The sequence below is a fragment of the Stegostoma tigrinum genome, chromosome 19 (genome assembly GCF_030684315.1).
Source record: "Stegostoma tigrinum isolate sSteTig4 chromosome 19, sSteTig4.hap1, whole genome shotgun sequence".
Taxonomy (NCBI): domain Eukaryota; kingdom Metazoa; phylum Chordata; class Chondrichthyes; order Orectolobiformes; family Stegostomatidae; genus Stegostoma; species Stegostoma tigrinum.
In genome coordinates, this window is record NC_081372.1 from 32,645,056 (window position 1) to 32,698,728 (window position 53,673).

General features: G+C 39.5%; 1 protein-coding gene across 2 annotated transcripts; it reads right to left on the reverse strand.

Moving 5' to 3' along the window:
- Positions 1-1,518: 1,518 nt before the first annotated feature.
- On the reverse strand, positions 1,519-42,663 carry cse1l (CSE1 chromosome segregation 1-like (yeast)). 2 transcript variants are annotated; one of them, XM_048550034.1, is made up of 25 exons: positions 42,529-42,663; positions 38,457-38,552; positions 34,638-34,780; positions 31,802-31,903; positions 31,578-31,723; positions 25,108-25,198; positions 24,836-24,943; positions 24,660-24,752; positions 23,920-24,087; positions 21,185-21,314; positions 20,657-20,722; positions 18,825-19,027; positions 18,654-18,738; positions 18,251-18,312; positions 15,719-15,855; positions 15,341-15,444; positions 13,408-13,505; positions 12,725-12,875; positions 11,705-11,913; positions 8,483-8,580; positions 8,306-8,391; positions 7,102-7,183; positions 5,146-5,292; positions 3,646-3,877; positions 1,519-1,926 (listed from the first exon to the last, which is right to left on the reverse strand). In XM_048550034.1, exons 2-25 carry the CDS (start codon positions 38,539-38,541, stop codon positions 1,837-1,839), a joined length of 2,916 nt encoding a protein of 971 aa, XP_048405991.1. In that variant the 5' UTR covers positions 38,542-38,552; positions 42,529-42,663; the 3' UTR covers positions 1,519-1,836. The 2 variants fall into 2 exon arrangements, with proteins under 2 accessions (XP_048405991.1, XP_048405992.1); XM_048550035.2 differs by lacking the exon at positions 42,529-42,663 and adding an exon at positions 41,938-42,068.
- Positions 42,664-53,673: the final 11,010 nt, after the last annotated feature.

A 53,673-nucleotide genomic window follows, 5' to 3' on the forward strand; every position in this document is an offset into this window, starting at 1 on the left:
GTATGTAAATCTGTAGAATTAACAGCTTGAGGCTAATGTTTGTAGTTTGGATGATTCTGTTTTAGCAAACTTTCAATGTTCTCGTGACTAAAAACTTTATCATTTCATTGAAACATTTTAAACACTGAGCTATTTCAATAGCTGATTACTATTAAACTAAATTTATTTCCCATGAACATATCAGAAATAAGAAAACAAACATTTGGAACATATTGGCAAAAATAATGCTGATGATTAAGATGATCAATGTCAGACAAGGCAATAGGTACAATGGGCAAACAGAGGATTACAGATAATTGTGTTTTGTTTCAACTGCCTTCTCTCATGATGTTTATCCTACTTTTACATGGTTATTCCAATTCAAATCAGCGTTTATCCAATTTCCAAAGGTTCTTCAAGAGGCTTTATTACAGGAACATAAAAATTTAAAAACGAAACAGCCAAGTCCACTTAGTGTGCCTTCCACAATTTGGTAGGTGCATGGACAAAATTGTTGTGATTCACTATAATCAATTTCATGTCAATTACTCTACAACAGACCCAGACATGAGGGAAAACATGTCTTGGACAATTTTGGGGTAAAGAAATCAACACTTGCCTGGTGCATCCCAACTATTCTATCATACATACCTTTTCATTTCTTTAAATTTATCCACGTAGTCTTTTCAGTTACTTTTGAAAAGAAATTTGATTAGCATTTGAGTAAATCAATATAGGATCTGTTCAACAGATTAACTGCATGAAATATTGTTTCTGCACTTTACTTTCAAGTTTACTTATCGAGTAGTGTCCTTTGATTGTGCTGTTCTGGACACAATAATATTACTTGCCATTAACCTACAGAATCACCTTTCAACCTTCTCTTGTCTAGTTGAGAAAATATCCACCTTACACAATAGCTTATCATAATCCAATCTGGTGATCCTGATGCAAGTTTATCTGAAACATTTAACTATAAAAGTGACTGTATCTGCATCTCACATTACATCACATAGTAGAATGTAGATTTGTAATAACAGTACTGGTCATTATACAAAAAAAAAGGGAAGAATTCTTTCAAATCTAACTTTTAGCATAGCATAACCCTCCAACAACAAAGCAGTGGCCTGTAACAGAAAGACACTGAGGCACAATGGTTACAAACCTGCATTCTACCATTTTATAACATACAGTGCTAAATAGCTGATTAAAAATACCTGTATATTCAACATCTCTTATCGCTGATTACGTCCTTGAATCTGGAGCTGCAAGTAGTTAATGTTGGTAGGTTTATTAACTCAGTTATGCATTTCAGATAATTATGATAAGCTATTGTGTAGGGTGGATATTCTCTCACCGGAAAAGAGACAGTTGGAAGGTAATTATTAATACACATGGTGTAGGTCAATGGCAAGTAATATCAGTGTCCAGAATAGTACAACCAAAGGACACACTGGTCATTAACTTGCTGTTCACAACTGGGATATTAGGAACTGCTGTGCAACAAATATGAAATGTGTAAAATGAAAAAAGCAAATGTCAAGTTCTAGTATTATCTATTTTATTTTACACCAGAGTAACTGTACACGGCAATGCATCTGTGAGTGCTTTATTATTTCAGGTTTTGCAGTCAGAATAAGGAAACATAAATAAAATGCAGAAGGTGGATAGGAAGAGATCACAAGCAGTAAGCCTACACAGGACCAAAATGATTGAGACAGAAATCATCATAATCATTGCGAGCCGGTACTACTCTTCCAGGTTTATTCCTACTGCGTACAAAATCAAATGATGTTCACTGTGCAAGCACACATGGCAAAAAACCTTTAAAGAATGTCTTTAGTCAACCCAACAGGTTCACACCAGCTGCACACTTGCAGCCTGAAGATAACTTTGCAGATATTGTAAAGCCTCTGCATTCAAACTTGTGCTGATCATTGACGGCACCTGTGGGAGAAAAGTATTACATTAATCATCTTATTTTGGGTAATTAAATCAATTAACATAAAATCAATTTCACTTGATGTACATTAAAAGTTCACGCTGTTTATTTTACTCAATCCAAATCTCGTCTTTATTCTGACTGGGTTATACCTTTTTTCATCTCAGGAAGCAAGTACATCAACTTTGTTTCAAACAATGACAGCATTTTCTGTGCAACAATAAAGAATAAAATCATTCCTTAAATTGAGCTTAATGAATGATTTTTATACCTTGAAACAGTATGCCATTACAATACCTGATGCCAGCTACCCAAGTACAGACAGTGAGTTCGAACTGGAAATTTTGTGGTCTTTCATCCTTTGTTGACTGGTAAAGCTATCAGGCCAACTAGAGAAGTGACCAATGGCCCAGAGACAATTTTCAAACTTGTTCGACTCAAACTTTGGCCTTCATTTTCTTCAACTGTAAACTTTATTCCTTTGCATTCAGTCAGCACAATGAGAACTGAACTGCGTGCAACATTATGGTTAATTTCTAGAAGTCAATTCAGTTAAATGTGATTAAAAATGTTTACTCAGAGTAATAAGACCATAAGACATAGGAGTGGAAGTAAGGCCATTTGGCCCATCAAGTCCACTCCGCCATTTAAATCAAGTCAGTTGTTGGCTTACAGTAACAAGATAGCCCAAGCAATCAAACACAATTTCTTCATAGTTCTTACCCAACATTATTTAGCCACATACCCAGTGAAAAGTAGTATCTGTCATCCTGTTAAAAGTTTAAACTCATTAAGCAAAACTGTGAAAAGCACAACTATTTTACAAATAATTTTATTATATAAATACAAGTATGCATCGTATGATGTATGCATTGAACTTACTTCGCGTGTTGGTGAGGTTCAAATCTAATCTTTCAAGGCGGTCATTTCCTGACAGGTTATTTATGCTAAATTATCTGGGACGCAGTTTACTCATAGTTATACAGTCACAGAATTGTACAGCACAGAAATAAGCCCTCGACTCAACTCCTACATGCCAACCAGATATCCTAAATTAATTTAGCCCCATTTGCCAGCATTTGGTGCATATCTCCCTAAATCCTTTCTTTTCAAGTACCCGTCCAGAAGCTTTTTAAATGTGGCTATTGTATCAACCTCCACCACTTCCTCTGGCAGCTCATTCAATACATGTGTTGTCTCTGTGAAAAAGTTGCCTTGTAAGTATCTTTTGCATCTTTTCCCTCTCACCTTAAATCTACGCCCTCTAATTTTGGACTCCTCTACCCTGTGAAAAATACTTTTGGCTATTGACTGTTTCCACATCCCTCAATGATTTTATCCAGTTCTATAAAGTCAGCCCTCAGTCTCTGACTCTCCAGGTGAAGTAGTCCCAGCCTATTCAACCACTGCCTAGAGCTCAAACCCTCCAACCCTAGCAACATTCTTATAAATATATTCTGAACACTTCCACGTTTCACAACATCTGCAAACTGCCCATTCCTCCTATATTGACATCCAAATCACTTAAGTGACAAAATGGGGTAATACTCTCCATGGGTGAAACAAAATGGTGAGGTTCTTGGGCACCCAATAACTTTGGAACCATTTTGTGGCTTTGCTGCCTCAGAATGACAGCAAAAGCCCCTTTCATATCTTGGAAAAACACCGTCCTGTCTAAATCGATTTTATGCAGGTCTTCCTTAATGTACAATTCTAATACCTACCCTGCCTGGACATGCTGTGGACAGCTTGTGAAGGGATTGGGCCAGATGAACTCTTGGATTGCTCACTGTTGCACCGACCGGATCGTGTTCTTTTTTTCCTGCAAATGCCAGCTGGGAGAAAGCTGTCTGATAGCCTGGTGCATCTTCAATATCAATGAAATGTTCGTCATCAGGAATGCTGTCATCTTCAGGCAATTCAAATAATCCAATAAGAGCCTGGAGCAAAGGAGTCCTGTTCCAAGAGGACGGATTGGGAGAATAAATACAATCAACATTTGGTTAAAGCATTACTGATAATTAATGATGAGTTAAACAGCCATTAACTACACATTATTTTCAGAACCTGAAAAGGAAAATTTTTAGAATAGTATATTGCTTCATCCTGCACCCCCAACATTGCAAGTGCTGGGGAATTACAATAAAAAAGTCTGCACTATCATTCAACTGCATTTCACATTAGATAAACCACGGTTGTAAAGATTACACAGTTTGGAGCTGGAGGAACACAGCAGGCCAGACAGCATCAGAGGTGCAAGAAAGCTAACGTTTTGGGTTCAGACCCAAAACATCAACTTTCCTGCTTCTCTGATGCTGCCTGGCCTGCTGTATTCCTCCAACTCCGCACTGTGTGTTCTCAGACTCCAGCATCGGCAGTTCTTAGTATCTCCAAGGTTGCAAAGATTGACAGGTTCAACAGAATTTCAGCCACTTGAGATTAGTGCACAGTCTTGAGTTTACAGCATTAAACTAGGAGACATGCATGAATGCAACGTAAAATGGATAATTGATACTAATTCTAAAATGAAATTAGTCCCCAGTTAAAGACTTTAAAAAGTTTCCAGTATTTCCAATTACACTTTATCTGAAATCAATGCACAAAGAATCTGCAACATTTAACAAATGGGGTTTCTTGTGAGTCATCTAGTTAAGAATTTGTTGTATTACCATTTCCCTTTCCAACTTAATTAACTGCCAAATAATAAATGCACAGGCCACTTACTTCACAAGTCAGGAGCATGATGGAATATTCTCCATTTTGCTGCCACCTGCAAACTGTACCAAGTAGTACAAGGACAGCAGATGCATAAAATACCATCACCTGCAAGAATCCCTCCCAGCCCCACACCACCCTGATTTGGAACTATAATTGCTATTCCTTCACTGTCACTCGGTCATAATCCTGGAACTCCCCAACAGCACTATAGATGTACCTATACCAGAAGGACCGCTGTGGTTCAAAAAGGTGGCTCATCAACATTTTCTCAAAAGCAATTAGACATTAATATCAAAATCTGGTTTTGCCAGCAATGATCACCTTTCCTGAATGAATGTTTTCTTAAAAAAAAATCACATAAAAGACACTTCAGTTTCAGGAAGACCAAGACCATGCCAACTTTGAAGGAGCCTGAATATAAACTTACTCTGCTCCCCGAAGAGTTGTAGAGACCGTAAGTTCTAAACAAACAAACTCTCATTCCATAAAAAGACGTTTCAACTTACCATAGCTTAGTATAGTCAGTGTCCATCATAGAAGGGCATTCTGTTAGGATCTTCGTAATTCCCACTGCACAAATCTTTTTCTCAATTTGTCCAGACACCTTCTGAACCTCTGGAATAACAATTTTCTCCAAAACCATACCAAACATTCTGCAAAAAAAAATACAACGGCATGTCAGTTAAGAATAAAATAAACAAGAGGAAGAGGGGTCAATTTAGAAGAAACACAATTTATGTAGTGTGATATTATTTCTCAAAATTTGTATGTGAACATTATATTTGGAAAAGCATGCAAACAATTTATATTTGATGTTGCTGGCAAGATCTACTTTTTTGGTCAGCCATAAATGCCTCTGACACAGTGGTACTGAGCGTGCTCATTTGAGCTGCTGCTACCAGTGTACTGAAATTAATCCAAGATACTGAATTGTAGGATGCTGACTCAACAGTGATAGATTTCCAAGAGAAAATGATCCATAGCTTTTAGGCAATGGTATGCCCAACTGTCTGCTGACATCCTTTTACATGATGCAGTTGCAGGTTTAGGGAGTGTCCTGTTAGACCTCTAGTCACTCAGGCAAGTGAGAAGTGCTTCATCACATTTCTGATGTAAGCCTTGTAGATTGCAGAAAAGCTTTCAAGAGTCAGGAGATGTCATCCTCTGCCAAATACCCAGTCATATTCTTCAAGCCATAATATGGTTGACTTAAAGTTTCTAGTCGAAGATGACAAAATAATTTTTAATGGGGAATACAGTGATGATAATGCCATTTAATATCATCAAGGGAAAGCAGTCAGGCTTTTATTCAAGACAGTCATTGCCTAGCACTTTTGTGGCCCAATTTAGTTGCTATTTGTATGTTTAAGTCAGAATCTGTCCAATTCTTGCTGCTTGGGAGCAAGGACCGTTTCGTAAAATAAGAAGTGAAAAGTGGAATTGAACACTCAAAGCAGTTATCAAAAAACATTCAAAATTTGACACTGTTCAAAGGAAAGTCATCAATGTAGCAGCTGATGAGAGTTTATATCAGAAATTGCCATTAGGTACTCCAATAAACACAACCATTTTGTAATGTGCTCAACAAGACTCTAGCCAGTATAGATTTTCCTGAGGTGCAATGATTTCAATTATAGTAGGGCTCTTTGACAGTCACCCTCACCTCACCTACAGAATTTAGCTTTTCTATTTTTGTTTTGGCCCCATTTTGTAATGAAATCTGGAGCTAAATGGTCCTGGTGAAACCAAAACTAAGCATCAGCGACCATTTTATTAAGTGGCAGTGGACAGGACCATCAACGACTCATTCCATAACTGTGTTGATCAATGAAAGTAGGCTATGGGCAGTAATTGAAGAGATTAGATTTACCCTTTTTTTCTGGTAGAGAACTACATGGCATTGGATGCAGGAAGGAGAGAAACACAGACAAATGTGCTGGGCTAAACAGTCTCGCTTTTGTGCTTTAATATTCTATCATTAAAATGGATGATAATACATGGGATACCAATCAAAAACAGAAATGAAAGACGATTCTTGGGGGTGGTGAGCAATAATTTTAATAAAACAATTCTCTGGAGATTAAAGTGAAGAAGAATGAAATGGGAAACAACTATAGGTGGTCTCTGGTGGTTAAAACTGATGGACTCAATTTCTTATTTTCTACATTTTTCTAATTGGCCACCGATATATGTAAACTTACAGTAAATGTTGGTGCCACTTCTTGGTTGCAATAAGCAAAAAAGTTGAAGGTTATGCATCATGTTCATTTTACTGTGGGAAAAAAAGGACTGTCATGTGGCAATTATGAGGCAAAGGCATACAAGGCTAAGAAGAGGGTGGAAAAGTGTTTCAATTTGGGTTAAAAGGAACGGATAGTAACTGTTCCATACAACAGCTACAACAAGAAAAATGTCTGCAAGAGGAAATTTCATTTCTCAAATTTAAACTGCAATATACCTACTTTGGTTGTATACTGTCGAAGATTTCTTGCAATGCTATTGCTCCATATTTCACAGCATAAAGATTCACAAACACCAAGAAACCTAAGGTATAAAATTAAAAAAAAGCAATTAATAAACTGAAGATCCCCCTAATATACACCAATCATATCATACTAGAGAACCAATTCGTAGTGTCAGTGGTGAATATCCAGATGCAGTGGTGCAGATGCAGTTTAATGTGGATAAATGTGAGGTTATCCACTTTGGTGGCAAGAACAGGAAGGCAGATTACTATCTAAATGGAGTCAAGTTAGGTAAAGGGGAAGTACAACGAGATCTAGGTGTTCTTGTACACCAGTCAATGAAAGCAAGCACACAGGTACAGCAGGCAGTGAAGAAAGCTAATGGCATGCTGGCCTTCATAACAAGAGGAATTGAGTACAGCAGCAAAGACGTCCTTCTGCAGCTGTACAGGGCCCTGGTGAGTCCGCACCTGGAGTGTGCAGTTCTGGTCTCCAAATTTGAGGAAGGACATTCTTGCTATTGAGGGAGTGCAGCAAAGGTTCTCGGGGTTAATTCCCAGAATGGCAGGACTATCAAATGTTAAAAGATTGGAGCGACTGGGCTTGTATACACTTGAGGTCAGTAGCATGAGAGGGGCTCTGATTGAGACGTACAAGATTATTAAGGGACTGGACGCTCTGGAGGCAGGAAGCATGTTTCCGCTGATGGGCGAGTCCAGAACCAGAGGACACAGTTTAAAAATAAGGGGTAGGCCATTTAGAACAGAGTTGAGGAGAAACTTCTTCACCCAGAGAGTGGTGGATATATGGAATGCTCTGTCCCAGAAGGCAGTGGAGGCCAAGTCTCTGGATACTTTCAAGAAAGAGATAGATAGAGCTCTTAAAAGATAGTGGAATCAAGGGTTACGGGGATATGGCAGGAACAGGATACTGATTGTGGATGATCAGCCATGATCATAATGAATGGTGGTGCTGGGTCGAAGGGCCAAATGGCCTACTCCTACACCTATTGTCGATAACACGTTTAGTCTCTTCTTATTTGAGAATTTCCTGATCTCAACCATGAAATCACCCGGCTGGAAGAACAAAGTAGCTTGACACTTTGCTCAACAGTGGGGGAAAAAAAATCAAATCATCTTGGAAAATTTTAATGAGGTGCTTGCTTAGAAAGTGAAAAGGAAAAAAAACAAAACAAACTTACTTTTGACGAACTTGGTTGTTTTTGAATTTTGAAGTCGCTGGAAAAGCAAAATGAAGATCTGCTTCCGATATTGATGCATGGCATCACTGACAGATAGAAAATACAAGAACAATCCATGATCACATATTCTTCAAATACAGATTCCCAAAACGCTGTGCAAAGTAGATCTATACTTACGGCGGCATGTGCTCAATTATGCTGTTAAGCAGGTAAAAGCCCTGATGGTCATTGGCTTTAGATGCAATTAGCTTTTGGAAGACTCCAAGCAATCCTGGCTATGATGAGGACAGAAACAAAGCAAGTCAGGAAAATTCAGTCGACACCTATGTTCTTCAAGTCACAGTGCCATACGGCACTGAAACAGGCCCTTTGTTCCAACTAGCTCATGCCAACCACGTTCCCAAACTAAACTAGTCCCACCTGTTACACTTGGCGCGCATCCTTCAAAACCTTTCCTATTCATGAACTTATCCAAATGTCTTTTAAAGATTATAAGTGTACCTTTGTCCACCACTTTCTCTGGCAGTTCATTCAACTGACAAACCATTCTGTGCAAAAGAAGTTGCCCTTCATGTCCTTTTTAAAATCTTTCTCCTCTCACCTTAAAAATACGCACTCTAGTTTTGAATCCCCACTCTAGGAAAAAAGATACTTGTCATTCACCTTATCTATGGCCCTCATGATTTAAAACAAAATCTCATAAAAAGGTTATGCCTCAACATCATGTGCTCCAGTGAACAAAGTCCCAGCCTTTCTGGTCTATCTTTATATCTCAAACCTTCCATTCTGAGCAATATCCTGGTAAATCTTTTCTAAACCGTCTCCAGTTTAATAATATCCTTCCTTTAAGAGGGTCACCCGGGCTTCACACAGAACTTCACAACAGGCCTCACTAATGTCCTGTACAAACTCAACATGACGTCCCAACTCGTCTCCTCAAAAGGACTGAACAATGAAGGCAATGAACATATCGGTTCAACATCCTGCTTACCATCAGATACCAATATTGCGCATGGATAATGTAACTGTCCAGATGCAATTTATCATTTCAACTCTTGATTCTTTGCCTAACCAACTCAATCCACAACAATGCCACCTGAAGGCTGCAGGAACAGCACCTCATATTTCGCTTGACAACCCTGCAGCCCATTAGTGTCTATGTGGACTTCACAAGCTTCAAAACGACCTCACACCTGACCTCACCCCAAGACCAGCCCAGCTCGTCTCCGCCTCCCTGACCTGTCTGTCTTTTCTCCCACCTATCCGTTCCTCCCATCTCACTGACAACCACCAGCCCCACTTCCTACCTACCAGCCTCATCCCCGCCTCTTTGAGCTGTCCGTCTTCCCTCAAATGACCAACCTTCATCCCAACTCCCTACCTACACTCACCTTTACTGGCTCCATCCCCGCCTCCTTGACTTGTCCATCTTCTCTCCACCTCTCTGCTCCTTTATCCACCTTCCATCATCACTTCTCCCTCCCTCTATTTATTTCAGTCCCCTTCTCCTCCCCCATTTCTGAAGAAGGGTCCAGACCTGAAACATCAGCTTTCCTGCTCCTCTGATGCTGCCTGGCCTGCGTTCATCCAGTTCTACAACTTATTATCTCAACTCAGTACTGTTGCTTCCCCAACTGTCAGCTTGTCATGTAACACCTCAGAGATGCTCATTTTAATACTGTCAAGTGGAGTCAAGAATTTATGAAATGTTTGCATTTCTTCTTTGGTTTCAAAATGGTCAAATACCCCAGTTTTATGATTTTATCTCGTGTTTCAACAATCTTCCGTTTGGTGAATACATGATTCCTCCACGACTGTCTGATATCAATGATTGTTACTGAACAAGGCATTTCTTTTTTAACTTTAATAAATGCATGAATTGCTTTTAGCACTGCTTAATATAAATTTTAAAACTGCTTGCTAGAATGCAACTCTGCTATCAAAATTTAAAATGATTAAAACTGGTCATTTGGTGGTACAGAATTTGGGTAATGTTTAGAAAACAACACATTTTGTCAGAAGTCTTTCATCTTGCATTCATCAGATCAGTTCCGAAACATACCAGCAAAAGGGGAAACTAATATTTAAACTCTCAGAGGAGAGTGGTGAATGGTCAGCAAATGGACTGATTGATACAGGAAGGCAACCAATGTTCACTAGATGACTGGGGATCATGACTTGATAACCTAGATGAAGGGACTATTCTGCAAGAAGAGATTGAGTAGACTAAGCTTGTGTTCCCTTGAAGAATGAGGGGTTATGTCAATGAAACATACAAAATTCTATTGTGCTTAACTTGAACTTAACATGGGGTGTTCATCTCAGACTAGGGGGTCAACTATTTAGGATTAAGAGGAAAAGAAAATGTCTTCAGTCCAAGGGTTGAATAATTCTGGCTATTCCAGGCAGCTGAGGAGGATCAGTTGTGGAATGCTTTCAAGATGAAGTGCAATAGAAATGTGGATGGTGAAATCAAAGTATTTCCTTTTAGTTCTTGATATAAAATTACCACTTGGCATATATCATCATATTGGAAACTTCTCAATCTTGAACAGAAACAAAGAGTGGAACAAATATATTTAACCAGAGTGCCAGCATGGTGCCTGGGGCTTTCTTGAAAATTGTCAAAATAAATGAAGTTGTATCCAAATCAAAAGGTAGTAAATTTAGTTTTGATCACATTACTTTTTTCTAGAAGATACAAAAATAGGCTTCAAATCCTGTTGCCATGATCTTATTACTGAAGCAAGCACTGGCAACTGTGGTGAACCCTTGAAACAATATGACTATAACTAAAGTTATAAATTATCCCTTAATTGTCACAACATATAAATAAGGTATGTCAAATGCCTAATCTAATATTGAAATGGCACAGGGTTGGAAAGAAAAATAAAAGGTTGGACTGATATTCTGCAGTCTGTACTAACTACTAAACATCAAAGCAAAAGGAGAATATGTCACCAAAATTAAAAACATTTTCCCGAGATGAAGTAGCATTTGTTGCCCTGGTGAAGAAGACAGTAATCAAAAAAAATCAGAGATGATTCACAACAGAGCAGGTTCATTTAGCAGCAGCATCTAGATCCCGATGTATTGCAAATGGCTATGAAAACTTAACTGCGTAGGTTTACTGACAACTCTGCCAGAAGAGTAAAATTGGTGATATTAAAATTACAGCGTATAACAATCCTCATCTGATTTTCATGTTTATTGCAATTTTACACTTTTGCTGGAGTTGAGACTTAGATCTTAGGCCATTGACCTTTACGGATTCCTAAAAACTTACAAAATGATTGTACACTTCAAGCTGACACTTTTGATTTTCCCAAGTATCAACTATTTCCTAAATCAGACAAAAGCTGATTAAATAATGGTAATTTTAAAAATATTTACACGTACAATTTTGTCAGCTGCAGTTGTAGAAATGGAATTTGCTCCTTTCTCCAGAAAAGCCTGAAGTAATCGGACAAGAGGTGGAATGTTCCCTACACGTTCCCAAAGCAACGGCTGTAACAGGTGTGGGAAGAGAGCCATGTAACATGGAGAAATATCAGCACTGTATATTTCTAGGAGCAGCGACATCACTTGAAACACGTAAGGAAGGAATTCTAAAATACAGAAAATAGAAAGACAAAAGAAAGAAGTGTCAGTATTGAAGTGTATAAAGGCCTGACATTTAAGTCTATTGCCTTCAATGAGTACTGATCTGCGTCACACGTGAACAAACAAAATCTGATGAAAACCCTGTGTCCCCACTTGATTGCCTGAATTGTCTCTTGGGAGTTCCACCAATAAGTCTAACACCTATCTTACAACTTTGGCTGAAACATTTGAGGAGAAATGGATGAAGAATGCTTATGCATGCTAGTCTGATTTTCTCCCGGTGTAAAGGGACCTTAAAGATGTTTCCTAATTGGGCTAAAATCAGCAGAAATTATACACCACAGCAGACTATCAAAATCTGTTGGCTCACTATCAGCTTATTTTCACCATTTCCCCTTTCCAACACTCAAGCTGCATTCCATCTGACCTCACAGGCATTATTTGTCATACAGATGCTTCAGCTCAACAGACCAGGGTGTTGTAGCAGAATATTTCACTGTAGCTTTTAACACCAAAATATTTGGAGGGCAGATCACTGATAACAAACAAAAGGTTGTTCTCACCACCCTGATGGCCAGATTCTGGATTGGTTGAGTGAGTTTCCACAATTATGGACAGATATACAAATCAAGGCGGCTCTTGGGATGATCTTGTAGCCTGCATCGAGTTAACTAATGAGTTTTTACGTGAGATACAATCACATTCTGATCCTTGTCACTTTGCTTTTCTCTCCATTTTAATTCAGCTTGGTCAAAAACACTAAGCCAAAAATGATTTCACTGTGTGGTCAGTGAAATTATTTCGAACTGGGCTCACCTTGCACATCATTTTGCAAAATCTCTGTGAAAACTGGGAAGAGAGCCTCTTCAAAACTTCTCACAGTGGCAGGGTTTGCCTTGCATGTTATACGTACAGATAGGCAAAGAGACTCAAACAGATAATGGTTGAAGTGCGGCTTGCTTGGGTTCTAAAAATAGATCAAATTCAAGTCAATGTTCATATACCAATACATGAATACAAATTCCTTCTTGGTTTACATTTAAAACTAACCAATGAGCAGATAATGTGTGGTTGTTCATGTTCATTGACTAGAAAACACTGACCAGAAGCCAAAATGAGCTACCTGCTCTCCTTCAGTATGTGGCATGGCATCTTTAAATGTTCACCTGAGCGAACTGACAGGACCTTGGTTTATTACCTCAACCAAAAGACAGAACTTCAAACAATATATCACTCATTCAGCACTACGGCAAATTATTAAGTCCATTTCAAGGACAGAATCCAAAATAATAACTCAACGCTATTGATACTAATTCGGCAAAACAGCAACAGTGATTCAGTAACCTTATCAGTGAACTGCTTCTTTAAAAAATTTAAATTAAAACAAATAGTGACAATAGTATTGATGTTACTTTAGACCACAAAAAATGGTTTAAAACACACATTTACTTTTATGGAAAGTAAACAAATAATATGAAATTAGTAACTGGGTACTTCACCTTGCTAACAAGTAACAGCTTCTGTGTTAGCTGGGTAATCAGTGTGGGAACATAAGGAACAATTGCTTCCTGAAGAAGGGAGAAACTCCTCATAATTGCTGTCAATAGAAAGAGAGCACATTTAGAAGATGTTCTTGCCACAAACTATGCATCCATGTCTTGTGAAATGGACAAACAGGCATCCTGACCTAACTTCCTAAAGCCTAAAGAGAGAACAACAGTTGGACAGACGAAGGAGTTGGTAATGTCTGGCTAGGAAACTCGGCTCTATCCTTTCGTTTATTCACTACCCCACCCCCCTCCCTATTTTCTGCATATAAAGTGACGTTTGCCCAGCTACCATCTGTTCTGAGGAAGGGTTACTGCACCCAAAACATTAACTCTTTATTTCCTTCACAGATGCTGCCAGACCTGCTGAGATTTTCCAGCAACTTCCATTTTTGTTCCTTATTTACAGCAACCACAGATCTTGCGGTTTTTAACAGAAAATGGTTACATAACTATAAAGGAAAGCAGAGGTTGATCAGAGAATCTCATATGTTTTCTTTATTACAACTAGGCTCCCAAGTAAAGGTAAGTTGCATGCTGTGAAGGAACTCTGGAAATATTGCATCTTACTCGAGTGAAATGGATCTAAAATCTTGAATAAGGAAATAAGATGTATGGGAAAAGAAGGACATCATCATTCAGGAGAAATTAGATCACATGTCAAATGGTACCATATCTTCAGCTAGCGGTCAGATAGATGCAAGTTTTTAAAAAATTGATATGTGGTGCATGGGTGTTGCTGGCTGGCCAGCAGTTATTGCCCCTCCCTAGTTGCCCTTGAGAAGGTGGTGGTGAACAGCTTTCTTGAACTACTACAGTCTGCCTGCTATGGGTTGACCCCCAATGCCATTAGGGAGGGGATTCCAGCATTTTGACCCAGCAATAGTGAAAAAATGGCAATATGTTTCCAAATCAGGATGGTGAGCAGCTTGGAAGAGAACTTGAAGGTGATTCCAACATATCTGCTGTCCTGGTCCTTCTAGGTGCAAATGGTCGTGGATTTGGAAAGTGCTCTCTGAGGATCTCTGGTGAACTTCTGCAGTGCATTTTCTAGACAGTACACACTGCTGCTACTGAACATTTGTGGCGAAGGGAGTGGACGCTTACGGATATAGAGCCAATCGAGCAGGCTGTTGTGTCCTGCATGGTGTCAAGCTTCTTGAGTGTTGTTGGGGCTGCATTCATCCAGGCAAGTGAGGAATATTCTATTACATTCCTGACTTGTGCCTTGTAGATGGTGCACAGGCTTAGAGGAGACAGGTGGTGAATTACTCACTGCAATGTTCCTAGCTTCTGGCTTTTGAAGCCAGTGTTTATGCGGTGAGTTCAGTGAAGTTTCTCATCAATGGTAACCACCCGCTGCCTCTGTCACCACGCCCCCCACCCCAGATGTTGATAGTGGGGGAATTCAGTGATGGTAATGCTGTTGAATGCCATGGATTGGTGGTTAGATTGTCTCTTGTTGGTGACAGTCATAGCCTAGCATTTGAGTGGCACAAATGTTACTTGACAATTGTCAACCCAAGGGTGGATACTGTCCAAATCTTGCTGCATTTGAATATGAACTGCTTCAGTATCTTCACCATTCAGTTGCAAATGGTGCTGAATTTGGAGATGTTTTTGAATGCCTTATAGAGGGCATTTACAGTAATAACATTGTTTAGCTTGGAAAGATACTAAAGGTGGTGAATTATAACGGGAATATGGATTTTACTTTAAGAGATGCTTAATCAGCCTTACTTCATCAAAATAGGTTCACTTGATTTATAAGTGCTTCCCTTGATATGGAAAAGCAAAACTTTGCTCACAAATATATTGTCTTAATGTCATGTAATGAAGGATCTAAAGCTAGTCAACCAATAACCCACTGATAAAGCATTCTCACCTTTCATGACATATTCATTTTCAGAAGACCCTGGCAAAGCAAGAGCTTTAAAAAGATTTGTTAACAGCTGTTCAACCATAGGGGCGAGCTCCACAGCAGATATTCTGAAAATAAACAAAAAATTCCCTTAAACATCCGATACCTTTCAGCATCTGGCCTACTGAATAACTATGCATTATTAATAACTAAGACAGGGCACGAAATTGAAATAAAAAAAAACACAAACTGTAGTTGCTGTAAATCAGACAAAATAGAGGAAGAGTCACTTGACCTGAAGTGAAACTGTGATTTCTCTCCACAGATGCTGCCAGTCCTGCTGAGCTTTTCCAACAATTTCTATTTTTGACACTAAATTGAAGACAGGCAAGAAATACTTACAGAGTGGTATTGTTGGGTCCTCTCATAGTGAATATCCTCTCGAGAGCATGGGCTGCATATGTGTGAACAACAATGTTTTCTGCTTGTAAGTGGTTAATTAACAACGGGAGGGACATCAAAAGCTGTTCCTTCGGAAGCTGTAAATGCAAATTTTAAATTAATTCATACGGAAAGGATAAAGACAGAGGATAAAAAGTACTTCAAAAATGCCAAAACAAATTTTAGAAGATTTAAAATCATGACCAGGGAGGTAGGGGGCAAATCTTGAGTGCACCTTGCTTGCAAATTGTTTCTTAGCCTTGGAAAATGGGCTGTGGCTCCTCTGTGGAGATCAGCCGGAATTAATGCCATGGCACTGTGGTGACCCTGCTGCTTGAGGGAGGAGGAAGAATTGTACATCAGCAATAACAGGAGGGGATTCCTTGGTAAAGAGAATAGACAAGTTCTTTTGCAGCCAGAGACATGATTCCAGGATTGTGTACTGCCTTTCAGGTGCTGGGGTCTAGAATGTCAAGCAGTTCTGATGAAATGTTATACTGAACTCAGAACATTAGCTCTCTTTTTCTCATTGCATAGGGACAGGCATTATGGACTTCTCCATAATTTTCTGTTTTTATAGTAAGGATATCATGGAACAGCTGCAGGGCATTCTGAAGGGGATGGGTGAACAGGATTAGAAAATGAGGTCATATGGGGCAAACACAGTGTTAGGTTCGTACTGAAGGGCCTCAAAAAGCCAGAGAGGGCTACAGGATCAAATATGTAATCAAATTTCAGACAAGTGTAAGAAGTAATAAGGCAGTAAAAGTAAGGGATTTTAACTACCCAAACATTAACTTGGGTTGTTTTAGCATGCAAGGGAGGGACAGAACAAAACTCAAATTGCATGAAGAACTTTTCAGCCTGTACGCAGAAAGCCCAACAAGGATGCAGTCACTTCTTGAACTCACAGCTTAGAGACTTTCCACTGGTCGTGCAGTTATTCCAGCGTAGATGGGGACTCTGCAGAATCCTCATCATTCCAGACTGAAGGAATTGCCTGGAGAAATTAAAAATCCCACTGGGCCTGCCTGGAACTCTCCAGAAGTCTCCAACAACATTAGTGAATTCAGAGTGTTCCGATGAATTTAAGTTTAGTAGTTACTAGGAGACATTAGATTATTAAATGCACAATCTAACTTCTCTGCATTCAACAGACCCCATAGTTATCTCATATAGCTTCAAATGCATTTCCCCCAGACCCTGTTCTGACTACCCCTTCTCTGCCTCACCTCCACTCCCTCTACTAAAGGACATCCTCTCTGTTAGACTGGACTTTTGCTGACACTCCTCCCACTTCTGCTGAACCAGCCTTCAGGTGGCCTCTACCTCGCCATACCCCACACTGCCACTATACTAGAGATAACCCAGAAAAGTGATGTAAGAGGCTAACAAGGCAAGGAACTGAACTAACAAGGTGTAGAGCTGGATGAATACAGCAGGCCAAGCAGCATCATAGGAGTAGGAAAGCTGACGCTTCAGGCCTAGACCCTTCTTCAGAAATGTTCATTCAGCTCTACATGTTGTTATCTCCTCTGATGCTGCTTGGCCTGCTGTGTTCATCCAGCTCTACACCTTGTTATCTCAGATTCTCTAGCATCTGCAGTTCCTAATATCTCTGGAGGAATCAAACTATGTAGGGCACTAGAAAGTAAAGAAAATCAGAGAGAGTAGCAGGACAAGTAGGTTTTTAAAAAAAAAGGCAAATGAGATTCTTGCTTTTGTTATCAGAGGCACAGAATACAAGATCAAAGGGGGTTATGATGTGGCTGTATATAATGCTGGTTAGACCACAACTGGATCAATAGATGCTGCTATGGCCACCACATTAAAAGGAAGGATGTAACTGTCTTAGAAAGGGTGCAAAGGACATTTGTCAGGGTGATGCTTGGTTTGAGGGTCTTGGCTATGAACAAAGATTAGATAAGCTGGACTGTCTTCCTTGGAATAATGAAGGTGGAGACAGAATCTGATAGCGCTGTATATGATTATGAGGCACAGAGACAGGATGAACCGAAAAGCACTTCTTCAATTAGTACAGCAAATCTTTGGAGAGTACAGATTTAAGGTAAAAGCTAAGAAGAGTGTGTTCAGGATTTTTTTGACTGAAAGGAGGTGGGATTCTAGAATTCACTGCCTGAAAAGATGGTTGAGTCAGAACTTCTGGTAACATTTAACAAATATTTAGGTATTCACTTGAATTGCCAAAGCCTCCCAGGCTATAGTTGAAAAGCTAAAACATGGAATTAATTATGTTTGTTGACCAGTGCACACATGGTGGGTCAACCAGCCTCTTTCCATACTGGAAATGTCTCTGAATCTAGAAGATACATTGATGTGCTAAATTTCAACTTAGTACATGGTTACATATCTGGTTGCAATTGAGTGAATGGCAATTGTTTCACGATTACAGACATTATTCTTTTTACAAAACATTTTTACAGCAGTCAGATAATCTGAAACTATAACAACTACAAAATTAAGTGTCCTTGCCTGATTCCTGAAAATCATAACGTATTTAATACCGTCTGCTTTCAGCACAGGAAATTCATTCACTGTAAACAGAATTCAAAGCACACAGATCAAGTATATTATCATGCATGTCAAGTGCTAAAGATGACAATGCCTATGCCAGAAAAAATGTAAATGCACTCCATAAATATATTCCTACAGACACTGCAGGACTATGAAAAATTAGAGAACACAGGAACTGAAGGACTATATAACACATCTGTTAAACTGGAGATTTTGAACATTATACAGGTAGGGTTTTGCACATATTTTAACCATCCGGTAATTTACAAGTTCAAGTGAAAGCTTTCTTTCATGGCTTTATTTGTAAAACCATGACACTTCAGCTAGAAAATCAAATTAGTGATGCAATATGTTAACTCACCATTTGGTGACTTCAAATCAGGCAGTATATGATTAACAAAGAAGTCTGTTAAATTTACTAATTCATTTGCTTGAGTTATTCCATGCTGAAATTTAAAAAAAAACATCATCATTTACCATACAAAGCATGACAGAAGAAAACAAATGTTTCAATAGGATACACAAGCTGTACCTTTTGAGTTTGAGCTTTGGAGGCAAGTGACGTCACAAGATAAATTGCAGCATCTTTGTGTTTCCAATTAATGGCAGGATTTTTGGCATACTGCTGCAGCATAGAATTGACATAGCCAGAGAATATTGCTGTTACCGGTCCTTCAAAATATTTGCAAAGACCTCGCACCAAATCACAAGCTGCCCTTCGCCTGGTGTCAATGTCTGTGAAAAAAATGTTAATAAACCAGAGGCAATGAGATTGTTTTTTGGAATAGGTCGGCGGAAATAAAGAAATCATGAATATCTTGCAGTTGATGAAATGCGTAACTTAAAATACATATCAAAATAAAACGTCTTGATGATGAGTATCACAAGGCTAGAAGTGAAGTACTGCTTTGCTTTTAAGCAATTTCAAGGTTTAAAGACTTTCAACAATTAGCCTAAAATGGCTTCTTCAAGAAATAGATGTCTATTTTGTGCCACGTCTTCATTCAGGTGAATATTTTTGTAGCAACTGAAATCGAACTAAAGCATTCCGCCAGTAAATGTAACTGCAGCTAACATCAGCGCAAAAATGGTACAGGAAAAAATGTTACCGATACTTGAAATTCCAGGAAGCATCAACTAGCATGTGTTAATAATTTCACTGAGTTATATTAGACTTAAAAACAAAATTTTCTTGGATGGTAGATGATAATACCTGACTATAGTCAGGGGTGTGTGGGTTATAGGGGGATGGGTCTGGGTGGGATGCTCCAAGGGGCGGTGTGGACTTGTTGGGCCAAACAGCCTGTTTCCACACTGTAGGGAATCTAATCTAATCTAATATTCTGAGTTCTCCTGAAAAAGTGCTGATGGCCGCCTTGAACATTTGTAAACCTTATTCTTGTTACGAAGTTCAATGAAGACTTCCACAATTTTACGTCAGCTGCATGCAGGGATAGTTAATCTGCTCAATGGAAGTTCCCCCTGGAACCAGTGGGATGTCTATAATCATGCCTGATTTCTCGGTTGGTGGTAAAGACTGCACATTTCTAATTGCTCCACAGCGTTTTTAGTTCAGACTAGAAAGGACAGCAGATTTCTTTCCTTGAAGGATATTAGTGAATTAGCAAAGTTTCAATGAATATCAATTGAGGTTTCAAAGTCACATTTGCCTAGCTTTTTATTCCTGTTAGGCCATTCGAGATTCCTCCATATTTTTAAACTTGTTAGATTCCATCAGTACCACATGAGGTCAAATATCTCTTTGCTGCAAATGGTATGCAGCTTCAGTCCATGTCTGCACTAAGGCTGTGATGAAATCAGAAAATTCCTGACTAGCTCATGTTGCTCAACAGAATTATCAGTGAGTTGTATAATTTTACATGATTAGTAGGAAGCCAGTGGGGTGTTAAGTGTTTAGATTAGGTTTGTCCTACATTTATGTGGATTGGACATTCATAGAGAATCATAAAATCCCTAAGTGCAGATCGAGGCCATTCAGCCCATCAAGTCAGCACCAACTCTCTGCAGAGCATCCCATGCAGACCTACCTGCCCGATCCCTACGACCCCACATTTACCATTGCTAATTAATCTATCCTGCATATCTTTGGATGGTGGAAGGAAACATTAGCACCCAGAGGAAGTCTACACAGACATAGAGAAAACATGCAAACTCAACACAGTCACTCAAGGCTGGAATCAAACTTGGGTCCCTGGTGCTGTGAGGCAGCAGTGTTAGCCACTGCGTGCGCACTCTCAGCAATTTATTGCAATTTTGAACAAATGCCAAAAAAGCAAGAATGCGGATAGGAACATTTTGGCTTAAAGCCACATCCATTCATTAGGGCAAGAACCATAAAACTACCTGATCCCTCCAAATCTCTCCTGATGTACTCTTCAGAGTTATCTTCAAATGCTTCTTCGTCAGCAGCTAAAAACAATAACACCAACATTATGCTGCTTGTAACATGAACACGAACAGGATTTCTTTATTTGATAGCTCTCAATTCAGTGAGCAGCATACAAAGGTACTCATTCAATCAATCACATTTCCAAACACAACATAATCAATTCCACAGTTTTTTCTGAAGTTACAATTCAGGCCATTTTATGAATTGCCACACAATTTCCTGAAATCAATGTAGTACATTATTGCCAAAGTTATTACAGATAAACTTGTTTAATTTCAACTTTCTCTCGTGCAATCCTGGAGGCCCCAGGTCATGTTTATTATTCTGTCTAATTAATGACGGTCACCAAACAATTCAACAATGAATGCTGTCCAACAAATTTTTTCTCAACAACTCATCAGCATTTTCAATAGTTTCACTGGAATCATCACAAACAATTATGCTTTGTGTTTGATAGTATAAATTTCTCTGATATTAATTACCTCTGAATTCCATGTTAGGAACAATAACCTTTTCACAAATACTGGTTAATGTATTCTGATCTTCAAACAAATGTTTGTAGTGTGGTCTCTCACAGACAGATGCCAGGAACTGAATAGCATTGCTTACCAGCTAAAAAGACAAGAGAAGTGAAGATTAGATTTTACTTGGTGGATTAAAAAATGAAGCCAGATTTTGGAGCAAGGACGAGGGGCATTTCCTCTGTCAAAGATTCTTTGTAAATTTTTCTTTAAAAAAAGTCATGCAAAGTTAAGTTTATTTCAGATTTGCATGGTCACTCATATTCCAATGATGTCTTGCAGGGATATCTTGTATGCATCTTTAAACAAGCTTTGCCCCCCTAAAATTGAAGAGCTAAAAACAGATGATGATCTAAAGATATGGATTAAATGTACATTTCAACATATTTCTTTTAGAATTAAGCTTTGAGAGATGAAATTTGACATTAAAAAAATGTGCACGCTATTTAAGATGATGTGGAAACAAGTATTTTATGGTGAAGAGCCGTTATCTTCAAAGTATATGCAGTGACTCAACATTTGCAGGATCAGATCAACATTGTATTCAGGCCAAAATAATACGAATCAGGTGTCTCTCCTACTTGTCTTAAAAGGTATTTTGCCGCAGTACCTTTGCCTTAGGAGATAACATAGGAAACATAGATTTTTGTTAATTTAGACACAATTGCCAGATTAAAGAAAACAACTGTAGACAGAGATGAACAACACACATACTTTTATGGAAGGACCACACTTTATTTCTTTTACCTGTGCTTTTGAACTGTGACACAAGAACATAAGACATTTTTATAAACCAAGGCAAATGTTAAAGGAAATGCTGCTGTTTTAAAAATTACTTTTGCTGGAGCACATTGTGAGTCGCATACATGATGATACTTTTTGCTGGAACACAGAAAAAAAGACACCAGAGCCAATGGATTCTGAACTAAGAAATAACTGTTTGATGACCACTTTTTGATCAGCTTCAGGGGAGCCATTTGATGTTAAGAAATGCCAGCAAAACGGAAATCAATGGGAATTGTGGGAAATTGTTCAATTGGTTGGAATCATCCGTAACAAAGGAAAAACATATTTATCGGAAGTCAATCACCCCAACCCCTGAACATCAGTGCAAAGTTCCTCTGGTAGCATCCTTGAGCCGACTGTCATTAGCTGCTTCATCAATTACCTCCATTAGGTCAGGAATTAGGGTTAGGCACTGGCAACTGGACAATGTTGCACACCACTTGCAACTTCTTGGTTTGTGTCCATTTGCAGCAAGACCAGGACAACATTCAGGCTGGGTTGGTAAATGGCAACTAACATGAACACTGCATGAATGCCTAACAACAACCATCGCCAATGAGACAGATGATTTAAACAACTACCCATAACTGACAATGTCATTATTGCTTCTGAGTCTGCTGCCAACAACATCCTGGAGGTCACCTTTAACCGGAGACTAAACTGGCTAAAACTGCTTATCGGAACCTGGGAATTCTGTGGAAGCCTATTCACCATTTATAAGGAACAAGTCAAGAAGCCAGCAGCTTGAAAACACCCAGAACAAAGCAGCTACGTGATTGGCACCCTACACACCATCTTCAACAGGTACTCCCCTCCACCACCAAAACAGTGGAAGAACATGCACCTCATGCAAGATGCTACGACTCCTTCAATTGCACCTTCCAAACCTGTGACCTTTCATTTCAAAAGACTGGGGCAGCACAGAAACATTAAGCCGGTACTTTTCCATCAGGCCACACACCATCCCTTGGAGATTTATTGCTGTTCTTTCACTAGTACAGAGTGAGCTTCCTGGAACTTTCACCGCAAAGGGGTAAAATAAAAGAGGCACACAAAGTTCTTCCTTCCTTAGCTGTTGATTGCAAAGGAGCTGTTTGGCTTTTTTTTAAAAAAGGGTGGCAAGTCAATCACACACACACCTGCTGATCTAGAGCAATGAATAGGACAGGCAAGGTAAAGACAGCAGATTTCCCCCCCAAAGACATAAATGAAGCACATGGGTTTTTAAGGCAATTTGATAGTTTTAAACTAGCGAGTTTTGAGAAGATTTGTACCTCAGGTTGAGGTTCTGGATGGGAGTTTGCTCGCTGAGCTGCAAGGTTAGTTTTCAGATGTTTCGTCACCATTCTTTTTAAACTTCAAATGAGTTTCAAATTTCATGACAACAGAGTTCTCTATTTCTCTAGATTTCACAATGCTTCAACATGCGAACTTGAAAGTCCCAGAAGGGAATTTTGTTATTTGTGAAAATGTTTGTCAATCACTTCTAAATACCACTCCAGCCACATACCAAAATGATTACACTTTTGTTTTCAAGTTATCACATTCTAAACTGCAACTAATATGTTGAGGCAACTTGTTCCCAAATATGTGACAGGACTGTTTTACAGTTTAGCCACGAACAGATGAAAGAAAACACTCCAAATATACAGGTGCCGAATATGGTGTGGTCTGTCTCTGCGCAGGAGAAAATCATGTGGTTGAGATCAAAAGCTCATGAAGTGAAAACTAAAGATAAAGAATGTGCACCTGACAGGTAGATAGTCAAAGCTTAGCTTAATTCTAAAAATAAGCCATAAGAGCAAAAAGGTGGAGTGCAATAAATACCTAAATAATTCATCTTCTAAAAAATTTCCCAAATAATACATTTCCAATAGATTGCTTATATTTTTTATAATAACAAAACCTACCAAGTCATATTTAACCTCCTGCTTGGTTGTAACTAGTAGATTCCAAATAGCTGTGACAAATTGAGGTAGATAGGGCTGGAACTCTTCATCATATTTCTGAGCATAGAGAGCAGCATTATCACATATTTGGGACTTCAGCAGTTCCAATAAACCAGCCTCCTCTTCATCCTGCAAGAAATTAATTTAAAGAATTATTTAAATTCATCTAGAATAGCTACTTGGATGAAATTTAATGCTCAAAGCAATGAGCTTGAATTGTTTTTGTACATAAGCACAGGTGACTACCGTGTTATGATAAAATTTGGAAAATATGCATATTTTAATTTCTCCTATACTTGCTTTAAAAAAATTGCTTCAAGGATTGGATAACCTTTCAAACAAAACACAATTCCTAAGGTGTTTTTTGATAGGCTTTAGTAGACTCTCATTTGAATTTTAAATAAATAATGAAGTTTCATGTTGCAACATCCCTTCCAATTTGAAACCAGCAGCTAAACCCTCAAAGACTGAGAAGGGAAAGAATGGTCAAAGGGTGACTTAACTGAAACATTGGAAAGTGCAACTTTTATTGCAGCATCATACTTTTGCACATGTGACAAATCTAGCCCAAGTCTACTGTTCAATGTTCCCTGCCTCTCCCAGCCAAACTTTTTAGAAGTTGGATGTGAAGAGCATCAGGAAGGAATTCTATACATAAGCATTGCAAACAGCATCAATGCTTTCACAGGCCTGCCACTTACATTAGTTTGTAGTAACTTATTGTCCAAAGTCAGCAAACTATGAAAGTTCATCATCCATGTTTCCATGTTATCTTCAAAAAACTCTGGCAAATCCTGCAGAGTACAAAACAAATTATTACCCGCAAGTCCGCATAAATGCACATCACACAATGAAATCCACACCACTGAATACTTACTTGGAAATTTAAGCTATAGAACAGCTTAGCAATCAAAACGAGAGAAGAGAAGAGAACTTTCAATACGTTGACATCCTTGGCATGTGTATGGCACAGTTCAATTGTAGTCTGCAAAAAAATGTGCACCTCAATTATGATGGAAAACAAGTACATTGAAGCAATTTTCAAATTACAATCTACATTATCTCAAAACTGAAATAATCAGTGAGGTACAAATATCATGCAGAAATTTTAAAACTTTGTTACTAAGTTAAGTTAGCGGTATCACATACTTTAAAAAGCGCAGTGAGAGGTTCTGCAAAAGTGTCTAACACCAGTTTAATCTCTGTCCACAGTTCATTTGACTTGAATTCATGTCGATACCTAATGGGATGAAAAATTACATGAAAAGAATGGGATTAACTTTTGTCGAGAGGCAAAACAACTTACATTTCTACAGAAAGTGTGCATTATTAGGTTGTTACAAAGAATTTTAAGCCAGTTAAGTCCTTTGGAAGTGTAGGAATGGGAATGGTGTTGAAATAGCTAATTTGTATACAGTAAACTCCCAAATAGAGTAATATATTGCAACATATAATTGTTGTTCTGTGGAAGAATATGACAGCCAAAATGCCAAAGAAAGAAAATAATTAGTTAATCAATGGCTCTCAAGCATTTTTGCCAAAATAGAATAACTGAAGGATCCAGGCCTGAAACGTCAGCTTTCCTGCTCCTCTGATGCTGCTTGGCCTGCTGTGTTCATCCAGCTCTACACCTTGTTATCTCAAAACAACTTACGCGCCCTTTTTCAAAGTGTCTGAATCTTGTACATCCACGAAGAGCAGTTCAATATCTCATTTGAATGGCAGCAATGCACCAGTACGTCAGAATACTGCGCTAAGTTCCAAGTGACAGAGAACAATTAAGTTTATATCCATTTTACTGAAATGGAGAGCTTAAAAATCCTTCCCGAACATCAGTACTTCACCCAGGTGACAATTCCTTAGACAGTAAAATAGCCTGACTAACAATAACAAAACTGGTGTGTACACAGTTGAGAAATTAGTACTTTGGAGAAAAGCTCTCACAGTTGGATACTGATCATATGTATTTTCAATATCGTTACTGTTCAAATGGTGCCTTTCTTTGAATATTTATATGTTTTGTGAATTGAATGGGATCACGGGCCATGCAAGAAACTGATCTTGTCTTCAACAGTGACAAATGCACACAATACAATCTTCTTATACGGATCACTGAATAGGAACCAGAATTAGACATTTCCCCTCATTGGTCCAAAGTGCTGAAATTATTTGGAGCATCTGCATTCACCAAGCTTGATACAGCTAAATTATCACAATGTGGATTTTCCATCCATAAAAAGCTGATTTATTGTTACAGTGTCACATATGAACGATGTCTGCAGGTAGCTGAACTGTACATAGATAGTTAAACTTTTATACCACTGCAGGAGTGGATGGTAAGATGATGACAGTAAGTCTTCAAACACTGAATGGCATCTAATTCACTTCTGCTCTTTCGAGAAGGAAATCTGCCAACCTTACTTGGCCTGGACTACATATCACTCCAAACCGACTGCGACGTGGTTGACTTTTAACAGCCCACTGGATAATTAAGGATGGGCAATAACTGCTGACGGTGCCCTCATCCCGTGAATGAGTAAAACAATTGTGAAGTGTGTATGTGTGAGAATACAGCCATTTAAGTCTTCTCTGTCATTCAAAAAGTTGGCTGATCTGCATGGTCCATATTTCCATCTTTCCCAATAACATTCCCTTTACTTTGCTTATCAAGAATCTTCATGCTTCTGTCTTAAAAATATTAGGCACTGCTTCTACCACCTTTTCAAGAAGAGAGTTGCAAGGTCTCAATGCCCTTTGAGAAAATTTTTCTTTCCAATTCTATCTTAAAAGGACTACTTATATGTAAACAATAATGCATACTTCTAGAATCTCTCACAATAGGGAAGCCCTTCCCATGTGTATCCCAATGTTGTTATGTCTAGGCTGATGTTACTACTGGATATGTCAAGATCCCAGAATGAAAACTGCTTTGACAGGTCATTTTTATTTCTAATATGAAGGTAACACATTCAAACACATGCACACAAATCTGCAGATTTTCTTTAACAAAAATATAGAAGTTTATTACATTAAAGGGTGGGAGGGGAAAGGATAAATGAACTAAGTTATGTAAATAGAGAAGTCAATTTGAAAGATCTTAAAACACACGGCAAAGTTTTTATTTATTCCCCAACACCATCACTTTACAACGTTAATTTAAGTATGATTACCTTTCTTAAATCTTTAAGTTGACTCAACTGATCTTTTTCCAGTTCTTTCCTGTGAGCTATGAAGCCTTCCTGCATGAATACTCTAAACAGAAAGCTTAGACTTCTCAATTGTTTAATCTGAGCACTCTTGGTCTGGAGTTTGCATAAACTAACTTTCTGTCAAAGTAACTTATTCCTGGAGATTATAGGAACTACAGATGCGAGAGAATCCGAGATAACAAGGTGTGGAGCTGGATGATCACAGCAGGCCAAGCAGTATCAGAGGAGATAACAACATGTAGAGCTGGATGAACATTTCTGAAGAAGGGTCTAGGCCTGAAACGTCAGCTTTCCTGCTCCTATGATGCTGCTTGGCCTGCTGTATTCATCCAGCTCCACACCTTGTTAGTTCAGTTCCTTGCCTTGTTAGCCCCTTACATCACTTTTCTGGGTTATCTCTGGTATAGCGGCGGTGTGGGGTATGGCGAGGTAGAGGCCACCTGAAGTCTGGTTTAGCAGAAGTGGGAGGACTGTCAGCAAAAGTCCAGTCTAACAGAGAGGATGGAAATCAAACTGATGAAAGGGTCTAGGCCTGAAATGTCAGCTTTCCTGCTTGGCCTGCTGTGTTCATACAGCTCCACACCTTGTTATCTAACTTATTCCTGGAACTGTTCTATTCCTTTCCAGCAGAGAAATTATTGCATTTATAACCCCCATAAAGGTATCTTCCAAAAATTGTTCAAAAACATAATCTTTTTCCTAAGTCAAAATCAATCCTTAATCATCTTAAACCAAATAAAAAGCCAACGCCCCTCAACATCTAAACTCCTTGGTCAAAAGCCCAGCAACACACAAACTACCCTCCATTGTCACTCAAGGGGGTCCCTACTCCGATACACACTGGATTAGGAAATGATTCTGGAAAGACTAACTAAACTAGGTTGTTTTTAAGACCTATAGAAAAGGTGGCAAACACTCCTTCATACCTTGAATTTGAAGTCTAAACTTTAAAAATGATATTTAAAAAATATAAATTAGTCACTTTTTAATTACATTGTCAAGGCCCACCAATCTTAGTTATAGTTCATTAAATTGCCTCATACATTTTCTAAACACCCAGGAATACAAACCTAGCCAGTCTAACCTTTTCACATAATCATTCCAGGTAACAGCCTGGTAAACTTTTTCTGAATTACTTCCAACTCACTTCAAATCCTTCCTTAAAGATGGCTGATACTGCAAAAAGTAATCCACATGTGGTCTCACCAATGTCCTGACTAACAATATCATGCATAACCTTTTCAATTTTGTACTCAATTCCTCTCACAACAAGCAATAATATTCGATCAGTTTTCCTGATTACTTGCTAGCCAATATCCCCTTGTTGTCTCCTTGTGGTCTCTTCACAATTTCATGAAAGGAGGGTGAGGGATGTTCTTAGTTGCAGAGAAAAAGCTGTTGTCAGTTAGTGAGCAGTTAGAAAGCTACTGAAAGCTTGCTACTCTATAAAAAAGAATAGGCAGAAATGTAAGGCCACTGGAAGATTCACCCAGGTAAGACAAAGAGGAAGAATTACTGGATTGAAGACTACAAGTCAAGAATAGAATAAAATAGAATCCCCACAATATGGAAGCAGGCCATTTAAGTCTAATCGACCCTCCAAAGAGCATCCCACCCAGACCTATTCCCTTACCCGATCCCTGTACCTTCCCCTACACATGCCTGAACTCTATGGGCAATTTAGCACAGCCAATCCACCTAAATTGCACATCTCTGAACTGAGAAAGGAAACTAAAGCACGGAGAAAAAACCCATGCAGACACGGGGAAAACATGCAAACTCCACACGGACAGTTGCCCAAGGTTAGAATCGAATCAGAGTCCCTGGCACTGAGATGCAGCAGTGCTAACCACTGAGCCACTGTGCTGTTCTGATTAGGAATTCTTAGAAAACCGAGGAAATTGCTTTTAACAGGCTCAAGTCAACATAAAACTCAGGTTAACTACGAACAGGTGAACCTGTTGGAAGTGAGAAGCAACTATAGATTGTCTTCTGCAAAGATCACAATTCTTCCAAGCATGTGCTGTAAAGCTTTTACGTATGTGGGTAAACAAGGGATACCTTTTCTACAGGTTAGAGTCTTTGAAGGCAGAAAGAGCATGTACACACAGTGTATCTGTTCCAACAAAACAGATGACATGCATTTGCTAGTTTGTGTCCCAGAGCAATGTTTTGATCATTCCGAGTTAACCTGCCATTTTAAAAATTCAAAGCAAAGCCTGGCTGTTAACTATCAACCAGCATTAATGGGTGGATTCTCTATATGGCAACGTCTCTACCAGAGTTCACTTGCCAAACAATCAAATGTTCACCTGCACATCCGCCAATGTGGTATACTGCATCCGCTGTGTCTTCCTCTACATTGGGGAAACCAAGCCAGGCCTTGGGGACCGCTTTGCAGGACACCTATACTCAGTTCTCAATAAACAACTGCACCTCCCAGTCGCAAAGCATTTTAACTCCCCCTCCTATTCCTTAGACGACATGTCCATCCTGGGCCTCCTGCAGTGCCATAATGATGCCACCTGTAGGTTGCAGGAACAGCAACTCATTCTGCTTGGGAACCCTGCAGTCCAATGGAATCAATGTGGACTTTACCAGCTTCAAAATCTCCCCTCCCCCAACTGCATCCAAATACCAGCCGAGCTCGTCCCCACCTCCCTAACCTGTTCTTCCTTTCACCTATCCCCTCCTCCCAAATCAAGCTGCACCTCCATTTCCTACCTACTAACCTCATCCCGCTCCCTTGACCTGTCCGTCCTCCCCGGACTGACCTATCCCCTCCCTACCTCCCCACCTATCCTCTCTTCTTCACTATCTTCTCCTCTATCCATCTTGGTCCCCCTCCCCCTCTCTCCCTATTTATTTCAGAATCCTCTCCCCACCCCGCTTTTCTGATGAAGGGTCTAGGCCCGAAATGTCAGCTTTTGTGCTCCTAGTTGTTGCATGGCCTGCTGTGTTCATCCAGCTTCACACTGTGTTATCTCGGATTCTCCAGCATCTGCAGTTCCCATTATCTCTGAACACTCTCCTCTACTGCAGATTTTCCCATGAACTGGTATTCTTGCAAATTGTTCTGATGAGTGTAAGACAAAAAGCTTTGATAAAAATGTTTCATTTTTCAGCAACGGTCATAGTTCACAGTATTAAGCTCCTACTAATAACATTTGATTGACGTTGAACTTAGTTTGTTACAGTAAATTTTAAAATATTCATTTTGTTCTGCAATTCAAGTTGGTGACTGGAAATTCAAACATCCTTAAGTTTTTAGTCTTGGTGCTATTAAATAACTTGCTAAATGACCAATTTGTCACGATGACAAAATAAAAAACTACATACTTTCATTTCTTACAATTTGCGATATCTTAGCTCCTGCTTTAACTTTCTGTGGGTACCATTAATTTATGTTTGGAAAAATTAACATTGAAACAGACTTGTTTTTATTTTCTCATTTTCTGTCTGTCAGAATACTTGAAAGGATGAGCTGTTTACTCTTCTGATGACATTACTGCCACTAGATACCTGGAGATCCTTTCAATTTGCAAACCGACATTTAGAAAAGAGAAGTTCACACCAGTGATCAGTGCTTCAAGCTTAATGGCAAATGCTGCTTCACCTTCTGAGAGAACCTGCCAACTGCAGAGGGAATACTTCCAAACTTACTTATATTTGAAAACACCAATAAACTGCAGAATTTCTTCCATTGCATATTGTGTCAATTGAAGCTTATATTTTTTTTAAAAAATCTATTTATTTGACCACAACAGTGAGGAGCCAAATAAAATAAAAAACCTAATTAACTATTACACCACAACTTTGAATATAGCTCCTGAAATAATCAATAGATGGATGCGGATGCAGTTCCAAAATGTGACACCATTGGAACCGAGACCTTGTTTGATTCTGAAACCAATTCTTTCACAGCAAAAGTCTCTGAGGTACGCTCTGCGCTGATCATTAATGCCTTGAAAATAAGTTGGTTACAGATTACAGGATGGGTAGCATGTTGTGTGCCACATGTCCTTATAACCAATGAAGATTTCAAAGCCTGACTGGGTGAATTTTAAGAAAGATCTATTAAAGTGAGTGAATGATTTGGACTGTAATAACAGAAGATTAATCCTTCCCCTGAAAGCTGCAGGGAATATGGCAACCATGACATTTTTGACAGCGGAACAAATTTGTGTTTAAAGAATATGGAGGGCCGGGTTGGGGGGGGAAATCAGCCCGAGAATGGGATCTTTATTCCCACACTTACCTATTCAGGGAGTGTGTCTGAGAAAAAAAACTGTCAGATATTTGGGCATTTTGGTTTACATTTATAGAGGCCACCAAACATTAAAAAATGAATCACAGCAGGTTACGCAGGTTGAAATCTTACATAACTCAAGTTCAGCTGAAGACAAATACCTTTTGAATAAGGAGTGTGCTGTGCGAAGCACTCCATTAATAACATGAAAATCTCCACTCTGAAAACGGTTAATCATTTCTGTCAGAAGATGCGGCCATTTCTGAGGAAAATCTTCACGCCCAATTATACTGATAGCATCACTCAACTGCAAGAGAGCATGGTCGAGTCAAAAACTAGAATAAACAACTCCTATTCATTTTTTGTACAAGTAGTTATCAGATACCTGTTTCTGAATTTGCTCAGGACTGCTCAGCATCAAATTCACAATATTGGCTTTAATGGCCACCCTATCTGCTTCACAGATTTTGTTTGGCTCATCTTCAACCTAAAGGACAAAAAGAATATAACAGGCTGAGATTTTTTAAAAACCAGTAATATTTAAAATCTAAAAATTAGAAATTAATTTTAGCTGGGCAATAAAGATCAATTCTGGAATGCCTTTGTAATTATTCCTAGTTGAGACCTACTCTTCATAAATGATGAGGCCAGCCCTCTGGGTTGCTTTCAGCACAGCAAACTCATTTTCGTTTCCCCACAGACCCCATTATCACCTATTTAGCTTCTCATCTCCTCCTTCCCCCCCACCCCCATCTCCTTCTCTCTGGGTTGCCTTTGCAGCCATCTGCTAAAAACTACCCCTCCCTCCACCACTCTGTAATCAGCATAAATGTCATCTTTTCCTAGCTGCTCAGTCTGAAGAAGAGTCAATGGACCCGAAACATTAACACTTTTTCTTCACAGGTATTGCCCGACCCAAGTTTCTCCAGCAACTTGTTTGTATTTGTTTCAGTCATCCAGCATCAACAATTTGTCTGCTCTTATTTTCTGAAAATTTCCACGTTTAATTTCTATAATTCTGAGCTTCTTGAACCGCTGTAGTAAATGTTGAGTGACTATTACTCAAGGGAGGGAGCAATCACATATGTGTGCATTATGTTTAGTATGGTGTGCAACATGTTGTTTTGTTTCTTTTTTACAGTGAAAGTCATTGGTTTGCCAACAGTTGCTGAAGGAAGCTTAATGAATCACAGTGAAGTATGTCAGTTATGGAAACAGAAGATGCTGAATACACTAATATGCATGCTGATTGATCGTTTGAAACAGCATTGAGTACTGATGGCATCTGCAGCTAGTCAAGACAAGTGTTCCATTATACTTCTGAATTAAACCACATAGAAAGCAGAAAGCTTTCAAGTATAAAGAGATAAGTCATTCAGTACAAATAGAGGCTGGCTAGTTTGCAAAGTTATATTCCACAAATCATTTGATCAATGTCAGCCTCAAAATGTTGTAGAGAGGTTCTCAGGATTATGTAAAATGTTTGAATCTCATCATTGGTGATGTAATACTTAGAGGGGCTCTAGCTGTGCAGTGGTAAGTGTCCCTACCTCTGTGTAAGAGGGCCATGATTCAAGTCTTACCTGCTCCAGGAGGTGTGTAATGACATCTCTGAGCAGAGTGATTAGAAAGTAACAATTTAGAATTGGTAGCAGATCAAAGAGACCAAATGGTACTCAACTTATCAGCTAAATCATACTGAATATTATTCAGAGTCTGCTGAAGAGATCAAGTGAGCTGCTTAATAATTTTGGGAGCCTGGACTGGAACTTAACATAGGCTTTACTGATAATGCCAACTTCTCACATTAGGACAGAAGGAATTGATGATGCAGCTGAAAGAAGTTGATCACAAGGATGCTAAACAGAGGCATGGCTGCAGTCGCAACCCAAGGCTACACGTACATTAATAGACATAACCATCTTCCAGAGCTACTGGAGGGATTAGCTTTGATCTCAATGCTTTCCCTGCCTCACTTCTGTAGGTACAATTAGGTACATGTTATCTTAATGTCAAAGACAACTACACTAGCATTCAGCTCTTCCACCGGTTTCAACAATAAGTTCTGGGACTGAACATTATTAACACAATGTGAACTAAGCAATAGGTACAGCTCATGCACCACTTTCAATTCTTCTCACAAGAACAATAATTTTGTAGACTATCCTTGACATAGCAATATATCTCAAGCCACTCGACAGGTTCAAGATAAAACAGCTGAAACCAAAACACAGATATTAGAGGTTAAGATCAAGAGTTTCCTTAAAACAAGGATGTATTAACAAGCAGCTCAAAGGAGGAAACAAGGCCTGAGAAGCAGAGACATCTGCAGAAGGAACTAGACAGCCTAAATCCCAGACAGCAAAAGTACAACAAATAATGGAACAATTAAATTGGAGATGCTCATGAGACCAAAATTGGAAGCAATGCAGGTATCTTGGAGAGTTGCAGAGTTGGTTGTGATAACAGATTGGGAGGAGCAAGGCCAGAACAGGAGTTGAAAGCAATGAAGAGAATTTTAGAAATCAAGATGTTACTTTATCAGGAGTCAATGTAGGCTATTGAACAGAGGAAGATATATGAATAAGATTTGATGGATTAGGGCACTGGCTGCAGATTGTTGGATGATTTCAAATTTATCGTTGACAGAACAATGGAGGCTGGCCAGGAATGTACTGGAAGTGTGAAACCAAAAGGCTCCAGTCGCATCGAAGATGCTAGTGAATGAAAGAGACTAATGAGGTGGTTACCGGCATGGTTTCAACTTCCATTTTATGACTGAAATATACCTACACCGAAAAATCACAAATCATCAAGTAATAAGACACTGGCTACTTGTGCACATTTTCCATTGCAACGCCTGAAATAGCATTAGAAGTTGATCAGATTCACATGTCACATTCAACTGACTAGGCACAATTCGAATAACAAAAAAGGATTACTTAATCTCACCACGACAGAATTCCTAAAATTACCAAGCTATTCAGAGAACATTCAATAACAATACATACGCATCAAGCTTCTGAATATCTGTTGTGACACATTCCTGTTAATTGCAGAATAAATAATAAATTTGTAATTTTCGAAGTTCTTTAACTTCCACAAGAACATTTTACTTTGAACCAATCTCTGCACTTCTACACAGCATTGTAAGAATGATTTGAACACTTATAAATCACCTGCAAGATCAAATAGCCAACTGATTATCACAGATTACTTACAATTCGCCAATTCCTTTTAATGTAGTTCTTGAAAGTTACACTTGAACACACTTTCATGACATTGTCTTGAGACTTCTCAATGAGAGTTAGCAATAGCAATGGATAATTCTGGCTTCTCTCCACTGACTCCAAGAACTTCTCAGCTGAAAAGCGAAGAACTGAGAGTCAAATATGTGCCTAGAAAGCAAGGTTTCTTAGATTCACATATTAACATGCAGGTTAATTCCTCAGTGTGCGTAGAATTCACTTTCCCCCTCAATAGCTCATTCAGGACAAGACGTGCCTAAGCTTTTTGTGAAGATTTGTAGCTCACGTTGTGGATGAGGTTGTTGCGTTGCTCACTGAGCTAGCTGGTTATTGTATAGATATTTCATCACCTTACTAGGTACCATTATCACTGCTGACTCTGATAAAGCGATGTTGATCTACTCCGCTTGGTATTTACATGATCCGGTCTATTAAGCTGGGTTGTGTCATTTCTAGTTCTGTTCTGCATGTGCTCAGATATGGAGTCTAATTCCATATGCTGGTTAATTGCAGTACAGGTCGAAAACCAGGCTTCTGGGAATTGCCGTGAGTGTCCATGGTTGACTTGAACTAAGATGGTCATGCTGTCCCATTTAAATTAATGGCCTTCAGGATACATAAACATCAGCTAGCATCAAAATGACACAACAAACTTTCCCTCATCTCAGTGCACTTCAACAACGTGACCATCCTGGCTCAAGCCAACCACAGGCACACACTGGCTTTCAACCCATGATGCAATCAACAAACATGTGAAATTAAATCCCATATACAAACCCATGCAGAACAGAAATGAGAATTGGCACAACCCAACTTAGCAGACTGGATCATAATAATATCATGCAGAGTAGGACAACATTACTTTATCAGAGGCCGCAGTGAAATCTATTGCTAAATGATATACAGTAGAATGGAGAGATTCAAATATAAATTCAAACTCCAGCATAGAAATCAATAATTTCAAGATACCACATTACACAAAGTGAAAATGGCAGAAAAATCTAATGGATTTTCATACAAACCCAGTTAGGTTAGAATTAGCCCCGAGGAAAGTAACTGCCATTCCAACAGTCCACCCAACATTTGGTTTTAGTTCAACACTTAATGATTGACTACATAAAGGCCAAGAAGGATGGGCAACATTCTTGAATCCCAAAAATAAAAACTCTTATTTTCAGTACATCAATACAATCATAATGCTTATAGTAGGTATGTTTGCACAAATGAGTTGGTTGGTATTGGTGAGAGATCAAATAAGATGACATAACCAATTTTGTGCAGTATTCATAGCATAAGGAACGAGGAACTCTCAACGAACAAAAACTTGCAACAGGTAAGAGGAGAAATGATGACAGTGATTCTGACAGCAGGTGGAAAGTTTTATACTTGCAAACAATGAGACATGCCACAATGCTTTTTAAAAAAATACAATAATTCACTAAAACTGCAACCAAAGCGTCTGCGACTTTTCAGAAAAAAGCTATGAGACTAATGGTCTTTCCTGGGTATGTGTAACACATTTTTAAGTCTACTCATGCATTAGTGGTGTTCAGTGAATCCATTTGACTTTCTAATAGGCTCCCTCAGAAGTTATCTGTTGAAACTAACATTGAAATCAAGGCAAAATAACCTTCTGGGGCTTGCTTGGCTGCCTCCAGAGAGAAAGCTGTCTGATTTACTCTGAAGGAGTAATCTTTTGCTCCACTACCTCAGTTTCTGCCTCGAGAAAAACTGTCAGACGCCCTTAGCTGAAAATAAACGGGAGTACTGAAGGCACTATGGCCCGTAACATTATAATTCAAGTCAATATCATCCTTATTGGATAATATAACCAACTGTTTAAGGTTTAGCAAAAATTTGTAGTGGACAAGGTTGTTGACTTGTTTGCCAAGCTGGCTTGTTTTCATTCAAACGTTTTGTCACCATGCTAGGTAACATTATCAGTGAGGCCTTCAATGAAGCAATGTTGTTCTCCTCTGCTTGGAATTTATGCTGTCTGGTCCATTATGGTGGGTATAATATCCAAGCAGAGTAGAACAACATCGCTTCACCGGTGACGAGACGTCTGACGAAAACAAGCCAGCTCGGTGAGCAAGTCAACAGGCTCGTAACCAAACATTCCTATTAAATGCATTTTTCTTAAATGCACGTCACTGTATTATAAGTGTGTAACATTTACTCAACAACAGCAAACATTTAAATTTCAGTTGTGAAAAATATACTGACACATTTTAGATAGATCAATATTTACTCTGCAATGCCTCAACCTGGAAAAAAAAGTGTGGAAACAAAGTAATTTGACCGAGAAAATATTCATGAAGTCATGGGTTTCTCACAAATTTCAAAACTGATTAAATTAATTTACTGTTCAAGCCCTAGCAAGAAATAGCCAGACAAATATTAACTTCAAGAAGGGGCATATATTGGGGAACGAAGTTTGAGACTTGTATTCTATTAACATTTAATTACATAACATGACTAGGTCAACAATAAATAATAGTTTAGAACATCATGAAAAGGTCAACAATTTCTCCAAAATCAGTACCTCTTCTCTAAGAAGCTGTCTATAAGTCTTTCACTGGTTTGACCGGCCAATGTTTTTGTTACTTTGTGCAAAACAATATAACTTGTATAATGACGAGTATCTGACATAGCCAAAGATTTCTGAGCAGAATGCAATTTTTGTCAACTAACTGTAAAGATATTATTGTCCCCCAAAACATTAAGAATTCAAGTTTTAACGTGAATGTGCTAATGACAAGATGTATGGTAGGGCAATTTAGGATCTCATCATTCACAGAATCCCTACAGTGTGGAAACAGGTCCTTCGGCCCAACAAGTCCACAGCGACCCTCATCGCATCCCACCCAGATCCATTCCCCTATAACCCACCTCATTTACACATCCTTGAACACTATGGCCAATTTAGCATGGCCAAGCCACCCAGCCTGCACATCTTTGGACTGTGGGAGGAAACCCATGCAGACACGGGGAGAATGTACAAACTCTACACAGACAGTTGCCCAAGGATGGAATTGGACTTGGGTTCCTGGTACTGTGATGCAGCAGTGCTAACCACTGAGCCATCATATTAAAACTGAATTTTCAAAGTTTTCAAGATTATGAAGGGGATTGACAGAAGCTGTTCAGCAATTCATTCACATGATCAATGTTTGAAATGCTAGGGTGGAAGTTTAAAAGTAAAAAGTATAAATTGCAGGTGGGGTGTGATGGTAACAGTGAAGGTAGAAATACAAATTGATCTTAAGTGGATAATCAAAAATAGACTGGCCCAAGAAGTTATCAAAGACAAGTGAACATGCATAAGTTGGTTCAATGATGGCTTGGAAGAAAATTAAAATCAAATTAAGACTGAGGCAAGATTGTCAACTTAAAATTAATTTAACAGGACCTGCTGAACCAAATAACAACTTGCTACTCCACCCCAATATAGCACTTCAGTTAACTACATTTACAGTCGCTCTGACAATGCAGCATTTTCCAGTCATGTACTGAGTTTCGGCAGACTGGGTAATGCATTCAAGTTATCAGAATATTCTTAACAAACAAGAAAGAGTTACCACTGTCAAGGTTCAAATCTTATGATTACATGTTTAAAGTGTAGTTACTATACATAGATAATAGAAGTATTTGCATGTAGTAAGATACAATGAATGCCTAGTAATCTGCTCTTCTACTGATGGTAGTTTTGAAAGAATAATCGCCAGCATGTCAAGAACATAAGGACAGATGCCATATGTTCCAAATATCTTTCAGCAACAGAAAAGTTACCTGGTCTCCTAACTGCTGGATCAGGGTCAAGAGTCTTCTTCAGAAATTCAGACAGGGATTGTAAATTGGCATCACTGAGATCCATATTTAGAAATTCTGAAAGGAAAATGATCAAGGGATGAGATTAATATTTACCATAGCCATAATTCTGTGTGGTCATTTGTTTTCTCCAAAACACAATTTTCCTGTACACTCCAGGAATAGAGAATGCGTCTAATTTCCAAAAAACAACCATGCTAATTTTAACTCTCCCTGGAATAATCAGGTGGATTAATATTTTTTTTGGAGAGAAATAAGAATACGTCTTCACAGCTATGAAGTGTTTCAGAACAGGAACTCATCTTTACACTGAGCAATCCAGATCTAATTTTACTGTCCTGCTCTCACCTCATTTTTGAATTGTCTTATGGTTCTTATTTATGTTTAAATAAAGAGGATTTGCATTACCCAATTAGCGTGAGAAATTAACAATCCATGTGTACAGAAATTTCTAACCTCCCTTCTCAATCTCATAACATAAATCGATGAACCTCGAAGCCATTTCCAGACAAAAATAGGATTTATTTGAACAAAACTCAAAACTGTAAATGAATATTTTTCACTATCTTTGTTCTAGAGCGTGCAACTTTACTATCTCAAATTCAAGTTATGAGGTTGGTGATTTTATGCTGTTCAGTTTATTTGACATCCTTTTGATAACAAGATACCCAAAGCTATGTACAATCACTGTTTTTCTTAAACTTAGCAACTTTTTTTCATCCAAGTAATTGAAGCCATTAATCCCAGTGGCCTTAAATTAATCAAAAACAACTTCCTCATCAAAAATAAGCTGGTTACTTTTGTTAATAAATACACTTCTAAATGCTCATTGATGTGACCTTGAACAGTGGATTTGAAAAGTTGGACCAGAAATGAATTTTGAAATAACTGGTGCACTATTACCTGGTTTATCCATTCTTACCTTTCAAACAAAGGGAACAGACTGACTAACTCCAGTTCTGCCACAACATTTGGTATACTTAACAAAGCTTGAAAAATTGTGGCTACAGCCTTCTCTTTCTTTTCTCTCCTTTCTGGCTTTTAAACAAAAAAATTTATGGTGGAGTTCACCAGCTTCCAACAATTCCAAGTTAAGTTCTGGTAATGTTTTTCAAAACCAAAAGATTTTAGACAGTTATGTCAAGTCCTCAGGTATGCTACAGATAAAGATTAAAGAAAAACACTTCCATCCTTCATAATTAAAGCACTACTTCACCATTGGACATCTGTTAACTCTTTCCTTTTGTATGCGTTTAGATGCCCTATTTACTGCATGTTCTCTCATATATCCAATCACCTCTTCTGAATAAAAACCAAAAGAATTGTGCATGCTGTAAAATCAGAAACAAAAGCACAAGTTGCTGGAAAAGCTCAGGTGGTCTGGCAGCATCTGTGAACAGAAGTCAGAGTTAACATTTTGGGTCCGTTGGCCCACTGAACAAGAACTTTTCGAGCAACTTCTGTCTTTATTGCAGTTCTTCTAAATTCTCAATTTGCTTTTCTTCAGCATTTTCCTGTAATCCTTATGACTGGCCTCAATTCTGCCATATGCCACCATCTGAAGATTCAGTTTATTGTTGATGTGGCAATTGAACCATGAAACGTAATATTTTGTGGGTCAATAAAAACCAATACCTGAATTTTCCACAACAGTTCATAACTTGTAAGGCTGCCTTAGAAGCAAACCATGACATAAGAATGCTCATAAAGGAAACTTCAAACTTTGTGGTGAAAATGCACGATCAGCTCACAAGCTTACTGAGAGGGGTTATGGAAATACAATTAACATGCAATAAGTAACAGCACCAAAAATCGGCAGCAAATCTCAGACAAAATACTAACATCATTATTTGGGTACTAACAGACTTGCTGCAGGTTTATTATGGAAATATTCTAAATTACTATCTTTTAACAACAAAGACAAGCTGATGAAAAGGAATAGAAATAACAGTCAAGGTAACTTCATCAGTAGATAAAATATAAGATTATGTATATTAATTGAGCTCTTTTACTAAGTTTAAATAATGTATAAATTCAGTAAGACATAACCAAGTAAACAGAAAGATTGTTTACAAACTGACACAAAGATAAATTTGAGACTACATTAAATAGGGCTTCCAACAGAAATATATTAAAATAGCAGGGACTGTGACAACTATGCATTACATAAACTCAAAGTAACATTGTTATGCAGCGTCTCAGTTCTGTTTCTTTGCTGACAGGTATGCATCACACAAGGTGATCAACTATCTCAGAATTTACAGGACCATCCCATATTTCAGGCAGTTCAACACTTCAACTTAATGGCTCCTAGGACACATCTCGTCTCTTATTTTCCTCAACTACCTCTTACCTGTAGTACTGTATTCTGCTCCTGGCAGCCCACTCAACCACTGTCAACATCTACCCTTGCCCCAATGCCACTATATGACTATTTCTGCATCATTAAATAGCACACAGAAGCAGCACCACACACCTTCAGCTTGAACACCAATGACAAGATTAAGTTACACAAGTCAAACAGACTAATGAATGTTAGCACACGTGCATCTCACTACATCGTATTACAAGACATAGGTGTTGCTGATGTATTAGCCTTCAAAAAGTAAGAGGGGAATATTTCAGAAACACTGCCAAAGGCCATTGAATTCACCACTATACTACTGATAAGATTTTGACAAAAATTAAGAAAATCTGACATCTGTTTTGCTTTGCCAAATCCCACAATTAACACAATAATATCAATGATGTGCCTCTGGATGCTCATACATAACAGCCTATGAAGGAATCATGAGTTGGGGAGTTATCCTGAAGGTCTTGATCCACATTTATCTTTCAATCAACAATACAAGATTATTTGCTCATTGTCTGATACAGCGTTGACTCTGGACAATCGAGATGTCGTACATTACGACAGTGATTACATTTCAATGTACTCATTGATTATAAATGCCTGAAACATCTAGTGACCGCGAAAAGAACCATAGAAAAATATAGTTTCCTTTATTTATAATAGCACGAACTACACAGATGCGTCAAATGCAACTGAACCTCACAACAGCCAAGACGCTTCAGTACTGCAAGTGGAAACGAAGTGCAAGCCCCGTATAACAAGTTTACACTTACTCTGTCGTTTATGAACGAGAGCACAGATGCAGAATAAAACAAAAAAACACCAACAGGCTCTATCTTTCTCAGATCGAAGTGCATCAGAGAGAACGTCGCTCGGGCAGGGAGGATAAAGTTTCGTGAAGGCCTCAACAAGAATTAAACTCGACTTCAGTATGGACTAGTGTCAAATCTACTGATCAGCTTCAACTTCAGAACAGCTTATCTTATTTCTAAAAATATTGATTGGCTGGCACTCTCGATTGGGCTGTCTGAAATCGCTTACACTTAGCAAACAGAATACTAGATTTTGTAATATACATTTTTGACCCACCGCGTGCTTCATAATAAGAAACTTGAAAGGGCAGCTTGTATAGCCATATACGTAGCGCGCTAAGCTAAGCAGCGAGGGCAACAAAACATTTCCCATCGGAAAGCAGCGCAGCTTCAAGACCCAGCGCAAGGCCTGGTACAAATACGGCCACAACCGAACATGTTGCACGTAGACCAGTGATTGACAGCTGGGCCAAACAATCACGAAGCCAAACTGCAGATATTTGCCCGCCCCATCACCAATCAAGGTTGACCAGGAGAGGGAGCAGCATGTTCGGTTGAAGTATAGGTTCACGTTGGGCCGAGGGTTGGGCCCGACTGAAAACTGCCTTCCTTCCCGATCCATTCGAACAAAAGCGAACTGGTAGCCAGGCCGCCCACTTTCGACGCCTCGTAAACGGCAGTGTACCGACTTCTGGACAGTCGCTTTGTGGAAGTCGCTGCATCGACAACATCCGCCGGGATCATGAGCCCCTTTTTGAGACTGAAAAAAATGGGCCTAGCTCTTCAAAACAGAAGACAGGCGACTCAGGATCGGTCCGTGGAGATCGCAGGGAGCGGACAAAGATCTAAAAGGCCCAGTTTCTCTTACCTTCTTTATCTTAAGTCGAAATGATTTCAGACCCGAAAATCTGCTCCCCGTTCAGGGCTCGTTCAAACACAAGGAAAATGGCGCGCTGCCTAACGCAGGCATGCGCACTACGATCGGCCCCCAACACATCGCTCTTGCGCATGCGCACTGTCCGCCCCCTTCGCAACAGCTGCGTGCCGGCGGCCTCTCGGCCCTACGGTCCCGTACGGGATATGGCTACGTCTGCAGGTATTGTCCATTCCTCATTCCTCTGAAAAAGAAGGCACAGCAATCTTTACGCTGTTGTGGAGAAACGAGATCCGGTTCCGGGATTTTGACCTGGCCATGTTGAAGAAACGTCGATAGACATCACAAGCCCCTCCCCCTACTACATCCCAAAACCAGCCCATCTTGTCCCCGCCTCCCTAATCTGTCCTTCCTCTTACCTATCCCCTCATCCCACCTCAAGCCCCACCCCTATCTCCTACCTACAAGCCTCATCCCGCCCCCTTGACCTATCCCCTCCCTACCTACACTCGCCTTTACTGACTCCATGGACCGTAGGAACTGCAGGTGCTGGAGAATCTGAGATAACACGGTGTGAATCTGGATGAACACAACAGGCCAAGCAACATCAGAGGAGCAGTAAAGCTTGACGTTTCGAAATCCCCACCTCTTTGATCTGTCTGTCTCCTCTCCACCTATCTTCTCCTCTATCTATCTTCTATCCGCCTCCGCCTCTCGCTATTTATTTCAGAACAGCGTTTTACTGTCCCATTTCTGAAGAACGGTCTAGCCTCGAAACGTCAGCTTTCCTGCTGTTATGATGCTCCTTTGCCTGCTGTGTTCATCCAGCTTTACACCTTGTTGTTTCCAAGTCAGTAAGATGTGCGAGGTAACAAAGTGTGAAGCTGGATGAACACAGCAGGCCAAGCAGCATCTCAGGAGCACAAAAGCTGACGTTTCGGGCCTAGACCCTTCATCGGAGAGGGAGCTGGAATAAATAGGGAGAGAGGGGGAGGCGGACTGAAGATGGATAGAAAAGAAGATAGGTGGAGAGGAGAGCATAGGTGGGGAGGTAGGGAGGGGATAGGTCAGTCCAGGGAGGACGGACAGGTCAAGGAGGCGGGATGAGGTTAGTAGGTAGCAAATGGAGGTGTGGCTTGAGGTGGGAGGAAGGGATGGGTGAGAGGAAGATCAGATTAGGGAGGCAGGGACAAGCTGGGCTGGTTTTGGGTTGCAGTGGGGGAAGGGGAGATTTTGAAGCTTGTGAAGTCCACATTGATATCATTGGGCTGCAGGGTTCCCAAGTGGAATATGAGTTGCTGTTCCTGCAACCTTTGGGTGGCATCATTGTGGCATCATGCAGAAGGCCCATGATGGGCATGTCGTCTAAGGAATGGGAGGGGGATTTAAAATGGTTCGTGACTGGGAGGTGCAGTTGTTTATTGCACCTCCGCTCAGTTCGCAACAAACAACTGCACCTCCTAGTCGTGAACCATTTTAACTCACCCTCCCATTCCTTAGATGACATGTCCATCATGGGCCTCCTGCAGTGCCACAATGATGCCATCCAAAAGTTGCAGGTACAGCAACTCATATTCCGCTTGGGAGCCCTGCTGCCAATGGTATCAATGTAGACTTCAGAAGCTTCAAAATCTCCACTTCCCCCACTGCATCCCAAAACCAGCCCAGCTCGTCCCCTCCCCCTACTGCATCCCAAAACCAGCCCAGCTTGACTCTGCCTCCCTAACCTGTTCTTCCTCTCACCCATCCCCTCCTCCAACCGCAAGTCGCACCTCCATTTCCTACCTACTAACCTCATCCCGCCCCCTTGCCCTGTCCGTCCTCCCTGGACTGACCTATCCCCTCCCCACCTATACTCTCCTCTCCACCTATCTTCTTTTCTCTCCATCTTCGCTCCGCCTCCCCTTCTCTCCCTATTTATTCCAGCTCCCTCTCCGATGAAGGGTCTAGGCCCGAAACGTCAGCTTTTGTGCTCCTAAGATGCTGCTTGGCCTGCTGTGTTCATCCAGCTTCACACTTTGTTATCTTGGATTCTCCAGCATCTGCAGTTCCCATTATCTCAGTAAGATGTGCGGTCTGGAGGAGAACTTATATGTGATGGAGTTCCCATAAATCTGTTGCCCTTTTCTAAGGAGTAGAGTCCTCATGTTTGGAAGGCACTTTTGAGGGAGCTTTGAAGAGTAATTGCAGTGCAACTTGTAGATGGTGTACACTGGACATTGGTGGTAAAATTGTGAATGGTATAGGTGATGAATGAGTCGCCAAGGGTTTGGACTGTATTCTTGAATGATGTTGAGTCACTTGAGTGTTGTTGAAACTGCATCTATCCAGGCAAATTGAGAACAGACCTTCATGCTCTTGGCTTTTAACCTTGAAGATAGTGCTGGCATTGGGTAGAGAGGTGGTGAGTTACAGACTGGAATTCCAAATCTCTCTCTTGATCTAGTAGCCATAGTATTTAGACATTTCATTCACTTTGTTCTGCTGCCACAAATAACCCAAGATGTTGGCAGCATGGAAAATCAGCCATAGCAGGGGAGATAGTTTGATTCTGTCTTGTTTAAGATGGTCATTACCTAATGTGTGTGGCACAAAAATCATTTGCTCCTTAACAAACTTAGACTGATGTTGTTAAGGCCTTACTGCATGACGACTGAAGGCAGCACAGTGACTCAGTGGTTAGCACTGTTGCCTCATGGTGCCAGAGACCTGAGTTCAATTCCAACCTTGGGCAACTGTCTATGTGGAGTTTGGCCATTGTCTCCAGTCTGCATGGGTTTCCTCTGAATGCTATGATTTACTCCCACAGTCTAAAGATGTGCAGGTTAGGTGGATTGGCCGTAGGAAATATAGGGTAGCGGGGTGGGTTTGGACAGGATGTTCTTCAGAGAGTTGGTGTGGACTTGATGGGCCGAATGGCCTGCTTCCACAGTGTGGGGATTCTGTGATTGAAATCTGTCAGGAATTTTCCCGTCAATATTACTACCTAAGACAAGGATACCTGAGATAGTAAGAACCGCAGATGCTGGAGTCAGAGATAACACAGTGTGGAGCTGGAGGAACATAGCAGCCCAGGCAGCATCAGCGGAGCAGGAAAGTTGATGTTTTAGGTCAACATCCTTCTTTCTGAGTTGCACTTACTGCTATTCTTGAATTAAAATATTACATTCTTCCAAATTGGCAAGTATCTTAGTACATCGGCTAACTCACACCAAGTCTCATTCAGCTTCTGGTCTTGTCCCATCTCATTTTAAAAGTTCTCAATTCCTTTGTCAGATATTTTCATGGTCTTACCCTTCCTAAGCTCTGTAACTTTCTTCCAACCTTCAGCCTCTGAGATCTGTCTTTCAGATTTGGCATTTTACAAACATCAGTGTTCATGCCTTCAGCAGTTTGAGCCTCAAACTCCAGCATTCCTACAAGTCACTTTATAAACAAGTTTAAAGAGCTTGGGGTTATCTAGACTGAACATTTTTGGAGATCATTCACCTGTCTTTAAGAGAATAAATGCAGTTGTTGAATTCATATTGTAGTGACAACACTTTGCACTGCTGCAGCATAACATTTCCACAACTGCTTCAGTGGAAAAGAAAGAAAATACTGAAGCTGCTGTAAATCTAAAACAAGCACTGAGAATGCTAGAGAAGTTCAACAGGTCTGCCAGTATCTGTGGGGGGTGAAAGAGAGCTAACTTTTCAATTTTGGTTACTTGTTCAGAAATTGGTAGTTCTGTTTTTCTGTCTCTGCAGATGCTGTCAGACCTTCTGAATCTTTTAAGCATTCACTCTGCTAGTTTATCTCGTTTATTTTGTTAAATTGATCAGTAATGTGATTATTTATCTTTCTGTAATGATTACTATGTCTCATTAAATATGTAATTGCAAATGGAAAACTGTTTAAGACTTGTATAAATTGACATCATTTTCAGCATTGCCTTCCCATCAGTTTTGACTTAGTAAACATGATGAAATCTTGCCTTATTAAACATGATGAAATTTTGTACAGAAATGGCCTTCCAGTGTGAAGATTTTGGCACTATCTCACTGTTGGCTACTCTGGTAATATTGAAACATTACAATCTGAGGATATTGCAAGTTCCAAGTGACATTACTGCCACAACTATTCTGGAAAAGCAGGATATCAGTCTTTACGAGAGATTTGATGGAAAATAAGTAATTAAATGTATGAATTAGTGGTTGAGATTACAGTGCCTAATGCATGGTCATCGTGGCAATGACCATTCCTCATTCTCACCTGCTGCAGATGTAACTTCTGAGCTCATATAAAGAATATATCATGCAGCCCTGTGCATCCAATCATGAATGGTGGTAGACAATTAAATAACTCACTGGAGGAGGTGGGTCCACAAATATCCCTGTCCTCAATGATGGAAAAGCCCAGCACATCAGTGCAAAAGATAAGGCTGAAGCTTTCGCAGCAATCTTCAGCCAGAAGTGTGAGTGGATGATCGGTCTTCTCCATTAGTCCCCAGCATTAAAGATACCAGTCTTCAGCCAATTCATTTCACTCCATGTGATACCATGTAACAGTTGGAGACACTAGATACTGCAAAGGCTACAGTCCCTGACAACATTCCGGCAATAACAGTGAAGATTAGTGCTCCGGAACTTGCCATTCCCTTAGCCAAGCTATCCCCGTACTATTTCAAGACTGGCATCTACCTGACAATGTGGAAAATTTTGCCAGTATGTCCTGTACATAAAAAGCAAGACAAATCGAACCCGACCAATTACTGCCCCATCAGTTTACTTTTGATCATCAGTAGAGTGATGGAAGATGTCATCAACAGTGCTATCAAGCAGCACCTGCTCAGCAATGACTTCTCAGTGATGCCCAGTTTGGGTTTGTTGTCAGGAGCCCAGAGAACACTGGCTTCAGTTATCAGCTGGTACAGGGAGAAGAGTCAATTATAATAATCTCACAAATTACTTGTATTAATGTATTAAACATGACACATGTTGCTTAAATGTTTTTTTAATCACAAAACTGGGCCTAATATATTTTCCCACAGAATGAATTAGGACCGATTTGTACACCCACTAGAGTCCTCTGACAATCCCCAAGTAATCACAGACTATAAAAGCTAATACCTGATCAAGCTAGCTGCTGCTGCTGCTGCTGCTGCTGAAGATGAGGGCCGAAGCTGGCCAGGTGCTGCACTTGGTATCGCCACCACTTCCTTGACATACGGGTCTGCTTCTGTGATGGTTGGTCTCTGGAGTTTTCACAGGCTGCATATCCCAAGGGTCGTCTTCTTATTCCTTATCCTATCTCTCAAGTCACGCTGTCTTCATCTCGTTGGCTTAATTCACCTAGTGCATGCCTTTACCTAATTGGCCCTGGCCGACAGATTTGGATAGCATTAACCTCGTTATTTCTTGTCCATATCTTATCTCATCTGTCTTTCTTGTTTGCAGAACTTAGTTAATTCAAACCAGTTTAAATCGGCTCAAACTAGCACCTGGGCACAAGTCATTTTTACTTCACAAGCTGCTTCCTTCTTTGTGTTAGCACCGTTTCATTCTGTACGTCCTGTTGGCACTGTCGGTGGCTGGCACCCTCTCACTTTCTCTGTCTTTATCTTTCTACAGCCTCTGGGTAACGTCTCCCCAAGCAGTGATAGCAGCAGCTTGCACCTTTCTCTCTCACTCTCTCTCTCTATCTCTCTGCAGCCTCTGGCTAACAAGTTACACCAGGGCCACTCAGCTCCTGACCTCATTCCAGCCTTGGTTTAAACATGGACAAAAGGGCAGAATTCCAGAGGCGAGGTGAGAGTGACAGACCTTGACATCAAGGCTAAATTTGATTGAGTGTTCCATCAAGGAGTCCTAGCAAAACTGGAATCAATGGATATCAGAGGACAAACTGTCTGGTAGTTGGAGTCATACCTGACACTGAGGAAGATGGTCATGCTTGTTTGAGGTCAATCATCTCAGTTCCAGGACATTTCTGCAGGAGTTCCTTAGGTTAGTGTCCTCGGCCCAACCATCTTAGCTGCTTAATCACCAACCTTCCTTTTATCATAAGGTCAGAAGGGGATGTTCGCCAATGATTCCACAATGTTTGGCACCATTCGTGACTCCTCAGATTCTGAAGCAGTCCATGTTCAAATGCAACAAGATCAGGATAATATCCAGCCTTGGGCTAATAGGTGGCAAACATTTGCACCACACAACTGCCAGGCTGTGACCATCACCAACAAGCGACAATCTAACCATCATGCCTTGGCATTCAATGGTATTACCATCACTGGAGCCCCACTATCAACATCCTGAGGCTTATCATTGACCAGAAACTCAACTGGACTCACCACATAAACACTGCGGCTACAAGAGCAGGTCAGAAGCTAGGAATACTGCAGCGAATAGCTCACCTCCTCACTCACTAACGCTTATAAGCCATCTACAAGGCACAAGTCAGGAGTGTGATGGAATACTTTGCACTTGCCTGGATGAGTGCAGCCCCAACAACACTCAAGAAGCTTGATACCATCTAGGACGAAGCAACCGACTCGATTGACACTACATCCACAAGCATCCACTCCCTCTACCACGACACTCGGTAGCAGCAATGTGTATTATCTATAAGATGTAATGCAGAAATTCACCAAAGATCCTCAAGACAACATTTTCAAAACCCATGACCACTTCCATCAAGAAGGACAAGGGCAGCAGATACATGGAAACACTATCACCTTCAAGTTCCCCTTCAAGCCAGTCATCATTCCTGACTTGGAAATATATCACTGTTCCTTCACTGTCGCTGAGTGAATATGCTGGAATTCCCTCCCTAATAGCATTGGGGTCAACCTACAGCAGGTGGACTGCAGCAGTTCAAGAAGGCAGCTCTACCACCTTCTCAAGGGACAGATAATAAATGCTGGCCAGCCAGCAATGCCCATATCCCACAAATGAATAGAAAATAACAGGAAATTGGAATTTAAATTGATGTTTATAAGGCCAGATAAGGAATTCTGACAAAAGGATGAAACTGTGAAGGTGAAACATAGGGACGATTGTTTTGCCAGTAAAAGTACAATTCTGTCAACTAATGAGTCACATATGCAAAATATCATTCATAACTTGTTTACTTTAAGGGTTCCATCATTGGTCTTTCCCTATTTAAAACAGATTGATTAACACTCAGTCTTTGAGTTCTTATACTCTTTTCCATTTGGCTTTATTTTCAATCCATACACAAATGCTGAAGGGGTTAATAGGTGGCATTGTAGACTGTTTCGCTGATAACATAAAATTGGAAAGGCATGTTGATAGAGTAGGTAACTGAGCAAAACTGTAGCAGATGGATTTTTGTGTCAGTAAGTTGAGGTTATCCATTCTGTCCTGAAAAAAACATAGATCAGGGAATGTTTTAGATGGTATGAAATTAAATATAGTTGATGTTCAAAGAGTTCAGATGCACAGATTTTTAAAATGCCACAAAGAGATGCAGAAAATAATCAAGAAGGCTAATAGAATGCTGGCATTTACGTCTAGAGCACTGGAATATAAGAATACAAAAGTTAGGCTGGCAGTCTCGGTTAGACAGCCCTTGGAGTACTTTGAGCAGATGAGGGCACTACACATTAGAAAGGATAAATTGGTCTTGGAGGGAGTAGTGTGTAGGTTTATAAGAATGATACCTGGACTTCAGGCATTAAGTTATGGGGAAAGGTTATATAAATTAGGCTTGTTTTCTCTAGAAATTAGTGTAAAGGGTGATCTGATTGAAGTCTTCAATATATAAACTGGAAGAGACAGGGTGGATAAACTATTTCCTTCGGTTGGGTATTCTGGAATTAGGGGACACAGTCCTGAGAATTCAGGCCAGACTATGTAGAAGATATGTTAGGAAGCATTTCTACACACAAAGGGTGTTAGATGTTTGCAACTTTCTTCCACAGACAATAGATGATGCTATACCAGTAGTTAAAATTAAGTCTGAGGTAGATAAATTTTTTCTTTTTTTCATTCATTTCTGGGATGATGGCATCACTGGCATGGCAGTTTTTATTGTTTGCCCTAAATCCCCAGAAGGCAATTAAGAGTCAACCACATTGCTGCAGGTCTGGAGTCACGTGTAGGCCAGACAAGTAAGGCTGGCAGTTTCCTTCCCTAAAGGACATTAGTGAACTAGATATGTTTTTTGGACAATCTTCATGGTCATCGTTAGATTCTTAATTCCAGATATTTATTGAATTCAAATTTCATTATCTGCCGTGGCAGGATTCAATTTCCGCAACCCCAGAATGTTGTGTGTCTCTGGATTAACAGGCCAGCGATAATATCGCTCGGGCATTGTCTCTCCATTTGTTACACAAAGATATTAAGGGATATAGGACAAAGGCACGTATATGGAGTTAGGCCACAGATCAGCCATGTTCTCACTGAATAGCAGAAAGACTCGACGGGTTGAATGGATTACTCCTGCTACTATGTTCATTCTGCACCCACAAGCTATACCCACATCAGATTTCAATTCAGCCTAATCATAACACTTCCATAAATCCAAATTTAATAGAAAATGAGATAAAGATTATTATGAAGTAGTGTTGTAACATAACTTACTGATACTTGTAATGCTGCTGTATACATAATCTCTGTAGCCTTGTTGCAAGTTATGGCTGACAGTAAATCATGCTAACATTATTTCAGCTAATGCAAATTGAAGGAAAACTACACAAATTAAGGAACAGCTTCATACATCTCTTGTATGTTTCAATAAGGTTTCCTTTCATTCTTCTCAACTCTAATGAGTACGAGCCCAACCTACTCAATTTCTGCTCATAACAAAATCCCTCCATACCTGGATTCAACTGAATAAACTTTCTTTGACCGCCTCCAGTGTCAGTATTCCTTTCCTTAGATAAGGGGACCAAAACGGGTAACAAATATTTCTGCTACAGTCGGATTAGGACCTTGATTAGTTTTAGCAAGACCTTTACATTTTCATACTCCATTCCCTTTGACATAAAGGCTCAAGTTCCATTTGCCTACCCTTTTATCTGCAGAAATTGGATAATAGCCTTTTATACAAGGTTGTTTAATTGGCTCATGTTTTTCAGGATCAAGAGTTTCTTTTTATTCATTAATTATTCTCTTCAAATCACACAGTTAAAAAGCAACTAAGAATGTGCAGTATTCTGATATGTCAATTAAAAATTGAAATTTTCCAAACCCTGCCTTATCTACATCCCTTCGGAAGGCACAACTTGGTTTAGAACTTTCAACATGAAGAACTATGTGCACAATCTTAGGAGCACAACTGCTCACAATCCTGATATACTGAGCTGCATTTACCATTGACTATTCATTTTCAATAATTATTTTGGCATTATTTAAGTAAGTGAGGATTATATTAAGTTTAATTGTTAGTTATTAAGTAGTTTCTGTAGGTAAGAAATTATACAGCTATATGAAAAAAAAAAATTTGTCTTTTTGCCCAGTTATAGCTCAGTCTAATATAAACTTCAGGTAATACACGAAAATTGAGATAAAAATGCTTTAAAATTGCAACAATTGTAATAATGTATTAGTTTGTACAGTTGTTTTGAGTGCTAATTTGTTTTGAGTATCAGTAGTTACATGGAGTCACATGGTGCTCGTAGCTAAAGGAAACTGATCAATTTTGTAGAACAAATTAGATGTATGGGACATTTAGGAAGCCAGTTAATCACTAGGATGTGACATGACATACTCTAAGCAGAGACATAAATTGCTAACTTGTGTGTCCTTATTTTGGTAAAGAGCTGTAAGTTGGTAAAGCTGTCATAAAGGGATAACATTATAAATTAATGGATGTGATAAAGAATGAATGAGGATACAGTAGGAAATGATGTTACTAAAATGACCATTGTTTTCTCTAAAATTAATCAAGAGAGTGAGTTGTAGACTACCTGGCCAATTCAAGCTTGACCATGAACTGGTCATGCACAGATAAGCCATTTAGAGTTCAGGATGCCTTTGATCATGCACACAGGGTAGTGTTTAGGAAGGGTTCCAGGTAAACAAGGTTCTTAATTGCACTTGCTTATTTTGTAACAAGCTAAGACAAAAGAGCAACATTGTTGACAAGAACAGATTAAGAGATCTGGGCCCAGTCAATCTGACATGCATGACCTTCAACACAGTCTGAAACCCACAGCTTTTATTAACTATGATTTTTATTGTAGTTGTTATAGAAAATGTAATAATTCCATAAAACTTGTGAAATGCATTTGTACCTGGAATAGGTCTTGTAATTATGCAGGATCAGTAAACCTTAGTTTGGCTGTCTTAAACACCATCTATAATTGTAATTGAGTTAGATCTTACAATTGAAGTTAAGTGCATACCAAAATCTTATTACTTCTCAACTGGAAACACACTAAGAAATGGAATTTAAAGTAGTGACGTCTTCAGAAACATGTCCACAAACTGTGCCTTAACTCCATGTACCACAGGAAGGGAATCAAAGGTGGCAAGGAGAAGTCAGAAAAGTGGATTTGGGAATTATCACATGCCTTCTTGAAGTCTGTAAGTAACAAGACAAACATTCCCCTGTCCAAGTTCAGGATGCTTATGAAGCATGACTAGTTCTTTACAATACATACTGGCTTTCTGGATATCTAAAAAGTTTTCAGAATATACGGTTACCATATCCTTAACTAAGGATAGTTACCACTGTTTTACTAGACCATAGGGCTGCTCACTCATTAGAGAGATGATTGGTGGTAAACTGAGGTTCATTACACCAGAAATGGGGGGGGGTGGGAAAGAGGCCAAGAGAAGAATCGTTTATGCTAACTTTAGCCGTTGCAGGAACAAACCTGTTGTTATTGGTGTTATTCTGCATTGCAAACTAGCCATCCATCCAACTCAGCTAACCGACCCCATGCATCCTTACTAATGGAAAATTAAATCAGGTAGTTTCCCATGTGATGTTTGATTCAATGCCATAACTCTCTGGTTTGATCCTCTTTTTCAAATGACATACATTATTTTTTCATCTGAAAGAAAACCGCACTGTCTTGAGTCTGAAATTACTTTGATCTGGGACTTGTAGTTAGTTGTATCTTACAAAGTGATCAGAAAAGTTAGTGGATTTTGAAAATTATTTGTTCGCAGTTATATCAGTATT

Bases quoted from the DNA above. Each gene is read 5' to 3' on its own strand.
- cse1l (XM_048550034.1), bottom strand. From the start codon at position 38,541: ATGGATCTCAGTGATGCCAATTTACAATCCCTGTCTGAATTTCTGAAG. The intron at 25,199-31,577 runs GTATTTGTCTTC...TCATCCCATTAG, and splicing joins GCACACTCCTTATTCAAAAG to GTATCGACATGAATTCAAGT. The intron at 13,506-15,340 runs GTGAGAATGCTT...TTCTATTGACAG, and splicing joins AAATGAATATGTCATGAAAG to CAATTATGAGGAGTTTCTCC.